This window comes from Ambystoma mexicanum, chromosome 3q, assembly GCF_040938575.1.
Source record: "Ambystoma mexicanum isolate Mex_15411 chromosome 3q, UKY_AmexF1_1, whole genome shotgun sequence".
Lineage (NCBI taxonomy): Eukaryota > Metazoa > Chordata > Amphibia > Caudata > Ambystomatidae > Ambystoma > Ambystoma mexicanum.
This window is the reverse complement of record NC_090926.1, coordinates 429044037-429116125: the sequence shown is the minus strand read 5'-3', so window position 1 is coordinate 429116125 and position 72089 is coordinate 429044037.

Genomic DNA, 72089 nt, shown 5'->3' with positions numbered 1-72089 from the left:
CCAGGATCTGCTAACCTATATCGCCACTTTCAATAGGTTAGTGGTGGAAACCGGATGGCCAGAGGTAAAACAAATTACATTATTTCATTGTGGACTTTGGGGTGAACTCAAAGATGTTTTGGCCCAAGTTGTGAACCCACCTCAGGATTGGGCAGAATATATAGACTTAGTGGTCCAGTTAGACCACCGACTTCAGAATAGAAAGGCTGATCGAGCTAAGTTCGAGAATCGGGTATTGGTTAAACCCAATGTTACCCTCAAAGGAACAGATGTATCGGAACCGATGCAGATCCGGGGGGTCTAGGGACCCTTAACTCAAAAGGAAAGAGAAAGAAGACGGCAGATGCAATTGTGTCTTTACTGTGGGGCCTCAGGACATTTTCTACGGGATTGCCCTATGAAAACATCTAAAAAAGTAGTTGGAGTTGCTGATAAAAATCAAACAGAGCCTGATTCGGGAAACAACCACGCCTGACAAGCGTAGAGGTCTGCTTGCCGAGCTTGAAGAAGGATACTCAGACCTCGCACTTCATCATACCAATGGTCCTTATAGATCCAAGGCAGCCATCACGTATGCACGCAGTGAGGGCATACATTGATAGCGGGGCCATAGGAAACTATGTCGACCACGAGTTGGCTTCTAGGATGAATCTATCTCTTTGCAAAAAGACCACTTTGGATGTCATCACCACAGTCGATGGAACTGAAATTGCCTCTGGGCCTGTAACTCATTCCACCGCAGAGATGACACTATTGGGTCAGGATGGGCATCGAGAGACTATTGGGTTTGATTTAATCAAAGCCCTGCAGTTCCAAATAATACTGGGGATACCTTGGTTGGAAACACATAATCCTTGTATTGATTGGTGAGAGAAGAGAATAACCTTCCCGGATTGTGCACATACTTGTTACCCAAAAAAAAACCTTGAACCAAGGCCTGGCCACAGTCGCTACTCCAGTCGTGCAGTTACCTCTGGAATATCAAGAATTCCAGGATGTTTTCCAAAAGGAACAGGCAAACACCCTACCACCTCACAGATCATACGATTGTCAAATCGATCTCATACCCGGTGCACAACCTCCATGTAGTAGGATCTACGCCCTTACGGAACCCGAAAACCTTCACCTACGACAATACTTGGACCAATACCTTGCTAATGGCTTCATTCATCCATCCAAGTCCCCTGCATCTTCAGCTTTGTTCTTCGTGCCTAAAAAGGAAGGTGACCTCAGAACATGCATAGACTACCGCACATTAAATCAGATCACGGTTAAGAACCGATACCCATTGCCTCTGATCCCCGAATTATTAGACCAAGTAAAGGACGCTTGCATCTACACTAAATTAGATCTACGAGGGGCATATCATCTGGTACGTGGAAAGAAAGGCGACAACTGGAAGACTGCTTTTCGCACTAAGTACGGGTTATTCGAATACCAGGTGATGCCCTTCGGGTTGTGCAATGCACCAGCAGCCTTCCAGTATTTTATGAACGATGTCCTTCGTGAACTCATTGACGTCTGTGTTGTTGTGTACATAGACAATATTCTAGTGTACTCCTCTTCAGAATCAGACCATGTGAAGCACGTTCGTGCAGTCCTTGAGAAACTACACCAGCACAAGTTATATGCAAAATTGGAAAAATGCGTTTTTCATGCTACGGAAGTTGAATTCCTTGGATTTATCCTGACGCCAAAAGGAGTCCGAATGGACACTCGAAAGGTGGACGCAATCCTCAAGTGGCCATCACCCAGTTCAGTTAAAGGGGTACAAAGCATGCTCGGATTTGCTAATTTCTACCGCAGATTCATCCTGGATTTCTCACATGTTGTACACCCTATCACAGCACTTTTGCGAAAAAACATAAGCTTCTTGTGGACCAAAGAAGCTGAAAAGGCCTTCCAAGAGCTGAAAGCGAAATTCACGTCTGCACCTGTCTTAAAGAATCCATGCCCCGAACTTCCATACATAGTTGAAACTGATGCATCCAGTTTAGCCATGGGAGCTGTCCAGTCCCAGAAGGATCCTGAAACTGGTCAACTTCACCCAGTAGCATTTTGGTCCAGAAAGTTCTCGGCACCTGAGTTAAACTATGCGGTTACCGATAAAGAATTATTAGCCATCAAATCTGGCTTCAAGGCTTGGTGGAATTATCTTCTCGGTGCCAGGCATACCATTACGGTTATCACTGATCACCGGAACTTGCAGTATTTAAAAACAGCCAAGGCCCAATCGTCGCATCAACTTCGATGGGCATTGTTCTTTGCCGAGTTCGATTTCGTGATCACTTATCGACCAGGTTGTAAAAATGGCAAGGCAGATGCCTTATCCCGAATAGGGATGGGAGAAGCATATGCGAACCCAGAACCGGTGCCTATAATTTCAGAACAAAGAATTCTTGGCATAACCACTCTACAGACACTAGAGGATATTCAAGTGAAGATCCAACAACTCTTCGATCCAACAGCCCTGCAGGACTGGGTGAAGAAAGGCCCGGACCTCTCAGTCATCAATGACCTACCTTATTATCAAGGGAGACTATTTCTACCACACAAGGAACTACAAGAACTAGTCATCTCCAATTATCATGACACCCTGATGGAAGGACACCCAGGTATCGCAAAAACTGAAGCTAAAATTAAGAGACAATTCTGGTGGCCCACCTGGCGAAAAGACGTAAAGTCATTTGTAATGTCTTGTGGCATTTGCGCCCAAAACAAAAGTCAGAAGAAAAAACCAGCTGGCCTCTTACAACCTTTGGATATTCCACCTACACCATGGCACACCTTATCGTTAGACTTTATTACAGATCTACCTCCATGTAATGGATTTAACACCATTCTAGTTATTGTGGATCTTTTTTTCAAGATTGCCCACTTTATTCCTCTAAAGGGATTACCTTCTGCTTCAATTCTGGCCAAGGAGTTCCTCGAAAACATTGTTCGAATACACGGATTTCCTTCTGTATTGGTCTCTGACCGAGGTAGTCAATTCATTTCACATTTTTGGAAGAAATGTTGTCAACTGGCGCAAATCGACGTGAGGTTACCAACTAGTCACCATCCCCAGACCGATGGTCAGACGGAGAGGACCAACCAGATACCTTAAACAGTACCTACGTTGCATGCTACACCAGACCGAAAGTAATTGGAAAGATATTTTATGGATTTCCGAGTATGCATACAATAACTCTGTACATTCAGGAACCGTACAAAGCCCCTTTTATAGCATATATGGACATCACCCTCGAACCTCGGAACTAGATCCGCCTCAGCATTTAGAAATGCCTGCAGTTAGTCATTTGCATTCTACTATTACACAAGCCTTTAAAGAGGCAACAGAACATTTGAAACAAGCAAAAGAGAAATATAAGAAAAATGCTGATCAACATAGAAGTGAAACTCCACAATACCAGATTGGGGATCAAGTTTGGCTGGCTACAAAACACATACCTCTGAAGGGAACTCAGACTTTTAACCCTAGATATTTGGGACCTTACACTATTAAGGCCATAATCAACCCGGTAGCCGTCAAATTGGAATTACCCTCTAATATGCGCATTCATCCAGTCTTTCATGTTTCACTTTTAAAACCAGTTCAACCAGGAACCAGATTAACCAAACCACCCGACCCCATCTTGATAGATGGAGAACCTGAATTTGAGGTAAAAAATATCCTGGACTCCAAGATGGTTAAATCAAAACTTTTTTATTTAATCGATTGGAAGGGCTACGGACCACAAGAAAGGTCAAGGGAACCTAGTGACCACGTCCAGGCACCTCGGTTGGTGAAAAGATTCCAGCGGAACTATCCAGACAAACCAGGGCCCAGGGGAAGAACAACTTTAGGAGGGGCCTTGGGGGGGGAGTGCTGTCATGATGCCTACCCCCAGGCATCCGGACCAAGCCCATCAGCCCCGGGAGCAGGCATCTAGACATTTAGTAAAATCTCAGCAGCCCCGGCTAGGGGCTATCTGGGTTCAGTCCTGGCGCCTTAGACGCCAGGCTCATAGTAGGAATCAGTCCTGGCGCCTAAGGCGCCAGGCTCATAGTCATTACTTACCTCAGGCAGACCATGCTGCAAATGACTCCAATCCAACATGAAGCCTGAAAGGGACTATTTTTCTACAGGGACTATTTTTTACTCGGGTGTGGTTCTAGGGACTTCTTACCTGGGACTACTTCTGAGGCTATTTAAACCACGCCCGACCAGCAACACACGCTTCACATTATTCTGCATCCAGCAGCATAACACTCACCGTGCCTGCAGCCTGCATCCAGTCTTCTGCCACGCCCGCCTCGAATCCGGAGCTCCTAAAACAAAGAGTAAAGAAAGGGACAAGGTTAGAAAACTAACTTATTTCTATTCCACACCTGATTCTGGATCCATCTTGTCTTCGGACCTGTAAAGAACATCATTTCTGCATGTGCCGCACCTCCAGCTGCAGCGCCGCGCCATACTCACCAGTCTTCACAGCATCCTTCGGGTCGGCGCTGCCTCCATCATTTCTTCGCCGAACTTCGGCACCTAGGAGACAAAAGAAAACCACAAGGTGAGCCGAGGAAACCAACAAATAGAATTCTTACCACCATCGACTTACCTGATTTACCACCGGAGGCATCCTTTTGTGACTCTCCATATTTTCACGTGCCGCATCTGAAAAGAGAGACAAAACAACACGTTTTCCTTGTGCAACATTTACCGGACAGCGCCGGGTAATACAGACTCTTACCTGAGCGCCACCAACTGCCACAAGAGCATCTTTTCACAAGCCAGCTGCAAGACAAGAAAGGAAGGGGGAAACAAGAGTGAACATCTGACATATTGAACTCTATGAACTTAATACTTACTGGTCCTCACCAGGAACCTCAGAGTCAATACTCTCCGGAACGCTCCCGAACCTTCAAACCAGTGAAGTAACTGGAATCGATGCGCCCCTGCAAATCCACGCAGGATGGAGAGCTCATCTTTCAAGAATATAAAGTGATATTGCTGTGAGGGCATTTCGGAGGAGATTAGTTATGATATGATATGATATGATAAGGCATTTGTAACGCGCCTATACACAAGTGTTTCAAGGCGCGACGAGGCAGGGGGGGAACAAGGGGAGACAGACAACGATCTTACTAGGCCAGGTGTCATTCAGATCGCGCAAGTGCAAGGGTAGAGGGGAAGGGAAAAGTGCATGGGGGAAAGGGAGAGGGGAAAGTGCAGTACAGGGTTATTAGCATACAGCATACAGGATAAATAACAAGGGCAGCCAGTGGCAAGTGCGAGGTAAGTGCAGACAAGTGCTGGGAAGGGGGGCTGTATGGATACAGACACAGTCCCGTAGTGCAGGGGTTGCCGTGGAGGCAGTGCAGGGGAGAGTGGCTGGGCCGAGAACGGTGAATGGCCCAGTTGCAGATTCAGTGCAGTTTCAGTAGTATTAGCAGGGGAGAGGGGGAGAGAAAGCGGAGGCAAAGAGGAAGGTTTTGAGGTGCTTCCGGAACCAGAGGTGGTTCTCCTCAAGTTTCAGGGAGGTAGGAAGGCTGTTCCAGAGAGAGGCCCCTGCAGTGGAAAGAGATCTGCCCCCAACTCGTTGTTTGGAGAAGCAGCTGACCCTGAGGGAGTTGGAGGCGGATGAGCGAAGAGCTCGAGAAGGAAGATATTTAGGAAGAGAGAGTTGAAGGTATTTTGGCCCAAGGCCCCAGACGGCCTTGTGGACAATGCAGAGGGTTTTGAACTTGATCCTCGCAGTCACTGGGAGCCAGTGTAGTGATTTCAGTCCTGGAGAGATACGGTCCCTGGGCTTGAGGCCAAGGACAAGTCTTGCAGTCCTGTTCTGGATGAGTTGCAAAGGGCGGAGAGTAGAAGCGGGCAGATTAAGATAGAGGCTGTTACAGTAGTCCAGCTTAGAGAGAACCAGGGCTCTAGAGACAGTGAGCTTCTGGGGGAAGGAGAGGCAAGGAAGGATACCTCTGAGGAGGTGTAGCTGGTAGTGTGACTTCTTAGATACGTCGGATATGTGAGGAGAGAAGGAGAGTGTGGAGTCGAAGATGACCCCAAGGTTTTTTGCCTTGTAGGTAGGAGCAGGAAGAGGGCCCAGAGAGGCCGGCCAGAGAGCAGCAGGGAAGGAGGGAGTGGGAGTGCCGATGAGTAGAATCTCAGTCTTACTGGCATTAAGGCAGAGGTCGTTGGCGGCACACCATTCCTGGATAGCAGAAAGATAGTCAGAGATGAGGGAAGAAGTAGAGGAGGCCGAGGGTAGCCTGAACATGAGTTGGGTATCATCCGCATAGCACTGAAAGTAGGGGCAGAGAGCGGCGATGTGGTGGGCGAGAAGTGCCAGGTACTGGTTGAACAGCCAGGGAGAGAGGTTAGATCCCTGGGGGACACCACAGGTAGAGAAGAAGATGTCAGAGAGGAAAGACCCCAGTTGGACCTGGGAGGGTCGATTTGAGAGGAAAGAGGTCAGCCACGTCAGAGCCTGACCAGTGATACGGAGGTTATCACGGAGACGGTTGAGCAGGATGGTATGGTTGACAGTATCAAAGGCAGAAGAGTGATCAAGCAAAATGAGAACACATGGAATGTTAGAGTCAAGGTTCGAGCGCAGGTCCTCACGGATGTTCAGGAGAGCAGTTTCCGTGCTTATGGCAGCTCTGAAGCCAGACTGATGGTCATGAAGACTACCAACACATTCAGCATGGTGATTAAGCTGGGAGATGGCCAGTTTCTCCAGGAGCTTGCCCAGGAAGGGAGTGATAGAGATTGGGCGATAGTTAGCTGGGCAGGAAGGGTCGGTTGGGGAGGACTGTGGGGGTGCCATCACTTGAATCCACAAGTGGCTAAATCCATCTCTCCACTTGCAGGAGAATATTTCTACGGGTTAAGCAGACAAGATTAGGAGGGCAGATCCAGTCAGTCATCGCTGCACTACGCATCACGTGGGTGGAGACCCCAGCTGTCCGGGTCCGACCGACGCCCCTGTGGGAGCCAGGTGAGCGTAACAATAATGAGTGGGATGCTGGTATATCAAGACTGAATCCCGGGGGGCACCTCAAAGCCTTAGCTGGCCTAAGGATCAGCAAAACTTCAGTGGTTTTAATTCCTGTTTAAACTTTGAAAGGGACCAGTATTGTCTCAGGTCAGGAGGCAAAGCATTCCAGCTCCTAGGAGCAGCATAGACAAAAGATCTTCCTGTCTATTGTTTTCAAATATTCTATCTGGTTAATGGTTCTACCTGTGTGGTCCTTGTTAAAGCAGCAGGTCTCCCTTGAAGCTGCAGTGAGACTATACTATTTGGCTCCTGCAAATCACATTCTCGTACCTTATGAATCGGTTCCCCCCAGCAGAGTAGCCTCCTATAAACAACAATCCCAGACATGACAGCTCACTGTCATTAATACTGAGGGCGGGAACTGGCTTCAGGTTGACAAAGTTATACATGAAAGGTTGTTTGGGTTTTCTGTCTCCTTTGTTAACTTCTGCAGCCAGGCCCCATGTGGGACTGTTTGAAGCACCCTCTGTTGGTATGTTAATCACTGCCACCAGCTGCAGGGCTTAACAAAAGAGCAGGACAGATTCATGGAGCCTATGCAAGTTAATCAGGCTGGCCACGACAGGTGGCCATGTGGCCCTCCCCTTTTCTGCAGTTGACATTGTGCACTCATGGCTGTCACATTCCAACTAAATATGACATGGTGGACTGTGCCTGTAGGCTGTGTCCACCCAGAGTTCACAGATCTATGTGTTTCCTATGGTGTGAGCATAGGAAAATAGCCCCACACATTTTCCTTAGGTTGGTCTATCATCATCCCATTTAATAATACATTATGAAAAGTGCAGGAGGGCTCACTCCTGCCAAGCGGATGGTCACATTCCCTACAGTACACTTGTAGGATTCTGCCACCTCCAGTTTGCAGGGTCCTGGGTACCAGTGTCTCAGTGCAATAGGCCTGGTCTTGCTAGCTGGTCACCCAAAATGTTCCCTTGGGATGTGTAGGGAGCAGAGCTTGCCACTGCCGGAAGAGCCTTCTCTCTTCATCTCCATGTCAAATGACTTTGGAATAGACTGTATTCCTAATAAAATTCCAGTGAATCCTTCTTCCTCTGACAGTGCAACGAGCAATCGAGAAACGGACCCCCTTTTGAATAAGCAATGTGCTACAGCTGATTGGTCCAAAGCATACCTGTTGTCAGTGGTCCATCCATGCTGTAGTAACAAGTATCATTTGTCCTCTGATGTCATACCCCGAGTATTCTAGCTGCAGGAGGTTGAGAGGAGGCAGTAAGCTAGGGAGGCCCTAACAGAATCCAAGGTGGTGGATCCCCTCAGTAGACTGGACCGCTGTCCCAGGCTACTGTAACTCTACTTCTATGTCTGATAAATTGTAAAGATTCTCTAGTACTCAGCTCCCTGGTGTGGACTAGGTATTGTATCCTGGTAAACATGTATTTCATGGGAGTTCTCAGTCCAACCCCTATGCTTTTTCCCATCTACTGATTGTACCCAAATGTAAATGCCACAAATAGGGTGGTTGAACATTTGCTATGCAGGCATGAAAGCTTTGGAATTCTTCTCCTACACTTTTGTGTACTATGAATAACCATCATATTTGTACATGTAACTTACAGACGTGATTGCATCCTAGATAACTGGTTTAGGTAGGTGTAAGGATTGGGTTCTGCTAAAGATGTCTCTGACATTTTCTGATGTACTAGTTACTTCTTTAATTAAGATCTTGTACATTGTGTCAGGTACATAAGAGCAGGTACACTTAATTTTAGGGCAACATGCACCAGCATCCTCTCTCAGGGGTCTACATCCCCATCCGACTCTCACAGAACACACGCATACCTCAACATGATCTCAGGCTGCATTCTCTGTACTCACTCCAACTTTCCAAGCATTCAGCTCAGGGCCCAGGGGGAGCTTAATCACTACAGTATGCTGAGCTGTCCAAACATTTCATTTTAGCGCCTTTATGTCTCGTTTGATGTTTGATTCTGCTATATACAAAAACATCCACCTACCGGAATTTGAACTGGAACCACAATGTCGGGTTAGCAAAGTGTTTCCACTGAATTTTAAAGAGTTTTATAACTGAAGGTGACTCATGAGACTCATGATGTAAATGCATCAAACATTGGCCAGGGCATGTCATCCAACCATACTCCACATCACACGAAGACTCAGCTAGTAGTCACTTTATCTGGACTATAGCCAGTGCGGCCTCTTTTTTAAATGTATTTTTATTGTTCATTAATAACAATCTTCATACCAGTGAGTGTTTTCTAAGTGTGGGATTGGGATTCGAACCTGTGTTGCTCAGTGTTGTCTTGCTTTCAAGACAAACATGTTGCCCCTGAGTTATCCTTTCCCCCCACTCGCTTAATACCAGCAAGTAAATCCATAGCAGTTCCGTGGGCCACTGCCCATGGTCTGTGATGTCATCAGTGTTTGCATGGGCTGTGGAATGCAAGGCCCATAGTGAAGGAATCATAGCTTCAAACACTTGCCAATTTGCATGGCTTTTGTTGCATAAAACCATATCCGAAACATCACCTCAACTAGTTTTTTTCACAGAATTTCAAGGGTTTTGTTCAGTTAAACTGTTTCAACTCAACCCTCTTTTAACTGAAGTACATTTCAAGGGATGTTTAGATTTCACCCCATCTGCAGGACGTAACCTTTTTCTTGTCATGTTGCCATTTATGTCATATTCAATATTACAGTATGCACCATGAGATTGTGTTTCCCATTGTGGGTTCGTGGCCCATTGGACCAAAGACCACTTTCAAATAATGAGAAACTGGAAGGGAAAATATGTGAAATAATCGGTAGGTTTTAGAATATAGTTTGATTTCTGATATTTGGTTAGACTTTACTGTGAAATTTAACAAGATTTGTCCACAAGATTTTACTGCAAGATTTTACTTTGAGATTTTAATGCATGATTTTCCCACAGGAACACAAACATGTTCCAGATTCCGCTCTTCCTCTCCCACCATATTTCATGGTGGCTGCTTTCCTGGGTTCTTTTAATCCTCACACCAGTAACAGGCGAGAGGGGCCTCTATTCATACCTGTTCTCCAGCCCCACCCTCACACTCTTGGCAGGATACATCTCTATCATTCACATACAGCTTAGATTTCACAGCCTCCTCATACTACGGTAAGACTCTTTCTGCACATTGTCCTCCATCATCTCCTCTTTTCCTTTTAATGGGTGGATGTAGTGTGTGAACACATGTACTTCGCTGCCCTGTGGAAATGTGGCGAGTCCTCTCTGTTGGTCAATGGAGAAACTCATCTGGATGAAGAACCGATGCTGCCCTAGATTTCTGCATGAATGTGCTAGTTTGACATAGGGATATTAGGGCCGAGTGCATGGGGTGTGGGTGGAATCCCGATTCTAAGAAAGAAGAAAAAGATTTTTAAAACTGTGACTTTTGTAAGAATAAACTTTAGATTTTCCAGGGTTTAAACCACATAGAAGTCTCTGTTTGGTGGATGTGAAGCAGTGCTTCATCTCCTCACACTATGGGCCTCATTACGACCCAGGCGGAAAACCATGGTGCTAATAGCACCATGGTCCATGCCGGTAACTTACCGACTCCGCCATGGAGAAAGGGGGAATCACCACCCCATTACAAGATTGGCGGGGCAGTAATTCCCCCTTCCTCCATGGCCATGGCCCTTCCCTATTCTCATTTTTGCCCCATAGGGCTCAATGGGAATGCGGAAGGTGCTAAGTACGGTACCGCAAATTGCGGTACCGTAATTAGCACCAAGGTCCCTTTGTGGGTCCCTACTTTAACGGCTGGTGTAGACCAGCCGTTAAGGTCGGGTCCCGCAAAGGGAACTCGTAATCAGGCACTAATGGATTAACGGCACCGCAGCCTTTTACGGCGCCGTTAACCCATTAGCGCCAGGGTCGTAATGAGGCCCTATGTCAGGCATGAGTGATTTTCCCTGCCTCGTTTGATCCTTGGTAATGTTTACCTGCACGTTATGCTTGTGCCACTAAAAGTGTACAACTGTAAGGGTACAACATTGCCAAGAAAAATATATCTGTCCTTACCCATGACATCAGGAAACTTGATTCGCCTGTAATATTTTCAGATTGCGTTGCCGAGCTCAATTAAAGGAAGTGTGTGCCACAATGTGATTACACAAGAGATCGACTATGTCCCATGTCAGCTGAAAGTGATGCTGTTTGCTTCTCCACAGTCTGGTATTTTTGCTTTCACATTATAAATGCCAGGCAGCAATTGAGACAAATTGAGAAGCCTGAAAACGCCATTATTGGCTTCGTTGTCAGAAAAGGCCCTCTGCTTTTTTCATTGTATAAAATAGACATTGAAAAACGTGTTGTTACCCGAGAAAAAAACAACGTGTAGTTCTACAAAGAAAGTGCTAATTTGTTTTGCATGACACACACGTAGACATATTTGTATATTTCATGTGTTTAAGTATTTCATGTATTTGTTCTTCACAAATTAGCCAATTAACTGTGGTGGGCTCTAGTGGGGATGTGACTTCAAACTGCATGTGGCCCTTCACAGGCTTTGCAATCAAACAGTAGCTCTTTTTCATGTAGATTTTGAACTTTTTCTTATAAAATAAATAGCAGGCTGGTGCCATAATGTCGGAGGTTGAACTGTCCAAGGCCACTTTACATTAAATTACATTACATAAAGGGAGTACTGGTGATGAATTGACCACTTAATAAATGTTCCATTAATTGCTCAGCAGACATACATTGACAATAGTCCTTTAAATTATGACTGAGAAAAAGCAACAACAAAAAAAACAGACAAAGCAGATCTGTAAATCGAGGGATGTGTAGAAAGATATGATGAGTCCCAGTTATGACACTTCAGAATCCAAAAGACATCTTCACCCGAAAGCATGTAATACATGGGGGTGGGAGGTGGGGGGTGCCTGGGACACCCCATGAACTCATGACGAAATGCAACTGAGTTCATAACAACATTATTGACCAGCCATAGAGACATAGATGTACGGGTACATGTGCAAATGCTAGGTGTGGCAGTGTAAGCAGCTAAGTCAGTAGCAAGTGATTGGTGTGTTGCTGTGCAGGAGAGCACACGCTTGCCCTGTGGCTCACTACATCAGTAGCATTCTCAGCTGTCCGGCTGTCAACTGGAAATCTCGCCTCAAAATGGCAGCATTTTGCAATCTCCGTGCAGACTGACGTGAACCAGATGTTTTATAAATGGAGAGCTCACGAACAATTAATCTTAGGTCATGTAACGTTCTCTTTCCATTTGGCGCTTGATCATGGGTGTGCCCTGTTTTAAATCAACACTATGTAATCAGATAATTTAACTGAGACCCCAAAATACAAGGCTACCCCCATAAAATAACATGATTTGCCCAGACATGGAAGCCATGCATTCGAAATAGTGGCATCGACCCACAAAGCTTTTTTTCTGGCCAGAAACCATTTGCGGTTTGAAAAATGGGTACATTGGCAGTGGCAGCTGGTGATTTTTTTTAATTAAAGTGGTATAACCATTTCCCCCAAAAATGCCACAGAAACCGAGCATAGCGAGGGTCTCAGAACCAACCATGGGGCGTTCCAGCCCCCTGCGAATTATTTTATATTAGGTTAAAATGATGGCTAATACAGCACACTTTCCGAGTCAACATTTCGGTATAAAGCCAAATAGTTACCAGTGTCTTTTGTAGCCAACAGTGCACAGGAACATTTTCCAACGTATTTTCATGATGTCTTCACCCACAATATATGGCAGTATAAAAACATTTTCACACTGGCTGTGCCCATACATTTCTATGCTGGCTGCAACAATATATGCCAAAAGTCATTCTATAAGAACATACTCCCGTTTAATTTGCACTTAATAGAAGCAATCATACTATAAGAAAATATGTCCATACTGGGTCTGTCAATATATGACAGTATCCCCACAAAAGAACATACACCTGTTGGCTTTGCCTATAAAAATGACATGACACATTAAGAAAACATGTCCAAACTGGCTGCACATTATATTCCAGTCTAGACATGTAATAACACTATCATGTTTACTTTTTCATGAAGGCCCGGAATGACATGCCACAGTAAGAAATAGCTAGATTGGCTGCACCACAATGCCAACTTAGACATGTAATAACACTTAACATGCTTGCTTTATCATAGATACCTAGAATAGCAAACCATGCCACAGTGATAAAGGGTTAGACTGGCTCTCCCAAAATGACAGCCTATCCATGTAACACACATACTGTGTTTATCTTTAATGCCCAGTACACATGTCACGCCATAGTAAGAAAGAGCTAGACTAGCTACCCTAAAATGCCAGTCTAGCCACGTAATAACACATACCATGCTTAGTTTATCATACATGCCCATTAAAAAATGTCATGCCACAATAAGAAATGGACAGGCCGGCTGCCCCAAAATGCCAGCTTAGCCAATGAATAACACCTTATATGTATTTATTTATTGTTATTATTATTATTATTATTATTATTATTATTATTATTATTATTATTATTATTATTATGTACTGTTGATAACAGAGTGGAGGACATGGGTCTTTTACAATGGGGTGAGAGAATGTGACTTGAAGACCGCACGTTGCAGGAGAAGTTGGAAACATAAAGTGAGGACGAGGTCAGGATAGAATGACATAGGAACAGGATGGAGGAGAAAGTCCTGAATTAAGGTTGGAGGGGTGATAGAAAAGTGTTGTGGGTTGTGTGGGGAAGGGAGAGGGGAAAACATGGTATGCAGTAGCGTAGAGTGCTAGGAAACAGGTTCTTCCGAAAGAAGGAGAGCTTTGAGGTTGGATTTAAATAGTGGTAGACTTGTAGTAGTATGGAGAGGGAGAGGAAGAACATTCCACATAGGGGGCATGGAGTGAGAGAGAAATGAGAGGGAGCACAGGGAGCTTCAGTGGTGGCAAGGAGGTGAGTGAGGATATTCTTAACAAGCGAGGAGGAGAATATGGAGTGAGATGAGCAGATAGGTAGAGTGGGGTTAGTCCATGGATAGTTTTGAAGATGATGAGAAGTTTGTACTTAGACTTTTATTTTTTAGATAACCAGCCAATCTGGTGACGGGCAGAGGAGGTAGTATAAAGTGAGAAATCTTGAAAAAATATATCAGACCGAGAAGTTGAGGACTTTGTTCAGAGCTGAAAAAGCATAGTTGGGATGGCCATAGAGGAGACTGGCACAGTAGTCAGATCTAGAAAGGACAAAGAGGAGATTACCTGCATAGCAGTATTGAAAGGAAGAAGATGATGGATTTTTTCTAATGTTGAGGAGGTTGAATCTGGGAGTACTGGCTGATTTGGAGAAGAAGTGCGAGAAGTTGTGTGATGGGTCGAAGATGACACTAAGGGTATGAGCGGAAGCAGAGTAAGGAGGGTAATCAGGAGAGGTGAAGAGGAGGAGAGGAAGAGATATCCTGTTTAGCTGGGAAGTACAGAACTTCAGTCTTAGTGGAGTTGAGCATGAGCAAATGAGACACCATTCAATATTTGATGATGAAGAAAAACGTTGACATTTTTGACAACAGCTCGTCAGATGAGGAGTGAAAGGAGAAGAAGATCTGAGTGTCGCCAGCAAATAATTGAGTGGAGAAACCACAGCAGGAGATCAGGGTGCCAAGACTTGAAGTATGAAAAGTGAAGAGAAGTGGACCAAGGACAGACCCTGGAGGAACTCGAACAATATGGGGGTTGAGCGGGAGATAAGGCTGTTCCATGGGACAAGGTGTGAAGCAAACCAAGCAAAGGCCTTATCTCAGATGCCAAGGAGAGATAATGTAGAGAGATGTTCAGTATGGTTGACTGTATTGAAGGCAGCAGAAAGGTCAAGAAGAATACCAATAGAAGGGTTGCATACCAAGATAAAGAGATGAAGTTGATGACATTGAGGAGATATGACTCTGGAGAATGCAGAGTTCGGAAGCCATATTGAAGAGTGTCCCAGAGGTTGTTGGTATCTAGTTACTAATGAGTCGATTGAATATTATGCGCTGTAGGATTTTGGAATAGTGTGTTAGAAGAGAGACAAGATGAAAGTGGGCAGGGCAGTTAAGATCTAGACCAGGTTTCTTAAGGAGAGGGATGACAGTAGCTGTCTTATATGAAGAGGGAAAAGTGGAATTGTCTAGAGACGAATTGAAGAGGGAAGTAAGATGTGGCAAAACTTTGGGAGCTATGTGATTCACAATCTGTGCAGACACTAGGTCAGTGGGGACACATAACAGGTTAGCCCTGAGGAGTAGGGCAATATTCTCATCAGGTATTCAGCATCAGGTCATGCTTGCTTTATCAAAGATATACAATCAAATAAACAATGGTTTCCTCAAAATGCCAGCCTACCCAAGAAATAATACTAACTATGCTTTCTTTATCATTGATATCCAGTAAATCATGTTGTGCCACACAAAAGAAATGGCTAGACTGGCTGCCCCAAAATGCCAGTCTATCCATGCAATAACACATCATCCTTTCCTTTATCAACTATCGATTCATAAAAGAAAGGCTCATCAATGTGTACTCGGGATCTATGATAGAATCCCATTAATCAATGTGCTGATTCCATGCCCCTATCTGCTCCATTGCCCATTCACACACAACATTCATTCACTCATTCACAAGTGGACCCACACATCATACAGTCATTAATTTACACACATATAAAGCATACAACAATAAAATATTACCTGCACACAGCCCTGATCCTTACTTTGCCGCTGCTTGCTCCAGAAAGTTATCCAGATCCCTCATAGCAGGAACAGGAACCAGTAAGCACAGAAAGTGCTTCCTGGTTCCTGCAAATGCATGCAGGAGCCACAGTGCTGATGATGGGGTGACCCGCTCCATTTGTACATGCAGGGAGGCACATTAGCACCCACTCACACATACATTCAGTACCCCTGCGAGCATGTCCATTGGGCCATTCATGGTTGGTTTAGCAAAATGCCCCCAGCCTTGCATGGCTCATTTAGCCTGCACTGCTGGGATACAAACTGTCAAAGGAAAACAGCCCAGGAGAGCACCCTCAGGTGCAACAAGCAACTGAAGGAGCGTTCATGGGGTGACACGGCTCCTTCATAATGGACAAGGGGCCTGTGCTCTCTCGCCCATTTTGGACTAGCAATCCCTGCATATTGCTGCAGGCGCAGATGTCTGAATTACAAAGCAGTGAACAGGGTCATTTGTTACCAGCCATAGTGTAAAATCCTTCACCTGTGAAATAATGGGGAACTTTTAAGTATGCAAATATGGAGTCTGTGGCACTTTATTAATGACTGGGTAATTCAGATGAGGGACTCAACTACACATGCAAATGAAATATACAGATTTAGTGAAGAATATCAATTCACTTACAATTACAAATCGTACGTGTTACAACTGGGTGGAAGTCATAATGTCCGCTTAACAAAACAATTAAAACACATTTCATCTTTTTAAAAAGATTCTTTACTGAAAGTGATTCACTGTCAAGGGATTGGATTTTGTTTCTTCGAGTCTGCTGCTCCAATGTTAAATGAAGCTTCCTGGTATTAGCAACTAGTGGTTTGCTCTTTGTTTGTAATCAGGTTGATTTGTACATTTGAAGGGCTGCAGTCAGAACTTTTGCGCGGAGCATATGGGATTGTTCTAAAATCAACACGACTCGCAAACATTGATTTCTTTGGCAATCGTGCTTTGGTTACACCGTCGTCCCTGTAGCCACTAGGCCGCCTGCAACGTAGTGACCCGCAGGTGGTCTGGAAGATATAGATTGCCCACCGGGGGAGGGAGCTGCAGGGATAATACAGAGTAATGGCGCATGTCCCGTGGACTCTAGACCAAGGCCTGCGATTGTGCTGTCTGGTAGAAAGACATAATGGTTAATTAGCTCAGAAAGGATATTTATGAACAGGGGTCACGCTGGTTGTTACTACCCATTACTAGGCAGTTGTCACGGCAACTATCCACTTTATCATGCATATGGGTCACGTGGCGCAGTAACACCAGAGCCTGGCTCTTCATCTGTCGAACGGTTGGGGAGTCATTTAATTTGTGTATGATTTACTATTTTTAAAAGGAAAAAATGACACTCGTTAAAGTCAGCCTCTTGAAGAATTAAGCACTTGATAACTGACCATGTGTTTTTTTATCGAATCAGGGGCGGGCCGCATATAATTACCCAAGGCAATAGTGTTATTATTTTGGGCAATGACGAGCTTTTGTATATTTGTACAGCCGGTCTGATAGCACAGCTGCTCACTATGACATTTGTGCAGAGCCTGCTGACGCAGGTTCGAATCCCTGGCAGAGCCAAACTCCACCTTTCATCCTTTCGAGGTCGATAAATGAGCACCACACACCATGGGTAAGCAGCGCTCAGATGCCTGAGGGTTCGTAGCACTATATATAAATGCTAAATTATTATTATTATTAATCACATCCAGAGTCGCAGATGTCAAGGGAGCCAACCCAGCTCGAGAGCAGCGATAGAAGTGTACCCAAAAAAGTAGTTGGACTGGACAGAGTAGGAAGGAAAGGAGCAACGCGGAACACATTTTTCAAATGTTGCAGTCATGCTGGTTAACTAGATTAAAGATGTGGGTTGCCCCTTTTAAAGTGGTACAGCTACGGTGGGGAACTAATATAATGAAAACAAAGAATCCAAAAAGATGTAAAATGAATCAAAAAATGAAATCCTCATAATTATTCTAGGCTGGTATCAAAAGATATCCTAATTGAATTGCCCTTTTGAACAAAACTTAATTGTAAGAGAGAGCGAATAACAAACAAAAAGACTGGTATATAAGAAATAGTACTGTATTTCAATGACTATAATAATTCACAAAAAATCATGGAAGCAATACAAATATAATGTTGTTTGTGTTTTAACAATGAATAAATAATCAACAAAAGCAACTTCACAACAGAAAACAAATAGAATGTACAGTGATAAATAATTAGGCCATCAAATTGCACCTCGCACCACCTGACTTGCTAGACGCTGCCCGCCCATCTCCTCCACACCACCCGGTGCAGCTGCATCCCTCCTCTGTGCTCCTCTGTATCCCATCACCTGCTGTATATCGGTTCTGGTGTTACCTCTGAAACGTGCTGCGATATGTATCTGTATTGTCGTATATCTCTGTAAAGCGCTCTGTTGCTTCTCAAAGCTAGGTCTGTGCTCAATAAATACCATAATAATGATAATAATAAAATAATAATAATAATAATAATAATAATAATAATAATAATAATAATAATAATAATAATAGGACCAATAGATTACTCAAAAACATAAAAAGTGCTGTGTTGCCTTGTATCAGGAGATGCAGGAGCAACGGCACTCTGCCTAGAATTTACCAGTTCTCAGTGGCCAGATGAAATGCCTTACCAGCAACCTGCACCTCTGGCGCTGTGGAAGAACCTACTTAAATGAGCCTTGCCACTTGGTATGTGCTGTAATGAAGATACATTATTGAAAGTGAAGAATACTCGAGACGAGAGTACAAAAACAGATTCCTAGTGGTGCCTAGGTGCAGTGGAAAGTCACACCTAAATATATGTCCTCTGACATTTTAAAGCGCAGTAAACTACCTGAAAAGTGCCAGAACGATCCCATTAGAGTATATCAGCTCTACCAATACTTGCTAGTAAAACCCTGTTAAATTAATAGCATCTTTGCTTAGAAGTGACATTGCTGTCAAGTTTAGCAGTCCTGATGAGAAGCACCGCTAATTAGTAACTTTATTATTATCACTGAGGATTTCTATAGTGCTTCATGCTGGACTGTCGGGGCATCATTGCGTGGCCCTTGAGCTATCCTCCTAGCTTGATCTTTGACCTACGGAATTTACAGCAGGCTGGCAAGAAATGTTGGTGTTGCCCAGGTAAATGCTAAATAGCCCTCCTGAGAATTTGCATTACTATGATGTTGAAAGTATTTAACAATCATTTTCTGAGAACTGGCGGCGCTGTCATTGAATAGGAATAAGATCTCAATTGGAAAGTGCTGGTACTGCCCCACTGCATATATATTAGTTCCTCCGAGAAATGATGTTACTGTCCCATTAACACAATATAGACACCCAATAGAAAAGCGCTAGGGCAGTTTAACGAGGAGGGCATCCAACCTATTCACAAGGAGCTGTATTGTCAAGTTGCAATTAAGCAATCCTGATTTGAAGTGCGGACACTCCCTAATTTAATATATAATAAGGCTGTGGGAAAGCATGGATGTTCTCCCAGTGATGGCACGGTCCTATTAAAATGACAACCAGCTGGGAATTGCTTGCACTGTTCTTCTTACCGGCCAACATCCCTTTTTAAAAGAGCTGACACTATCATATTAAAAGACTTAGGGCCTCATTACACGGAAGGCGTTAATGGTTAACGGCCACCGTTAATGGTAACGGTGACGTTAACCATTACCGCCTTACTACGAGGTCCCTTAGCGGGTTGGTGCTTTCAGGCGTTAAAAACCAACCCGCTAAGGGACCTTGGTGCTAACTACGCCACCTCAAAATTGGGGTGCCGTAATTAGCTCCTTCCCCATTCCCATTATGCCCTATGGGGCAAAAATGGGAATGGGGAAGGGCAATGGTGGAAGGGGGAATTACCGCCCCGCCAACCTTGGAATAGGGCAGTAATTCCCCTTTCCACCAAGGCGGTGCCGGTAATTTACCGGCATGGTCCAGGGTGCTAACAGCACCCTGGATTACCGCCTTCCGTGTAATGAGGCCCTTAGATTCCTGTTGAGCAGCTCTGATTCGATCTCATTAAACATATAGCGACCTGGCTGAGGAGAGCTGGCATTAAGACATTACAAGTACGGTGCCCCCCTCGCTTTAGAAGCACAGCAGACACCCTGAAAAGCGCAGACGCAGAAAGTAGAATAGCACACCCTCTCAGAAGAACATTAACAGTAGAGGCAATCTGCTATGCAATGTCAGTACTCTCACTGAAAGGGATTTAAATAGCAGCTCTGAGAAGCTGTTCCTTCATGTGTTACTGCATAATGAATTATCTGCCTGCTTCAGTCCGGACTCTGTGGCAATTTTTATAGGAACTGAAAGTAAGGATTAGGAAGCAATTGAAATAATAATTTTCTATGCAGCAAATTGAAAAATGTTTTCCTTCTGTTGATATCTGGTTAATGAGAAATGTTATGCAAGAATATGAGTATACATATTTGCATACACTTTTTTTTGCAGGTATGATTCTCCCCAAGAATTAATCACATTTTGAAAGCTTTATTTTGCGGGAGCTCTTTTATTTATTTTTGCATTTTTGTACAAATGCTTTGGAAAGCATTAAGACAGGGTTTTCATTCCATTACCTGAGTAAGGGCTCCGATTCACGGAATTATCTCAGCGGAAAATAAGGACTTTGCACACCAAACTTCACGTGAAATCCTGTTTGTTGATTCATGGAATCGACTGTGCAGTACTTTTTTGTACTTCACGGGGAATCTGCGCATGCTCGGAACATCTCTGCAAGACGCTTAGACCCTTGCGTGAGACACCATGCAGAGCGTAGGCATGGCTTGCACACAGGGCAGAGTAGGGGATGGCCCGAAGGCAGTCCATCGCATGCCCACAAATGCACGGAACAAGACCTATTTGTGGATCCGACCATGCAACCTCTCGTCGGGTAAATGGCCATGCAAAGCCCTCATTTAATCCTCTGCCACAAAAAAGGCAGGCATACAGAGACAGACTTGTGCATAGGATTCACTGAGCAAAGGTGAGATTGCATTCTGGATTCAGGGGTGCATGTATGCAGCCAGGGTTCTGATTTAATTTAGGATTGTGCGTACGCTGTGTAGCATGGTGCAGGAACGGTTTACAGGCATTCACATGCAGATTTTTCCAAGTTTCATCTGATTATGGAATTTTGCATGCATCTTGACGGGTTGCGAATAACGGGGACACTGTACAGTGTCCCTGAGGTGCAGACCTAGTTGTGGGAGACCCCATTCACTGTTTCAAGGGTGCATCTGTTTGCGCCCAAGGAGCACCCAAAGGTAGCTGTTTCTGGTTGTCTTTGCTTTGTGTGGGAGCGTGTTTGGGGCATTCTGGCCGCAACTTGCATTTACCGTTACTTTGCGCAAACAATTCCATGAATACGCGGAGTGCAGAGGAAAACAACTGCACGCAGGCTCATGCAGAGTTGTTCTCGGTGCACAAGCTTTGTGGGATCTCTGTGCACTTTTCCATGAATCTGGCCGTATGTGTGATTAATGTGCAATTTAACGTTATGCTTACCCTCATTCTTTTGATACCAAAAGCACTTGCAGAGGGTAACAGAAAAGGTTTCAGGGTCACGTTTTGATCCACAGTGCATGTTTCCTAGGCAACAATACTTAAAGAATTTACAATAAATACATACATGTTGCCTGCAGACTTCATGGTAATGTGACATCTTACTGCTTATGGAGGTTAGAGCCGTAACCTTACCGATCGTTCTGATATACAATCAGTGAATGACAACATCTGGAAACTGTAGAAGTCATGATAATAGTTTTTATACTCTGTCATGCCATAGTAGTCTCAGAGCAACAAGGCTTGTCGGTATTTGGCATACTGTGCCCGCACCAGGTTATCCAGCCCTGAGTCTGCGGCAGGAAAAGGGGCAGGGTAAAAACAAGGGGTGAAAAAGTGGGCATAAGTGCCACAGACGAAAGGAGGAAGAGATGGAGCTGGGGTGACTATTTTGTGAGATCAAGAGAGCATGTTAGTCCTGTCTGATGGATCATAGAGTTTATGAGGTAGAAATAACCATGGGTTTAGGCTAATGTGCCTCAGATACATTTGAATGTATTACAAGGCAAATTACAGCCGATGCTTACCTTAGATAAACTTAAAACCTATGGTATACATACTAATAGCAAATCAATAAATGACTGGATGCATAAACAATCCATTCATCTGGAAAATTAAACCAATGCTTTACAACACTTGCTTCAAATGTTCATTACTGCACACCAATACAATAAGTAAAGAGTGTTCTAAATTACTACTGTAGACTGGTCTTTCAATCCATCCAGGGAGGAACTACTTTTCTGACTGTCTCTACATCCCACTACAATGCCATGTGAATGCTGCTATCACAACCTCGCCCCAACCTCCCTGTTCCATTGTCCGCTTTATGCTAACTCACTATTCCAATACATCTCCCTTCTGGCTGTCTACCACTGGAAGTCACCACTCCTGACATTTTTGGTATTTATTTATTTATATTGCGCACCTAACCCCAAGAGGGGTAGCAAGGCGCAGAGGCATTACGTCTACAAATGGCTACATGATTGCCCAAAAAAGCAGCTTCAATCTTTAGTAGACATTCCGGAGGTTTACTGTGGATTGTGCCATCCCTGTGACCCAATTCTGTGCCCCTTACTGTAAATAATTGTAAACTACTGCACAGTTCTTACAAAGGGCACTTGTAATCTTGCCAGCATGAAATTAAATGGGACCTTTGCTGCAGTACACATATGTAGGCACGCCAATGATGGAGTGTGCCTGGTTCGAGCCATTCCTCTGGCACAGATGCAAGTCATGTGCCAGCAGAGCTGAAGCATCTCCTTAACCCTCCCACCTTTAATCTTCCAGTCCCTTTTGTGTTAAGGTGGACCCAAAATCCCAGAGAGGCCCAGATGTATTGGAGTCAGTCCAAACCAGTCTCAATCACGGAGTAGACAAAGTCCTCAGCAAAATCCAGTTTCATTTTCATCAAAACAAAGCCAGGACAGCATACAAGCATTCAAATCTTGTCACTCTCTACATGTTAATCAAAAACAATTCCTTAAGTACTTAAGTACTACAAACGTGTCATCAATGATGTCATAACATGATCTCAGCCTACACAATTTATGGGGAATGGGGATAGGCTAGTGGGATTGGCTATAAATACATTTGGCAGGGGTTAAACATTTCATTTGGTTACATGTATATGGTGGCTCCACCTGGAACCACCCCTAAATTGATAAAGGTTAAGATACATATCTCCACGACAAGTGACTGGTTGGCCTACTGCTTGATGGGCGGACTGACTCTAAGGGTTCTGATAGGTTGGCTCAATGCTAACCAACCTTGGACACTTGACAGGTAATCATGATATGAGCCAGACATAGAGTAGGGGTAGAGAGACCAATGGAGTCTTCTTCTTTCAATAACAAATGTACCATCCCTCATTCTCAGGCCATGAGACTGGCAATCCCTTTGTACTTGTCCTTGTCTCTATGTGTACGTTTAGGGAATACTGCAGGTGTCCTATCTATATTTGCTTCCAATGAATAGTCAGTGTTCTCCAATTATGGGTGTACAAAATTGAATTACCTTTTATTTACTGCGGTTTTAGCTAATATTAAAGTGTGTGTTGTGTTTTCTCTTGCCACCAAGGACACTCTTGAGTTATTCTTCATGTAGTCTTTTGGCTTACTGTTTTACTGCATCTGCCTAACAAAGGCTGGTTGTGCTCTTATAAAACTTTAATCTGGGAGTATACTGCTTGCATCTTGAGAATTGCTATCTCATGCCTCCCTTCCACCATTCCAATCCGCCTTTATTTCTCTCTAAACTTGGCACCAGTTGTTGCCAGCTATTATCTGAGCTCTGCGGGAATGTGAATTGCTGTGGCTTCGGCCTTTTGAGTTTTTCAACGGTCTTGAGGACTGTGCTCAAGATGGCTTCCGAGCTATGTTTGCATGTCGTTTATGTTGCATTTACCATACACATTGGTCATGTTAGTGTTCTTCATGTCTGTGAATGATATGTTAGTATACTTCATTTCTAAATGCACATATTACCTATTAAATATGTTCTTCGTGTGGAATGAATGTTTGCTTTGTGTTTAATGCATGTTCTTTTACTGTTATAATGTTAGTTTGAATGTGTATGCAATATTGAGCTCACATAACTAGAAAGAAGGAAAATGTTTTGTTGACTATGGTCATCCCAACCCTTGGTTCCTCTTGTGGGTCTGGTGTATTCGATAGGATGGAACACAGCAAATCTTTCTGTGGGATCTCCTATTGTAGGTTAATATTCAGTCCCATCCCGGTAAAATGATTCCCATCCCAATACTGTCAGACACCCTATTCTAGGTGTAGGTGCTTGCAGCAATGTGTTGGCATTCCATGGTGTCACTGCATACTGTTGTGCTTTGCATGCATTGCTATTTGCTGTGTCTGAGGCTGCATCTCCTGGGGCATCTGCTATATTTATGGTGCTGGTATCTGATACTGTTTGTGATCCTGGGCGTAATATTCCTGTGGTTCTGCGCTATACAGTGGGGGGTATGCTGGACCACCTCTGGTGTCTACTGTTTGCCAATTCTGCTGTATTACTCCTGTAAGTGATTTCAATCCGGCACTCCACCTAAGTCAATGCCTAGCATGTAATGCACAACTTAAATCCTTATTTATTTGTGTCTAAAAGTTCTTTTATTCTGAACGATGTACCACTCATATCACGCCCCTCTTTTGGAACCCCCCCCGGTCACACTGAACCAGGAATCAGGCTGGTTTGCAAAGTTAAAATATGTATTTATGTAGTTACAAATTAATCACACTATGTTTAATGGGTATAACATAATCACCAATGGGGTGATGTAACACTAAGCAATCTCTTTAATGCACAAGTAGCAATAGTGAGCAAAACAATTCAGCACAGAAATAACACTTTTGTGTGTGTTTTCAGAACAGATAGCAGTGAGGTTACTATTTCCCCCTGCACACCCCTCAATCCCCAATAGGCAATGTAAAGAGATAGTAGGAGAGAGCAGGTATTCAGGAATGGCAGAATTCAACAAAGAATATTAATCCCAATTCCCCCCCCCAGCAACACAAGAGAAAAACAGAATTGATTGGCAAGGTGTCAGAATGGTTTTAAAGTTATCTTGAAAATGGATTGGGTAAAACTCTAAATATGGGCTAAATTGCTGAAATTGTTTAAATTCTTTTGGGAGCCGCTTTAGATAGTTACAGACAAACACTAGCAATGATTTTATACTAAGAATCAATGTGAAATCTTAAAACTGAGGTCGGAAGCAATCAAAAGCTGTTTTACACATGTCAGAAATTCCCTAAACGAAAATGTGTGGCAAACTTTTCCGCGTGCAATAATTGTGATTACGGGAGAACTATATGGATTTGGGATGCGGTTGTAGATGCGAATTAAAGCTCTGAATGTTAGCTACAAGCAGAAGTTGAAATGTTGTTTCTGAAGAAGTTATGTACGTTTAAGTGGAGGTCGTTTTTCTGAGATGGGCGCAAGAATGAGAAGCAGGAATGCACTTTAAAATGACAAAAAGGATTTCTTATACTAGAGGATGACTATGAATAAACAAATACCACACACGAACACAGCCACTTGATCAAGGCGACTGCTTGCAGTGGAGCTCGCCTACTTCAGATGAGAAAGATCAGCGCAGAGATTTAACAATACTAACACAGGAGGAAAGATAGAAGGGATAGGATAGAGAGTTCAGGCAATTCAAAAAGATTTCTAACAATGCAGGTTCTGCAGACAAGATAGGATGGATTTCAGATAGGTATTGGACTAAGCCAGGTACATAGGCTAGTGACACAGTTCTGTTCTATAGATATTCACTAGATATTCACTAGATATGTTTTTGAAACTGAGCCGTCAGGATTCTGGACAGGGATTCTGGTCAGGACAGACAGCTGGGCACACCGGATTGAACTGGGTCTGTTCACCGCATGGCACTGGACTGGATCGGGTCTGCAATGGGTCTGGTCACAGCTCGGCACAGGACTGTATTGGATCTCTTGGTTCTGATGATAATTATTTTCAGCAGGCAAGCAGTACAGTACAGCCAGGATGTCTATTTCACCTTAGGTTTCTGGGGTTTTGGTTCTGGAATTTTAAGGCCTAGCTGAAAATGGTTCTTCAACTATAAAATGGACCTTTCTGCTTTGCCAGGTTTCTGGAGTCTGGAGCAAGGAAGATGGATGGTTCTCCTGCAGGGTGCCCCACCAGCAATCGGTTAGTGGGTGAATCTATCTGTGTATTTTTGAGTGCTGAGCTGTCTCTATTTATGCTTATGTTAAAGGGGTGTGTGTGTTGGTTAATCCTAAGCGCGCCCCTTGGACAGGGATTGGTCAGGGTCTCCTCTCTTCATTGATAGGAGGAGAAAAACAGTGTGTCATCTTTATGGTTTGGGTTTATGCGGCCTAGAGTCCACACCTAGCCTCTTGAACACAAAATCTACTTTTGGTACAATACATATTTCCATGTGTGCAACCTCTATAACAATCATATATACAGATTACACATTTTGTGTAGCAGATACTCCTCCAAACCCTATTGCTGTAAAATCTTGTGTCTGATTTTTACAGAATGTTGCCCTTTTTATGCGGAACACAATGGGCCTTGTTTCCATACCGGGTGATTTGGGGTACTGCAGGTGGAAGTGTCATTCCCGCCAGGTCTGACCTGGCGGGTTTAATACCGCCCACCTACAGGCAGACGTGGAAACACCGGCACCATCACAAGATGGTGCCGGTGTTTCCATGGTCCCCATTCCCATTGAGTCCTATCGGACTCAGTGGGAATGGGGATTTACCGAATTCTGCCTCCGGAATTCCTGCGTCACCGGGGTTGTAATGCCCTGGTAATTCCAGGAATCACAGAGGTGGAATGGTAATACGAGTCTGGTGGTAACCAAGCCAGAAAAACCGGGAGGTTACCGCTGGACTCGTAATGAGGCCCATAGTCCAATTTCGGAGCAAATTTCTACAAATGTGCGCATTGAACATGGGCATAAGTGTATGAAGTTTCATGCTTCTATCAAAAATACATTTTGTGTAATTTCACATTTTCCGCCCTTTTTTCCTAGAACATGTCACAGAGTTCCGGCGCCTTTCAAAATGTGCAGCCAATATTTACATTAACAATGCTGTTATTTTTGTGTTTTTGACAATTTCACACAGTAAGTTATCAGTCTTTTTAAAGTGTGCCTTTGGTCCTTGTTAAGCAACAAATGGTTGTTTGTCTCCGCCTCCTCCTGTCTCCCTGCAGTTCAGAAGCAGTCTCCTCCCAGTTCCTCCTGGTCCTAGGCCATTTTACGACCCTTCACACTTGGCAGTTCCTGAAGCTGGAGGATGTCCATTGTCTCCTTCCCCCTGCATTCCAAATATTCCTCCCACCCTATAATCATCACTTAGGTGTGATTTCCTGGTGGAGAGAAGCAGAAGGGAGAGGCCCTGCCTCTGTGGGGGAAGCTGTTACACTGGTTTGGTTGATTTTAGTCAGGCATAAAGTCAAATGTTATTCTGTTGCATTTTGATTTGAACAATTACAACATAAGTTATTCTCAGTAACAGGACACTTAGTTTTCAACCATTTGATTTCAGTTTGTACACGTTTACAGTTTCTCATGCAGGCTTCTGACAGCTGTCATTCAAGCGGCTGAGGGCACTGTGCCCAGATTTCGACAGATTCCACATGCAGGCAACCTTTGCCTTGGATGTTTCTTTGACATTTTCAGCTTTCCAGGACATTGTAAGTTCACAATGATTTCTTGAACTAAGTGAGTTGTAGCAACCAGCAAGAATATTGGATGTTTGTGGGTGTTTTGTATCGGCATTCTGCAGTTTCAGCAACCAAGAAAAAGGGATTCAAAAGCAAGATGTTGGATTTCTTTCAGCAAAACACTGCTTTTCCCTCTGTGCTCTATTTTTACTTGTTGTGAAGCCCAGTGACCTGTTTCAGGAGTGAGATCTCTGTTCCACCACTGACAACATGCATGGTAGATTTGGCAGGCATTTTTTTGTGTTGCAAATTGTGATTTCCATAGGTTTTGGCATGCACAAGGGTTTTGCGGCCATTTTTATATTTCTGGCACCATCAGAACACAGGGATTCCGCATGGCAGAGCAAAAGTGGGTCAAGACATCCCACAGAGCCCCCCTCACAACTTGAGGTTGACCGCCCGTCAAAGGGGAAGTCGGGAGATTGGGATGATTTTTCTTTCTTTTTGGTCCAGATGAAGAAAGTCGTCTGCTTCTCCCATCAGTGCTGGATCAACAGGTTCTCCTCGCCGGTTCTGGATGGGAGTATGGAGCGATACTCTGTGCCCCTTGGGCATTTCCTCTCGGTCCCCGAGTGGTCCTCCTTGGTGCTTAGAATCCTTGGTTTCAGTACTATGAGACAGAACAGAGCATGGTTATGGTCATTTCCCCACCACTCATGTAGTGGGGCAGATGCATAAATTTTACATACAATTGACAATCTTCCCCGCCTGTAATTCCTAATGAATTTGACAAGTGGAATAGTTTTAACAGTTGGTATTTTCTAGGGATCTGGAATTTCCCCCTCTGGGTTTCCAGATGGCTCCTCTATTTGCCGCAGAGTATGCCTAGGATGGCAACACTTCAGCTGGTTGATGTGGACCCACTTGTCTTCCCCTTCTGCCAAACTGCCATTGGGGATACGGATTTTGTAGGCGACTGGTGAAATTCTGTCTACAATTTCAAAAGGACCCTGCCAAGTAGGGAGGAATTTGCGCTGTTTGGCTTAGTTCCTTTGGAAATTGTAAAAGTAGACATGGTCTCCTACTTGGTATTCTTTTTTAGTTGTCTTAAGGTCACAGTGGGTCTTCATACTGTCTGAAGATCTTTCTAGATTCTGTTGAGCATAGGCAAAAGCATGTTGAAGGTGTTTTCTCAGATTCTCAACATACTCATGAGTTATGGAGGCGTCTGCTCTTGGGTTCTGTAGAGAAAATGCTGGGAAGCACCATCCTTCCTCTAGTCATCAGCTCAAACCGCGACATTTTTGTTGCAGAAGGAGGGGTAGATCGGATGGCCATCAGGACAGGAGGTAATCGAATGTCCAAACTTGGCCCAGAATCTGCCACAAACTTTTTTAATATGCTCACAATTGTCTTGTTGTATCTCTCAACTCCACCACTAGATGGTAACCGGTCGCCAATGTGTAGTTTACTTTTGACCCCAAGTATTTCCCACATCTTTGTCAACACTTCGCTAGTGAAGTGGCTAACTCGGTCTGACTCAATCCTTTGGGGTAGTCCAAAATGTGACAACATGAACTTGTTCCCCCTAGAGGAGCGAATCACGGGCCCGATAAAATCGACTTGTAAATCTGACCAAGGCAGTGTCATCCCCCTCTTTTGGAGGGGCGCACGGTGTGTGAGTGATGTTGGCTGAAATTGTGCACACACAAGACACCCCTTCAAGTATTGGTCAGGGCACTGCCCCATGTGTGGCCAGTATGCAACCTCTCTCAAGATTTCTAGTGTCCTATGAAACCCCTGATGACCGGCTGGGGCCGCATCATGGGTGTGACTTAGCATCAGGCATCGGCATGAGGTAGGGACAACCCACTGGTCATTGGCAGCTATGGATCTCCTTACCAACAAACCGTCTTGGATTCGGAACATTTTTGGACATTTCATCAACAATCTGAGGTCCTCTTTCCCTATGTAATCAGTATCCATCAGGGGAAAGTTCTCAGGGTCTTCAATGTGTTGATAAAACTTACCAATTATTGGGTACTCTTTTTAAGCCGTAATGAAATCAGCATCTTGGGTCTCCTTACTCCATTGTGCAGTTGAGAGTTCATTGTGAGCATTAGTCTGGGACCTAGTGATAGCAGTGACCTGGATTTCCCCCAACAGGGACTCGATCTCAAGTAAATCCCCTTGGATGGCTCTGGTTTTGGCCAGCTGATCAGCTAGGTCATTTCCAGTTTTGTCTGGTCCCTCTACTTTAGAATGACCCTTGATCTTTTCCATTAGAGGGTCATCCCATTCAAGGTGACCAGATCATCAATATGTTGTATTAATTTCCCATGCTTCAATGGTTTGTTATTAGCACATAGCATGCCTCTGGTTTTCCAGTTAACTAGGTGCTCCACGAACCCGTTCCGTACATAATCAGAATGTGATTATGACCAGTTCCAAGAGTTGGTGTTGGACAGCAGTGAGGATGGCTTGATGCACAGCCATCAACTCTGCCACTTGACTACTTTGGGAACCGATTTTGTACCCAGTGGAGGGTTCTGGGGCATCATTCACCTATGCATTCCCTACGCCAGCCACAAGTTACGTTTCCCCGTTGTTGTCAACATGGTAGGAGCATCCATCCACATAGACAGTGGACATTCCCTCACACTGGTCTTCTTCATAGACTTTGTGCGGGGAAATAAGGTATGCCTCCATGTTGTCCTTGATTTTAAGACTTTCACCCTCGAGACAGTTTACTCTGGCACAATCATGCAAGTCAGCCAGACCTTGCGCGAGGGGACTCTTCTTGTTTTGGCCATATCTGACCTCTACAGGAAAGCCTTGTATTGACAAAATCTATGAAGTAATTCGGGTATTACTCACATTTCCGGCCCGGATTCTGTCACTCTGAAGATATTTCAAAGGTTGGTGTGGAGTCTCCACTATGATGTGTTCCCCCTGGATAAACAGGTGGTAATTCTTCAATGCCCACACCGTTGCCAGGAGTGCCTTCTCACAATCGTTGAATTTTTCCTCCACAGAGGATAAAGTCTTACTTGCATAGGAGATTACTTTATTGACTTTGTCATGATTTTGATATAATACTGCAGTCAAGCATATATTTGAGAACCCTATCTCCAAGAAGAACTCCTTGTTTTTGAAAGGGTAAGCTAGGCAAGGCGCTTGTAAGATGCTTCTTTTGAGTTGTTTTACTGCCTCGGCTTGTTCTGGACCCCACGCCCACTTGACCCCCGCTTCAAAAGATGGATCAGGGGTCTTGTGATCTCTGCGTAATCATCAATGAACTTTCTGCTGTAGTTAGTTAGTCCAAGGAGGCTCCTTAGTTCCCGCAGAGTTGTGGGGTCTTTTATTTTCTGGAGTGCTTCCACTTTCTTTTCCTGAGAACAGAGACCCTGAGGAGTTATCTCATGCCCCAAGAAATTGGCGCGGGTTCTGCATCACTGTCCCCTTTGAAAGGAGAGTTTTGCTCTGGCAGCCCTCAACTGTATCAGGACATAACGGATCTCCACTATGTGTTCCTCCACAGTTGAGCTTTTGATTAGAACATCATCTACATAGTCCAGGTTACCCCTTTCACCCAGGTCGGGCATGGCCTTGTGTAGAAAAATGTTGAATTAATTGTCGGAGTTGATGTATCCGAAGGGAGTCCGGGTCCACGTGTACTGCTCCCCCCGAAGGTAAAGGCCAGCTTGTATTAGTCTTCCCTACTGACAGGTACAGCCCAGTACCCATTGGTCAGGTCAATTGCAGTGAATACATGTGACCCTTGGATCTGGGCCAGTCCTTGGTCAATGTAGGTAAGAGGCCATCGGGAAGTATGGATCCATTTGTTGAGCTCCCTTAGGTCAGCACAGAGTCTCCACTGGCCGTTTGGTTCAAAATCCCCAGCACCGGATTATTGTAGGTGCTGTGGACCGGACAAATTATCCCACGGGACTCAAGGTTTTTAATTATTTCAGTAAGGGACTCCATTGATGCGAGAGGCAAGAGATATTGCTTCACAAACACTGGAGTCATGCCAGGGTCTTTGGGAATGGTTGTTGTGTGGATGTTGGTGCGACTACAGTCATATGAGACCACTGCAAAGAGATCTTGAAAATCTAAGAAAACTTGTTTCAATTTTTGCTTGTGCTCCAGAGTCTCACAGGCATCAGCTAGATTGACTTTCTCTTCAATCATCTGCCTGAAGCCTGGAAAGACTTCCAGTTGGGCTATCTCAGTGGCCTCCTCCAGCTGGGAGGTGAAGTCCATGGTCAAAGTGCTGATTTGGACTGATGGCTTCCGGTGAGGGAGGCAGTCCTTGTGTACTTGAAAGATCACCTCATCCTGCCTGAAGTCACAGGTCACATCTTCCTTACCATAAGGGCAGGAAGAGTACACCAGGAAATTCCCCCCATGCCGCGTGAAGATCCTGTCTGGTGTTGTGTCATCGTCGCTATCACGGTCAAAACAGTCCTTGGGGATCATTTCCTAAATCTATGGAAAAATGTCAGTCATCAACTGCCATTTCAATAATGGTCCCTCCGGCCAGAGTGATACCCTTTAGGTCGCTGTTATCCACCTTCATTGGAATGGTGTTGTGTTCTATGTTGACTAGTGGTGTTGGGTTTACCCCCAACCCTTGTTGTTGGAAATGAGCATTACGATGGACATAGGCGTCAGGGTTTTTCAGTTTCTGTCCTTTTTTAATTTTTACTTCCAGTGAGAATTGTCGGGTCCGTTCTGGGATGGTTACTTCCTCTCCAATCTGATTTCAACTGCATATGGCAGCAGTTGTGCTGACTGAAATGCTTTCTCTGGGTCATTAAAGTCCATGGGATTACCCGCTAATCCGGACCAAGCTTTGAAGTTTATTAGGTCCAAACTAATGGCAAAGCGATTGAGAATGTCACTGCCTAAATAAAATGCAGCAGAGACATCGCGCACAACCCAACAATTACAGACTATGCTCTTGTTGCCTATGGAAATTTTGAGCATACACCTGCTAGGCAGGAGATGTTTGGAATAGGGTGTTTCCAGGTCCATTTCCCATTTGTCTAACAGTTTAAATGTGTGAATGGCTGGATCTTTTGGGAGTTTGTGGAACATGGCCTCGCTGATGAAGCTCTTAACATTGCTCATACATACTCGGGCAAGAACAGAGTCCTTCCCTTCATTTAACTGAATCGGGATGAACAACTGCTCTCCAATTTTATGAATATCAGCCAAGCATTGAGCTGATTTCTCATCTTTTTGGACTATAGGAGTGGGATTTTCTGATTGTGAATTTGTATAGAATTTCAGAGTGTTTCCTTCCATTGTTTAATGCCACCTTAGACTGGAAGGAAGGTTGATTTTCAGAAATAGAGAGGACTCCCCATTAGCAGTTTGTTGTCCTACTGCGATTACTGTCACATCTGGGATTTAATTATTCTGGATGTGAAATTCTGTTTGGTCAGGTTTTTGTTCAACCATGTGGCATGTGCTCTTTAAACTAACATGGTTGACACTCTGTTTCAATTTTATTGGTCGGTTAGTCTGGGTCCAGAGGACCTTGTTTACACAATCTATGAGGGGCGACAACCTACGCAGGATTTAATTCCCTAGTAAACATGGTGTGCCCTCTGGAGTCACAACTATGACCAGGCGCTTTGCCTTGTGTTGCCCAATTTTAATGTCCAAATCCGCAGTCCCCTCAACGGGAATTTCCTTCCCGTCGAAGTTCTGAAGTTGTCCAGGAAGAGGGGTGAGAGAAATGTGGTATTTCTCCCCTCTTCCCTAATTCAGTTGATCAAAGGCCCTTTTTGACAGAAGGGTAGCTTGGGATCCAGTGTCCACCAGTGCCAAAATAATAAATTGCCCCTGTATTTTGACCGGGGCATAAAATCTTCCCTCCTTTTCCTCAAGGGGGCAAAAATAATGCACATTTATGGCCAACTGGTGGTTTAATTTCCTGGCTTTGGATACTGACAGAGAGGTGATTTGAGCAGGACTCTGTTTGGGATCTTGGGAATCTGTAAGAAAAGGGTGACAGCTAGATATGGGGGACGTTTTGGGCTCCCCCGGTTCGGATTCTGGGCTGAATTCTTGGAGGCAGTCACCAGGATGGTTTTGAATCAGGGGATTTTCGTGTTGGTCATTCTGGGGTTTGATGATGGGCGGTTCTAAATCAGTCCCCACATCTACCCAGTCTGGATTTGGATCCTTTGGGACCCATTTTTCTTTGGGAGGAGTTCCTCCATCCCTGAAGGAGAAGATCATTTTCCGAGGATCCTCTAAGGATCCCTCTCCTTCAAACTGTAAGATTTGTACCTCCTCCACAAAATGGGCCTTTTTGGGCACTGCTACCAGAGGTGGCTGTCTGGCCTTCTAGACTCTCCTGGATTCTGTGAGCTTGGGAATGGCTGGCAGAATGTGGGGGCCTAGTTCCTTGGGTCCTGTGGTGCTCAGAAGAGTCTTCTGACTCTTCCTTGCTCCCAGGATTGGTTGCGTACCCCCCCACTTTCCTAGCTTGGAAGAGGTTTTTAGCATGCTCTTAGTGGGCCTAATCTCATAGAATTCCCTACCAAATTTCACTGCCTGATCTCTTGATGAGTTATATTTCTGAGGATCCATTTCTCTGATTCTCCCCTCACTGGAGTCTCCCTGGTCAGATAAGATGGCCCTAGCACTTGAGAACCTGTACATAGATGCCCGCCCATCCATTTCTGCGAGGCGCTGACCTATTAGCCCCATATTCCCCATTGGGTTGAAGTCTACCATCCCTGTGGCCCTTGGTTCATGTGAGCCAGTGGACATGGGGGTGGCAGAGTCCATGGAATTGAATAGATTAAAGCCTCTGGTGCCAGGGTTCCTTAGGTTATGCTCAGGGGTTTCCCTCTCCCATCTGTCCTTATCTCTCTCCCAGGATTGGCTGAGTACCCCCCACCCCCACTGTCCTAGCTGGGAAGAGGTTTTTAGTATGCTCTTAGTGGGCCTACTCTCATGGAATCTACCATCCCCGTGGCCCTTGGTTCATGTGAGCCAGTGGACATGGGGGTGGCAGAGTCCATGGAATTGAATAGATTAAAGCCTCTGGTGCCAGGGTTCCTTAGGTTATGCTCAGGGGTTTCCCTCTCCCATCTGTCCTTGTCTCTCTCCCAGGATTGGCTGAGTACCCCCCACCCCCACTGTCCTAGCTGGGAAGAGGTTTTTAGTATGCTCTTAGTGGGCCTACTCTCATGGAATTCCCCACCAAATTTTACCAACTGATCTCTGGGTAAATTATATTTCTGAGGATCAATTTCTCTGATTCTCCCCTCACTGGAGTCTCCCTGATCAGAGAAGATGGCCCTAGCACTTGGGAACCCATACATAGATGCCCGCCCATCCATTTCCGGGAGGCGCTGTCCTTTTAGCCCCATATTCCTCATTGGGTTGAAGTCTACCATACCCACGGCCCTTGGCTCATGTGAGCCAGTGGACATAGGGGTGTCAGAGTCCATGGAATTGAAGAGATTGATGTCTTTGGTGCCAGTGTTCCTGAGCTTATGCTCAGGGGTTTCCCTCTCCCATCTGACCTCATCTCTCTCACCCCCTACCCCCTGTTGGCCTGCAAGAATCTGATCCATTTGTTCTTCTATCAAGGCCTTACTGGTCTCTATGAATTGCTCCTGCATGGCTACCTGTCTATGGAGCCTGCCATTTTTCTCACAGAGAGCCTCATGGTCTCTCTGCGCTTCCTGCCTAATTTTGGAATATTGGGCAACTCTTTGCTGCAGGAGGGTCACCTCCTGAGTCCTGTCCTTACTGGCCAGGTCATTCTTTGGCAGAGCATCTTCCACCCTCCTGGTGTGCTCTGACAGTTTTTCCTAGTCCATTTTGAGCTCAGCCAGTCCCTGAAGGGCCATGGTGATTTTCTTCCATCTTGGTTTTTAAATAACTGACTTCCTGGCCTAAGGCTTCCTGAATTAGAGTGCCCCTCTGTGCAGCCAGGTCGTCCCTTTGTTTTTTGAATGCACCAGACTTCTGACACTCTTCATCAAATTCTGTTTGGGATTCAAGGTCTTTAAGAATTAATTTATTATTTCTTCTTTTATCTCATCAATCTGATTTTCCAGGACAATTATCTGCCCTGCACAGGCCATATTATAATGTAATTGCTATTCCAGCTTTTGTTGGCTCTTCTTCTTCTTCAAATTATCGACAGTGTGGGCGGACCCACGCAGGCGCTTCCCCATCCAAAAGGATGAAGTGCACCTACCCCACCAATCTTACACACATCCCTCACATTCTCAGAACTCCTCTCACCGCCCCGTCTGCCCCACAAAATCTAGCAGCACACTGCTCCTCTCTCTGCCTCTCAACCCGACTTCTCCCAGCAAAGTCTTCCCACTCAGTTCAGCCACTCCCACCACAGACATCCGAACCTCATCAACTCTCTCTCCTCGACATGCCTCTCACACGCAAGCGGAAAATGTCCCACAGTCTCAGGCACCCCACACACCACACAGTCCTTCGACTCACGCTTCCCAACTCGAATCAGACTGGCTCTATAGTAGAGAATGTAACCTTTCTTGGCACTCTTTGTGCGGTGTCCGTAATTTGGTATCCTGCTCTACTTTCTCTTGCTGCAGGAGATCCAGATCTTCTTTAACTTTTGTCAGGTACTGTCTGGTTTCACTCTCTGATTCTTGGCTCTTTTGTAGCCTTTGCTCCGCAGAGTCCAGATCAGTTTGGGCCTTCTCTAGGGATTGTACTTGCCTTTTTGCCAGGTCTAGGTTTTCGGCATATTTTTCCTGTATTTCTCCAATGTGGAGGTACAGGTACGCCGCTATTTCGGCAATTTTACATTGCTCTTCTTTTAACCGTATAACCATATACAGTTCACTAAGTGCCTGATATAATGGACATTGGTCCTGCCCTATATCTAATCCTGTGGCAGTGGCTTGTTGTTTGATTTTCTGCAGCCAAACATTCTGATCCTGCTCAACCCAATCACCCCTAACAAACAATTTGTGCAGTAAGTGTTCTTTTGCCATATTAATTTCCACTGTGGTCGCCATTCTGGAAATATTTATTTCCATCTGACTTAGATTACGTTTACCTTTGGAAAACAGGCCCAACTCCTTTGAGTGTTTCTATTGAAGGGTGTTTTTACAGTGTAGCACAGCGTGTTAGCCCAACAAAGTGTATGTACCCCGTCAGTTAGCACACTGTATTAGACTGTCACAAGTGGTATGCCTAATTCAGGATCTCGTGACGAGCCCCCAATCCTGTAAGTGATTTCAATCCGGCACTTCACATAAGTCAACGCCTAGCATGTAATGCACAAATGAAATCCTTATTTATTTGTGTCTAAAAGTTCTTTAATTCTGAACAATGTACCACTCATATCACGCCCCTCTCTTGGATCCCACTGCCCCCTGGTCACACTGAACCAGGAATCAGGCTGGTTTGCAAAGTTAAAATAATATTTATTTATGTAGTTACAAATTAATCACGCTATGTTTATGCTTAATGGGTATACGATAATCACCAATGGGGTGATGTAATACTAATCAATCTCCTTAATGCACAATGAACAGTAGTGAGCAAAACAATTCAGCACAGAAATAATACTCTTGTGAGTGTGTTTTCAGAACAGATAGCAGTGTGGTTACTATTTCCCCCTGCACACCCCTCAACCCCCCAACAGGCAATGTAAAGAGATAGGAGGAGAGAGCAGGTATTCAGGAATGGCAGAATTAAACACAGAATATCAATCCCAATCCCCCCCCCCCCCAGCAAAACAAGAGAAAAACAGAATTGATTGGCAAGCTGTCACAATGCTTTTAAAGTTATCTTGAGAATGGATTGGGTAAAACACTAAATATGGGCTAAATTGCTGAAATTGTTTAAATTCTTATGGGAGTTGCTTTAGATAGATAGTTACACACAAACACTAGCCATTATTTAATACTAAGAATCAATGTGAAATCTTACAACTGAGGTCGGAAGCAATCAAAAGCTGTTTTACACGTGTCAGAAATTCCTAAACGAAAATTTGCGGCAAACTTTTCTGTCTGCAATAATCGCGATTACGGAAGAACTTTATGGATTTGGGATGCGGTTTCAGATGCGAATTAAAGCTGTGAATGTTATCTACAAGCAGAAGTTGAAATGTTGTTTCTAGCATGAACACTGAAGATGTTATGGACGTTTTAATGGAGGTCATTTTTCTGAGATAGGCGCAAGAATGGGAAGCAGGAATGCACTTTAAAATGACAAAAAAGATTTCTTACACTAGAGTATGACTATGAATAAACGAATACCACACAAGAACATAGCCACTTGATCAAGGCGACTGCTTGCAGTGGAGCTCGCCTACTTCAGATGAGAAAGATCAGTGCAGGAATGCACTTTAAAATGACAAAAAAGATTTCTTACACTAGAGTATGACTATGAATAAACGAATACCACACAAGAACATAGCCACTTGATCAAGGCGACTGCTTGCAGTGGAGCTCGCCTACTTCAGATGAGAAAGATCAGTGCAGAGATAGATGTAACAATACTAACACAAGAGGAAAGATAGAAGGGATAGTATAGAGAGTTCAGGCAATTCAAATAGATTTCTAACAATGCAGGTTCTGCAGACAAGATAGGATGTATTTCAGATAGGTATTGGACTAAGCCAGGTGCATAGGCTAGTGACACAGTTCTATTCTATAGATACACACTAGATATGTTTTTGAAACAGAACCGTCAGGATTCTGGTCAGGGATTCTGGTCAGGACAGACAGCTGGGCACACCAGATTGGACTGGGTCTGTTCACAGCACAGCACGGGACTGGATCGGGTCTGCAATGGCTCTGGTCACAGCTCGGCACAGGAATGTATTGGATCTCTTGGTTCTGATGATAATTATTTTCAGCAGGCAAGCAGTACAGCACAGCCCGGCTGTCTATTTCCCCTTAGGTTTCTGGGGTTCTGGTTCTGGAATTTTAAGGCCTAGATGAAAATGGTTCAGCTATAAAATGAGCCTTTCTGCTTTGCCAAGTTTCTGGAGTCTGGAGCAAGGAAGATGGATGGTTCTGCTGCAGGGTGCCCCACCAGCAATCGGTTAGTGGGTGAATCTGTCTGTATTTTTTTGACTGCTAAACTGTCTCTATTTATGCTTATGTCATCTTTATGGTTTGGGTTTATGAGGCCTAGAGTCCCCCCCTAGCCTCTGAATACAAAATCTACTTTTGGTACAATACATTTTTCCATATGTGCAACCTCTATAACAATCATATAAACAGATTACATATTTTGTGTAGCAGATACTCTTCCAAACCCCTTCGCTGTAAAATCTTGTGTTTGCTTTTTACAGAATTATGCCCTCTTTATCCAGAACACAATGTCCAATTTCGGAGAGAAATTCTACAAATGTGCACATTGAACATGGGCATAAGTGTATGAAGTTTCATGCTTCTATCAAAAATACATTTTGTGTAATATCACATTTTCCGCTGTTTCTTCCTAGACAATGTCACAGAGTTCCGGCGCCTTTTAAAATGTGCAGCCAATATTTACATTAAGAATGCTGTTATTTTTGTGTTTTTGACAATTTTACACAATAAGGTATCAGTCTTTTTAAGATGTGTCTTTGGTCCTTGTTAAGCAACAAATGGTTGTTTGTCTCCACCTCCTCCTGTCTCCCTGCAGTTCAGAAGCAGTCTCCTCCCAGTTCCTCCTAGGCCCAGGCCATTTTACAACCCTTCACACTTGGCAGTTCCTGTAGTTGGAGGATGTCCATTGTCTCCTTCCCCCTGCAGACCAAATTCTCCTCCCACCCTATAATCATCACTTAGGTGTGATTTCCTGGTGGAGAGAAGCAGCAGGGAGAGGCCCTGCCTCTGTGTCGGAAGCTGTTATACTGGATTGGTTGCTTTTAGTCAGGCTTAAATTCAAATGTTATTCCGTTGCATTTTGTCTTTGTTTAAAACAAACTTGTAATTTTAAAACAAGCAGCTAGAACACTTATTCCAGATTCTAAACCATGGGATTCAAACAATTACAACATAGGTTACTGTCAGTAACAGGCCACTTAGTTTTCAACCATTTGATTTGCATTTGTACAAGTTTACAGTTTCTCATGCAGGCTTCTGACAGCTGTCATTCAGGTGGCCAAGGGTACTGCACCTAGATTTTGACAGATTCCACAGACAGGCAACTTTTGCTGTGGATGTTTCTTTGACAAACTCAGCTTTCCAGGACATTGTAAGTTCACAATGGTTTCTTGAACTAAGTGAATTGTAGCACCCAGCAAGAATATTGGATGTTTGAGGGTGTTTTGTATCGGCATTCTGCAGTTTCAGCAACCAAGAAAAAAGGATTTAAAAGCAAGATTTTGGATTTCTTTCAGCAAAGCACTGCTTTTCCCTCTGTGCTCCATTTCTACTTGTTGTGAAGCCCAGTGACATGTTTCAGGAGTGAGATGTCTGTTCGACCACTGACAACATGCATCGTAGATTTGGCAGCCATCTTTTTGTGTTGCAAGAGTGATTTCCGTAGGTTTTGGTGCACACAAGGGTTTTGCGGCCATTTTGATATTTCTGGGACCATCAGAACAGAGGGATGCCGCATGGCAGAGCAAAAGTGGGTCAAGACGTCCCACACTCCTCTATTCCTGCATGCATTTGAAATGAGTCCCATTTTCCCACATGTCCAACACTGTTGTGGTTGTCCTCATAATCATGGTTTCCCTCTATTAAACTCACCTCCCTGCAGAACTTGAAATCCGAACCCTCTGCCTCTGGGTGCAAACTCTCCTCCATGGGAATAAATAATTATACTCTCATCTTCCTGCTCATTTCTGGTAATTAATAGCTGTATTTGCTGTGCTCCTTTTGCACTATAACTTTCTCCCCCACTTTTCAACACTGCTCCTTCCACTGTCAATTTTGACAGTTTTCTCTGAACCAACTTTGCTTCTTCAATCTTTCTGTCTTCAACTTTCTTTCTGTCCTTCTCTTGTTTTAGTCGACAATGGTGAACAATCGTCAATTGTATTTCTGCTATGGTTTTCCTTTCATTCCACCAAATTTTCTCAGCTGTCTTTGCACTTCTTTGGGAAGGTCCTGACATAAAATGTGATGAAAATTGTTATGTTTTTGTCCGACGGTTCCCAAGTTTCTAGTTTGTCTTTTTCTTGAATTTCCTGTATATATGTCGCTAGATCCTCGTCTTCTCACATTTTAAAAGCCATAATTGTGCTCATACCTTAAAAGTTTGTGCACTGAGCCTAAGTGCTCACCATACGTCAGCTCAACAATTATTAAAAGGTGCACCATCATGTTTGGCATTTTGTGCAGTCACCCCAGGATACCCTGCTCATATCCAAATATCATCTGATTGCTCTCCCAGTATGGCAGCAAACCGGCTTTACATGTCGCCTACTGCTAATCTCAGACCAACCATCCTTCTTTCCAACTCATTAATCCATTTGCCTGCCCCTGATGTGTGTGATGGTAGCTTACAAATTAAATTAATTGTATTCATTTGTGGGCACGGGCTATATTCTGGCAAGCCTCCCCCTTTCTCTATTAAGGGGAATTTTGTTAGCCTGGTGCCACTTCCAAACATGGCTGCACCCTTTTTCTTTGTCACCACGTCTGTCATGCTAACTCTCTTCTGCCCTGGTAGATTTTTCAGTCTATTCACATACGGAGTCCTCTCTTCTAAACTGCTTGAACGCACCATTGGGTGTCTCAGATATTCAATGGGTTCTGGCCTCATCGCCGTTTCTTCTATCTCTGTCCATGCTACCTCTCTACCTATCTGTGTTCATGTTGATGGGGCTTGTGCTGCCTCCTCTTTGCTCTTTTCACTTCAATTTAAAATGTCTTCCTCCTCCTCTTCCTCCTTAGCTTTGTTTTCAAATTCTAACCTTCTAAGGGGCTGTCTCTGATATGTGTGATTCATTACTTTTTCCAATATGTTCCTTTCATCATCTTGCGGGGACCCTACCCTACTCTTCCTAATATTGGTGCCATCTCTACTACTTCTGCAAAGATTGACAATATTCCTTTGTATAGTTCCTTCCTCTTCTCTGTCTGTAAGTGTATTCCTTTTAATAATTTCATCAACTTCCTTTCACTGCCTCTCCTTACCTCTTTCCTCATCTTGTTCTCTCCATCTATCTCTCCCTCTCTTCCTCCTTTCTTCTTTCGCTTTCGCTTTCCCTTTCTTCTTTTCATCTCTTCTCCCTCTCTCTTCCTGCCTCAGTGTGGAGATAGCAATTGTACTTGGTCTTTTGTGGCGCCCCGTCTTTATGTGCGCATTTAAGAGGTACTGCAGTTTTCCTATCTATGTCTTCTTCTAATGAATAGTCACTGTTCTCCAATTACGGATCATCTGCTAAGAGATTGTGTACGAAATTGAAATACCTTCTATTTACAAAGGTTTTAGCTAATATTAATGTGTGTGTTGCTTTTTCTCTTGCCACCAGGGACACTCTTGAGATATTCTACATGGGGTATGTTGGCTTACTGTTTTACTACACCTGGTTAACAAAGCCTGATTGTGCTCTTATAAATCTTTAATTAATCTGGGAGTATACTGATTGCTTCTTGAAAATTGCTATGTTGCGTCTTCGTTCCGCTGTTCCAATCCTCCCTTATTCAGTGTTTTGAGTTTTCCCGATGTTTTCAGACCTGTGCCCATTCAAAGACATGCTGTGGCTTCCATTTTTAATGACTGCCCAATTAAACTCTTTTTTTCTGTATTAGCGAGCTGTATTCACTTGTAATTTATGTTACATTCACCTAATACATTGGACATATTAGTGTTCTTCATGTCTCTGGATGCTATGTTAGTATTCTTCATGTCTAATGAATATATAAACTATTGTACATGTTCTTCATGTAGTGTGCATGTTTGCTTCGTGTCTAATTAATGTGCTTTTAATGTTATAATGTTAGTTTGAATGCTTCTGCCATCTCCAGCTCACATTGTCCCCAAAACCTGCTGTATCTGTGGGGGATAGGGGTGGAATGATGGAATGATTGTCTCAGTGAGTAACGTCTCTCACCTTTGCGATATTGGTGCCGGGGAGTGGCAGAAGCAATGGATGGCATATAAATCTGCCGCCCAACAATTATTTTTTTGATTAAACTCTGGAGAACCTCTTGGGCATACAAGGCAAGGATTCCTAAATTTGGATCTGAGTGATCACTGCAAATCTATAATGCTGAATCCGAAAATGTCAATTTTGTTTTTCTTTTTCAAACATTTGCCCGCAATTATATGTGGGGGAGACCCCACACGCCCCTGTCATGCTCTCCTTACATGTTTTATAAACCTAACCCCTGCTCCCCCAATATACTGTTGCACGGAAATGTGCATTTCAAAATCCAAACTTTTTGGTTTCTGCATTCGAACCTTTGCAGTGATGACATGATCCCCATATAGTTCATCAGTGAGCTTGTTTAGAGGATAATCAGTTCATTTAGTTAATGTTTTAACATTTGCTTGTGTCCAAACCCTGCACCTGTAAACATTTGGATATCAATCTGCATGGGTTTTGTCAGTAAGTGAATTCGTCATTATGAACAAGGTGTGTGGATGCAGAACACACCGCTGCAAATTAAGCTTCACCTCAGACTGTAGTATTACCTTACTTCTTTTAAATACAGTACCGGTGCAAGCAACATCATATAAAAAGAAACTGCTGAGAAGGAGAGTGGTTGTGTAAGGTACCTTTTATTTTGTAGCTTGTTTGTAGTGACCTTAATGTTCACATTACCAACGTGTGCAGACTTATTTTTTTGTAAAACTAGTTACCACATTGTTTTCTTGTTAATTGTGTCAAATATGCGGCTATTTCCAGAGATGAGTAATTTAATGGGATCGAAAGAAAGTGAGAGAATGAGAGGGAGTGTGTATGAGTGCTTTTTGTCATACATGAGTATGCATTTGTACATGTGCTATCCATACTCATTAATTTGTCTCAATATTCCTCATGGTGTTCATATGCTTGTTTGTGTGGTTTTGTTCAAGCGTTATCAGTATAAGGGCCTAATTTACAAAATGTTTAGAGGGGAGCAGAGTTCACTTTGCACTGAAAAAGTACACTTTTCACTGGGCCTAATTTACAAAATGTTTTGCGTAGAGCTAAGTGACTTTGCATTGCAAAAGGAATCTTTGCACCACGCTAGATGGGCCTAATTTACAAAAAAAAGCACTAAGTCCATGCTACTTAGGATGAGGCCAGTGTGGAGGATAGAGAGGAAAGTGCGGTAAATAGGGGTAGTAGGTTAGTGGTAGAAAGTGCATGTCAGGTACATTCAGGGGTTGGGCTGCAAGAGCAGTGAACCACAGGCTTGGGGCAATAGCCGAGTTAATGAAAGCAGACACAGAGTGGCCAATCGAGAATATGGACATTCCCTGTCAGATTACACACATTTCCCGTGCCTCCTGATTAGCCATCACCTATCCCACGTTATCTAGTTATGTTTACCCACTTATACAATACTCAAATCATCAACATTCCAAGGTTGAGTGAAAGAGCTAACACTTCAGGAAATCGAACTCCCAAGGGAAGGCTGGCCACAAGTGCGAGGTGTGTACTTAATTTGTTATCTAAAAACACGGGCAGCAGCGACCCCTTGTATTGGTTATTCAGTATACAGAAGGGAATTAGTATTATGGAATCAGCTGGGGCCACTGGACAGGTTATGTTTGTCACACGTATATATCTGGGTGCCCCACTGACTCATAAACAATGTCCCCAAACTTTGGAGAACATGTTTGACTTATATGTCAGCTAAGGGCAAATAAATACAGGTGATGGCTAAGGTGGCTTTAGCAGAATTTCAGGGATTCTTTTGCGTTAAGTTCTTACCTTAATGTCCCTGCAGCTAAAGATTTTTCCATGAATTTCATTTTTCTTTTTACAATGCACTGCTCACCTTAATGTCTGTGCAACTAAAGTTTTCCTACTGTCCATTTTACAACACTACCACACCACTAGCCATGATCAATGGCATGACCAGTGATGTTTCACCCCAATCTCGCTGTATCTGTAAAAAGTATTAAAAACAAGTTTTCTTTTTTTTTTTTTTTGCTACAGCCGCGGGTACATTTATATTTAAAGTTTCCAGTTTTCAGTTATTTCTTTGTTTTATTTTTTTACTTCTCAGGTTTTTTCCAGTGTTATCCAAAAATGTGTGAACCTGTGTTTATCAGTGTTTTCCCATGTGCCCCCTTTAAACAATCACAGATAACATTTTTTCCAGTGTAAACACACACATTTATTTTACTTTTACCTTGTGTGCATAAGTAGGGTAGCATCTCTAATGACGGCTGCAAGAATAACATATGCCCAGTTTTGAGAAGTTAACCTCAAAATCCACCATAATGCAACAATGACATTCATCAATCACAGAGAGATTCTGACCTGTTTTGACAGTGGAATTGTTATATATAAAAGATGGCAGGTTTTGAGAACTCACTCTTTTTTTAGCCACCGTGCAGTGAGATTAAATTATTTGCCAAGGATCTCACATGTTGGTTAAATAGCATGCTAGAAGTCACTTATTTCAAGCCTTTCTTTAGGTGACTGTTGTGATAAATCGCACAACCACAACTAACCACATTTAGGCAGCACAGAAAAGGGAAAACAATGATCGGCTGCAAGAATGACATATGCTCAGGTACGTTTTCCCCATAGGGAACATCAAAAGTTGGCACCCATGAATAAATGCACATCAAGTGAACATATATCTTAAAGTGAATGTACAATTGTAGTTCAATTGACCTTCCTCTTAGAAGAAGGTGTGCAAGACAAAATAGCATTGGACTTTAAAAAAAGTAATGAAGACCGAAAAAAATAACCTGAGAGAGGAAATGTTCCAATAAATATGCTGGCAATGTATAAAATGTGCTCACCTTTTAAACTGAGAAATGTGTAGTGAAATATACCCTGAAAAATAAAATCCCATCTGCACTGGGAACATGACAACCTGAGTGCAATCCTGGTAGCAAAATACTTGAGCAGTCTTGCTAACGTCACAAAAAAACCAATGTGTTGTGTCTGCCCTCTGAAAAAATGTTACGCTGTCCACCCACATGTGTAATGTATTGGTGGTGTGAAAAGCAGCCACAACGGAGACAAAAAAACTACAAACTCTCTTGCCACAATACTCATGACTTACTTGCCCTCTCATCATTCACCCTCCTCACCCCCGTGTCTGGCTTTAAACAATACTCTGCTTTATAAAGATAACTTGAAAAGTACACATACCATAGTGTCACTCAAATATATAAATCCTTATAGAACTATTTTAGGTATGCTCTAGCACCTTGAAGCATCTCTTGTACTAGATGGAATGAGAGGTAAAGCTCTCTGACCTAATAACTAGACAGACTCAAGGATTATGGCAAAGTACTTTATTCTCATTTAATAAAGCAAGGATAACTGACAGGCATCGGACTGATTCATGCACCCTCACTCACAAATGCAAAAGATGACTGTCATGATGATGTCCGGATCTATTCTGTTTCAGCAATGGGTGACTGACGGCCTCTATTTGTTTCATCTGGCAACTAATCTAAGTCACCAGTGAGTGGAAAAAGTGTGTTCCCTGCCACAGAGTTGGTGGCAAAAGCGGAAAGCGGAAAGGAGAAAGTGGACCAGAGTTTGTGTGCCTTCCTGTTCTAACAGCACCCCCTTGAAGGGGGAGGGGAAGAAGTGGTACAGACACCCTGCCATCAGTGTTGCCCAGCCCCACACCCATCGCCCAGAGAGAGGTGACTCCTACCTGGGGGAGTATAAGAAGTGTCCCCAGTCACATTTGTCCATCCAACGACTCCTGCCTGAGGAAGGGAGAGACTTAGGGCAACATTCTGTTGTTTTGGGAAGAACACCAAGAGCCACTGCCCTGCTGACAAGTGGGATGCCCCTCAAATCACTCACCTGGCTGCGGCTCTCACCCTGAGAGAGTGCTTGTGCAGCCAGGCCACAAAGATGACTGCAAGACCTCCTACCTGGGGGAGTATAAGAAGTAGCCTCAGTCACCTGTGTCCATCCAACTACTCCTGCCTGAGGGAGAGAGAGACTGAGGGCAACATCCTGTTGTTTTGGGAAGAACTCCAAGAGCCGCTGCCCTGCTGACAAGTGGGACGCCCCTCAAATCACTCACCTGGTTGCGGCTCTCACCCTGAGAGAGTGCTTGTGCAGCCAGGCCACAAAGATGACTGCAAGACCTCCTACCTGGGGGAGTATAAGAAGTAGCCTCAGTCACCTGTGTCCATCCAACTACTCCTGCCTGAGGGAGAGAGAGACTGAGGGCAACATCCTGTTGTTTTGGGAAGAACTCCAAGAGCCGCTGCCCTGCTGACAAGTGGGACGCCCCTCAAATCACTCACCTGGCTGCGGCTCTCACCCTGAGAGAGTGCTTGTGCAGCCAGGCCACAAAGATGACTGCAAGACCTCCTGCCTGGGGGAGTGTGGCCCATACACCGTGACATCAATGTCTTGCTGCCCCACACCAGCTGCAAGGAGGCAGCTCCTGCTTGCTGTGTTGTGTGGCCTTTCCAAGGGCGGCTTATCATCAAGCCAGCACTGCCCTTGGCACAGCCCTCCACCGAGAGGGTGCTTGCACAGCCAGTAAGAGGGCGTGAGTACCATGATGCCACCCCATGCCCTGTGAACGTCCAGGGGCCGCCCTGCAGATACATAAAGAGGACTCAGTAAACATGTATTTAAATGCTGTGAGCCTGCATGCAACTTATATGCTTAAATTGGTCATAGTGAGAATGGATGCACAACTGTGCTCCCGCAGTTTGTCGGCATGCTTTATTTGGTGCCAGTAGCTGACAATGATATAATTCGGTGGTTAAAGTTCTGTGTCTCCCACGTGTAATGTGGCAGAGATGCAAACAGACCACCAGCAGTCCACCAAACCTGACTGTCACCCACCGAGTATTTAAAGTGTGTTTGGTATATTATATATTGTGCAACTATGTGAGTCCCAATGTTTGTGGTCATTGTTTTTCCTATAATTTCCAAGTGGTCTAGGTATTGTCTTTTCGTAACGGGGGGGAATCAGTTTATATTCCTTGATACTTGTTTTTGTTCATTATGAAACAAGAGGAGTGTGGTGTGTCCCTCACATATCAGTATTGCCCTTTTAAGATGGCATCTTGCTAATAAAAGGGGCACCTGCACCCACGTGCCTCAGAACGGCGGCAGTCTCCAACAAATGGATTTACTGTGTCTGTCTCCCTGGGGCTGCAAGACCACACTGTGTGATCACGGTCCTGCAGGCCCTGCTGACCTGGGACCCTCAGGCAGCGTAGTGCCCTGGGTCCGCCCAGGACACGCTATTAACCGATGCTATAGGCATCCATGGGTGCCCAGACACCCTAGGCTTGTGTCCGCACAGCCCACCAGAGTCCGCCCTGCACCACAGTAAGACCGGATGATCCCGGAAAACCATCCAAGATACTGGGCCTGTCCAGCACTTGTGAGGCCGTCCGTGTGCCGTGCCCGGCCCCACAATAGCCATCTGCTACATCAAGGTCATCTGCTACCCCATGATCGTATAGAAGCTGGCATCATGTGTAGAATTTTGCTTTTTGCTAATATCTTGGTGCACGTAATGGCCACTGCTTTGGTGCTGAAATCTTATCCCGCTTCCTCTGGGATACCCAGGCCTGAATATGCTCAATTGGCATCAAGCTAATGGATCTTTGAGTGAAGAACACGCCTAAGTAATGCTTTCATTGGGTGATTAGTCTTGAGTGCGGCTCCGGATGCCAGCTTTAATTGCTCCTATTCAGCATCCGGTCGAGAGCCTGGGGATTCTCTGCGATGTGTTGTTGATTTGATGTGTGTACTTGTACTTCGCGGCATGCTTCCAGGGCAGCTTCAGGGTGCCGAGGCTGCCCGGAGGGCAGCATCAGAAGGAACTGGCAAGGAGCCCAGCCCAGCCTGGCTCTCAGAGCCGCCGCCAGGGCCAGAGCCTTCCTGAACAGAGTGAATGGGGAAGGTCAAAGACACCAGGGGCCAGAATACAGAAACTTTGCACCACTACAAGTGCAATTTTGCACGGTATTAGCACCAGGGCAAGGTTTGTTCTAAATACAAAAACAAATGTGTCAATGCATTTTTTGCTCCAGGGCAACTTTTGCTCTAGTTCTAAAACCGTGCAAAATTGCACATGCAACAGTGCAAAGCTTCTGTAATCTGGCCTCAGATGAGTGGCCGAAAAGTGGGGATGTCCAGTAAATCAGATGGTTTGTACAGGGGGACTTTTAAAGCAGGTGTGTTGCCCAAATAGATTGTTAATGTGCGTAGGCATTCGTTTGAGAGCCACACTTCTGCTACACACATTTTGATACAGAGCAGTCACTTTTTTTTGTTTTGTTACCAAACTGTCGCAGCACATTTTGGGCAACATTGTATTTTGCTCGAACCACCGAATGGCAAAGTTTCAAAGAAGATCATTGCGGGAAATTTTGGGCAAAGAAATTGATATGTAACCAATGAGAAAAAACATCAAATTATGGAGAAACCAGACAAATAAATTCCTTATAGTGATAAAGTATTTCTACACAAACCTGCACAACCCACATATCAGAATCTTATTTATTTATTTATGTTTATAAAGCGCATTTCACTGGTCCGGAGGCATAATAGCGCTAACAGGACGTACAACATATAATCGTAACACATATAAACAGGGACTATGCCTAGGAAAGGGCGGACAACCCACAGGCCAAGCCCGGCTGGGGTGCTGTAGTTAGACCAGGGTTCATCCAAACAGACTGGCTTTCAGATCCTTCTTAACAAGAAGCACGACACTCATCTGAAGACATGTTCCCCATTCTCACATCTTTTCGAGCAATCAAAATGTGATTTGTACAGCACTCTCATCTGATTGCCTTCCACGTATACAATTTCCAGATAATTTACAATTCAGTTTCATTGAAAAGATAAATGCAGAAGACCATCTCTTTAGACCCCAGCAGCACAAGAAAAACAGCATTGATGTCCCATTGTCCTTTTTGTTTGCAGGCTTCATTCAGGTAGATTTTCTGGGGCTGCTGTTTGCCCGGAGGCCACGCATTGCTCAAAAATTATCCACAATCAGAGATGTGTGTTTCGCTGATTTGTGCACACCAAAAGGACGATTCAAACCTTCGCCACCATGCTTTTTCAATGCATGCGTGGTGATTTTGTTTCTCTGCTTATGAAACACTAACATGCTCCCTTATTTTCTCTATAGTTCATAACTGAAATAAAGCGCAGTAACTTTAAAGCATACACACAAATGACGGCATAACATGTAGCAGTGGGAAACACATTACAGGTGTGTCGATTACTTTTCATCATCCGGAAAATGTGCTGTCTCCCATTGAAGTCATTAAAAATAAAAGCAGTGACATGTTTTCTTATGTTACATTCTACATCCCTAAACATTAAATTCAACATCACACATGCCTATTTATGCAAATTCAATTATCAAGCAATACCTATGGTTTTTGGTGCAATGCAGTGACATGTTAAATTAAAAATAACCTTTCTTCTCATTTTCTTGCAGTGAAAATGCCCTCTAATTGAAAGCACTGCATACATCTAAAACACAATCCGTACATCATTGTTGTCATTAAACCTATTTTGAAAGTTCATGCATTCTGAGCAATGCAAAGTAAAACATATGTATAGCAAACAGCACTGGAATTTCCTTGGGTCAGTCTGAAGGGTCTGATAAAATGCATGGCCATCTCATCACATGGCATGTCACCCAGAGGAAGCTGGAGACAGTGGCTGCTGCTGGCGCACTCCGAGCAGCGCCTATACATCATTCTGATAGAGATTAGCAGCCGATCAATTAGTTTACTTTGGGCACAGAATCTAAATAGCTTCTAGTTCAAAGTAAATAAAAGAGGTTCTGGAGGCGCCTGGAATGCTTTAGAGAACGAAACAAGATGCATTACTGAAGGAAATAAAAATACAAATATCCACCAACAGTACTGTGCTACTGCAGAGAATGCCAGTCCCAGTGCTGGCTCCTTCTCGTTGTGCATTGCTTTGCTGCCCTTGAGCTAGGTTGGCACTATACGCAATACAACTATAATACAATATGTGCAGGATTCTTTTGGAAAACAGAAAAGAAACGTTGCCACCCCAGTGCTTGACTCTTGCACCTCAGCAAGGTTCTCTATTTCAATTCTAACATTGCTGCTTGCAATTCCCGTGGCCTGCTATACAACTACTTACCAAATCTGATAGTTAGTTGCCTGAAACGGCACTGGTTTTGTAGAGTGTGTGATTTCCCAAATGCACCTTGGCCCAAAGTGTACAGCCAGCAAAGAGGAGGGAGTGGGAAGAGGTCTGTGCCTAGCAGAAAAACTCGATCTTAAAGTCCATTTGAAGTAGTGATAACTCATAGCTCAAATCTCACGGCCAAGGGGGTTCCATGGTGTATGGACCTGTACAGAAAATGAACAAACAACCACATTTGCATTTGCAATAATAAGATTTCAGAGATACCAGATAAAGACGGGAGGGGGTGGGGGACTAGGAAGGATGGACATGTGCCATAAAGCAGGTGGGGCTCAATAAATACAGCAATTACATGTAGGGGACTGCCTGAGGTTGCACTTAAATGCACAGGGGCCACTGCATGCAATTTCCATCACTCTCACACTGGAGAGTAACACTAAAGAGTAAAAAAAGGGCAACATCACCTCTGCTCTTCTGTTTTACTCTCCGCTTTGAGGGACATAACACACTGGGCATCATTACGAGGTATGCCGGTAGCCATGCCGCTATTGGCGGCATGGCTGCCGGCAAAACCGCATCCGTGTCCATGTCCTCGGAATGAGGACTTACCGGACCATTTCGAGTTCGGATGGCCTGGTAATTCCTCACTCGAGGACACGGACACGGTTCATCCCCATTCCCATTTCAGCCCCTATAGGGCTGAATGGGAATGGGAGAGGGAGTAAACAACGGGCCATTACGAGATGGCCCGTTGTTTGCTCCCTCTTCCCCTCGCGGGACCCGGTATGCACGCCTGGTTTTCCCAGGCGTGCTTAACGTGTCCCACGAGGGGACCTCGTAATGTGGCGGAACGGGTTGAACGGCGCTGCAGCCTTTTACGGTGCCGTTTAACCCATTCCGCCAGGGTCGTAATGAGGCCCACTGTCTGCAAACACCCTTTGCATGTGATGCGTTATAATGGAATCTGCCTGCTAATTAGCAGGTGCTAAAATGAGGAGGGTTTCACTAAAATCCATTATTTTATGCATTCGTGGAAATCTCCTGCAGGCTTAAAACCAAGCGCTCTCCTGAGACGGAGTAGGAAATCGAAGTGGAGATGCTTCCTCTGTTTTGCTACCCGCCTACACCTCAGGACGGCAGGAAAATCATCTGGAGCAGAAAATAAAAGTGTACAAACAACTTTATGCTTTAATTTTCAGCTCTGCTCACTGTAACGAACTTGTAAGATATTTGCCCTCATTACGAGTCGGGCGGTACAGGGTTAACGGCACCGGTAAAGGTGCCGGTGCCGTCAACCCTGTACCGCCCTATTCCAAGTTCCCCTCGCGGGACCCGATCTGCACGTCTGGTCTGACCAGACGTGCAGAGCGGGTCCCGCGAGGAGAAGAGGGAGCAAACAACGGGCCAACTCGTAATGGCCCGTTGTTTGCTCCCTCTCCCATTCCCATTCAGCCCTATGGGGGCTGAAATGGGAATGGGGAAGAACCGGGTCCGGGTCCTCGGAGGGAGGATTTACCGGGCCTTCTGACCTCGGAATGGCCCAGTAAGTCCTCATTCCGAGGACCCGGAACCCGACGCGATTTCGGCGGCAGCCATGCCGCCAATAGCGGCATGGTTACCGCCGAACTCGTAATGAGGGCCATTGTCTTTTGCATCGATGTATAAGTGTTGTTCTCTGTGTAAATCTACAGAATAAATAAACCTTTGAAAGCAAAAAAGACCTCCATGATATGCAATACACAGGACGTTGAGTTAGAGCCTGTCCCTTACGGAGATCGGTTGAGGACAATTGGGCTATGGTCGAGCCACCATGTTTTCTGCCAGCTGCTGGCATCCACAGAGAGGACGATCTAGCTAAAGAAAGTTGCCTAAATCCGCACGAGATTGAGAGGTGGCAGAAAGCAGTAGCTTGTAGCGTGGGAGGCAGTGAGGTAGGGATGTGCTTTCAAATCTTGGCAAGATGAAAGTGTGAAACGGCGACAAAGCCAGTCCCTGGAGTGATGTTGATGTTACTATCAAGAATAAAATACACATAAGAAACAATACACACAGGTATGAGAGGAGAACCCATGCTTGTAGAAAGTGAGACTCTGGAGCTCAATCGTGCCACCTGGTAGAAGTGCTTTTGTCGTGTCAGTATTCAACTTCAGCCAAGGGCTGCTCAACACCGCTCCTACCAATGTCATCCATTTGGCTCCCCAACAGAGTCATGTTACAACCCTGAGCGTGATCCAAAAGGAGCAGGATGCAGGTATTGTCAGCATATGAACATAATTGCAGCCATAGCAGTGGATCAGCATAGCCAGAGGAAGAGTATAAAGGTGTGGACAGGCGAGAACCCTGGGGAGCACCATATGATAGCTGCCTCCACCAAACATAAAATGAGCCCATCTGGACAGCCAAGTAGGGACAGAGTTATCAATGCACCACCAGATTTGATGTGAAAAGGCAATGCGGAGTGGCTGAAAACAAATTAGTAGACAGTTTACAAAGACCGCAGAAAACGAATTAACAGATTTAAAAAAAAAAAAAAAATGTAATTTTTTTTATGTATTTATCACGTGCACAGCGCAAAGGCATCAGGGCGCACATTACAACAGAGACAAAAGCAGACAGACAACACAAAGCAGAAGCTATTAAACAGGATGAATTTTAGTAATAAATGCACAATATGTTAAAATGAATAGGAGGATCTGGCCACACATAAACCATACATCGACTGGGATATTGTGTAAGAAAATCTTGAGCTTTTTTAAAAAATAGTTTTTGATGTTCTTGATTCTGTCAACAAGCATACATTCTTCTGGTGCACTGATGCCTCGGATAATCAATGAGGATTGCTAATGAAAGTATCTATAATTACTCTGCAATACAAATACTATGCGAGGTCACTTCCAGTAATATCTGCAAGGGTCAATAGCTGGGTGATATCATTTCAGTTACCCCCTGAGGTTTTGGAGTAATTGTATCACTAGATAGAAACTGGAGTGTAATGTTGTGCCACTTATTTTTGGACTCCATTCGCTTCAGTCTGAAAATCCTTCTTTGAAGACTGCTCTGACTGCTCTTTTGAGGTGAGCTGCCTGGGTGTGTGCTGGGCCTTAACAATTCAAGGCTTTCACAGATTTCCATCTAGGCCTGGCTGAAGATCTGTGGGGTCCAATTTCATAAAGACGATTGGCGGACCCCTTGGTTAGAGCGCAGTCTGAGGCACTCATGGAATGAATGCTTTATAATTGAGACAATGAACTAAGCCTGGGGTTAATTGCCCCTCAATTATCACGAGATTGCGAGTCAGCAGGGAGCTGAAATAACTAGCGCCAAGATGCCTTTGGGTGTACGTGCGCTTTCCAAGTTTGGATAACATAACATAAAAACATTAAATGCCCACAGAAAAGCTATGCATCCTTCTTTGTCAGCAAGTGGCTGATGTGGAGGGGCGGGTGTTAAAAGGCAATGGATGATAACACTACGGTCTATCCTGAGGGAAGTGACTACCAGGAGGGCTTCAGCTATCAGACGAGTGCCCCAAAGCACATATTTAAAGCCCCAGAACGAAAGAAATATAGAAAAGAATACATGGCTGTGTTAGAAGACTGCTGATTGGCAACCTGGGGGCAGGTGCTGGGGCCTCCGTGGGGCTCAACGCCCCTTTTAACTGGAAAATGTGAAAGGTCATGACACCTTCCGTGCATCCATCTCTGCCTCGAAGGTGGACAGTCTATTCTGAGTGTAAGTGACTCCGATCAAGCAATCCCACTAAGTCAGTAGCTTGGCTGGGATGCCCAAGGGAAGCCCTTATTTATGTATTTTTATGGCAAATTATAATCTGGATGATGAACCCTTGTATAACATCCCTCTCTTAGAATCCCCCTTGACCCCACTGAGCCAAGAAGTAGGCATGTTTTGCAAATTTAAAAGGTTTATTTGAAAATTAAACAATATATATATATCACACTTCTATAAATAAATTGATAATGGATAGTACACTTGTGAATATGAGCAGTAATCAGCAAGAGGTAATCTTACAGTTCTTGGCTACTTATGAATAGGAACAGAAGAATAAGGTGGGAAAGAATGCTTTATATGGTTCAAGGAAACGCAATGATGAATGAAATGCAGTACAGAAAATAACTTGATATGGCTTCAACAAAAGACAACGTAATCACTTTTCCCTGACAATTCACCCCCCCCCCCTATGCAATGTAAGAAATGGAAGGAGAGCATACAGTTCTTAGGAATGCAAACAATATAATTCAGTTCCCCCCTAGCAAGCTTAGAGGAAAACAGGTAGAAGTTTGAAACACAGTCCCAAAATGCTTTGAATGTGATGACAACGAAGTGAGAAATGTGCTAAAAATGCTTTTAATTCCCTCCAGAGGTTCAGGGTGGGTGATATCTAGTTTATATTAGTTCAGGCTCACTTTAGCAATGCTCTATGAGTAACTAGCAGGTTAAAACGAATTTTAGCAAAGGAAAGCAAGGAGCTGCTGATTTTTACACGTGGCTGAAATTGTGCAAAATGTCAAATCGCAGCAACTTTAATCGGAGGCACTATAAGTAGTAGCATGTTCGTTGGAAAGCCTAGAATCTTAGCTTTAAGATGAAAGTTAAATCTCGTTCCTAGCACAAACGGTTCCGGAGATACGGACGATTTTGTGAAAGTAGTTTTTCGGATTTGAAATTTAAAAGTTCAAAATGACAGATGACAGTTTTCAGTTTTAAAGATGACAGAATGACACGATTCTAGGAGGCAGTTCTAATAGGCTAAAATAGTTTGGATTAGATTATTTTAAACTAAGAAATTGGTTTTGGCACAGTGAGTACTCACACTATATTTTGAAATAAGCCATTAAGGTCTGGTCAGGTTGGACGGGACTTCCGGCGGGTGGTTCTGAACAGTGGTCTGGTCTCTGGTTCTGCTCTCAGCACTGCACAGTTCTGGTCTCTCTGGATCTCTGGTCTCTCTGGATCTCTGGTCTCTCTGGATCTCTGGTTCTGGAGGTTGATGGATTTGAAGTCTGGGGTCTCCCGGCAAAGCGTCCCGCGAGAAAGTGGAAAGTGAATCCCCTACCTGGGTTTCAGTGGCCCTTTTTATGTGTTTTGAAAATGGGTGTGTGCCTGGGCCTAGCTAAGCCTGCCCCTCTCACTTATCATTGGCCAAGCTTTCCTCTCTCCCTTGATTGGGGGGAAGAAATGGAGTGTCAGAGTGATGCTGTAGGTTTTATGGTCAGAGGAACCTCCCCTTGTCAAATTGCACACAAATCTATTTCTGACCCAAATACATATTTATCTATGTACCATTTTTGTAATATTATAGGTCCAGTTAACATATTTTCTGTAGCACCAAACCATCCGATCACTGTCTTTGTACGATGTCGTGTCCACTGATGACAGAATTCTCCCCTTTTCATCCAGATAACGACCTCTAAACCTTTCCAGATTTTACACAAATGTGCGCCAGGGATATGGGTTTCAGATGATAAAGTGTCAGATTTTTAACATGCAGACATTTGGAGTGACAACCTTATTTCTGCTACTACTCCCTAGAACATACCACAGGGTCCCAACACCTCTTAAAATGTGCACCGAAAAATCACAAAAATAATGGTATTAATTATATAATTTTGACAGGTCAATACTATGAATTATCTATCTTTTTAAAATTATGCCCTGGTCAAAAAGGGGTGTGGCTTCCCACATCACATTGTGGAATAACTGGTTTATCCACTTCCCCCAAGCTCAGCTGGCTCTCACAGGCACTGCCCCTCCAGTTTCTCCCAAGAGGAAGCCATTTTATGACCCCCCCCAATATAACATTTGCCTGGGCCCAGGAGAGGGCTTTGTTCAACCTCCTGCAGTCTGCAGGTACCCCTCCCTTAATTCAATCAGAGAGGTGTCATCTCCTTTTGGTGGGACCAGCAGGATGCAGCCAGGCCTGGGAGGAGTTGTTGAGCCAGTTCAACTCCTGTCGGGCATAGTTGTCAGGCAGAATTCAGCTAAATGTCACTTTAGTTCCCAGTTTTCTACATTCAAATCCAACTTACATGCAGCTATTTTTTATATATACAATAAATAATTACTTCCTTCAAGTCATTTCAGAATCTAGTTTTACATTGTATCCACCTCTTAGCAAGTCTTTCCTTGGCTTGGTTTCGGATCATTTGTTCAGTTTTACACAAAAGTCTGGTGGTTTTAAAACGCCGGCTTTCTGATAGTGGTGAGCACCGGTACTGCATCCATTTTTGACATTAAGAAAATGAATTCCCCACAGTTCTGGGTTGCTTTTGGCAATCAGCATTGCCATTCCCAATGGTTTCAGGCTACTGTGTGTGTAGCCCAATTGTGGATTTAGGCGGCGCCCTCCTGTGCTCACAACATAGGCAAAAATGGGTGGCAGCCTATTCTTCATGTTTTCCCTGTGCACTCTCTGGGGAGTTCTGGCAATCATGATGTTTTCCATGCCAGTACTACACAGTTTTATGGTAGGGCTTGGATGCATGGGTAAAAACATCCCACAAGCTCCCCCTCTTGCGATGGCCATTCTGATCTTTCACTGATGGAACTCGGAAGATCTGGGATGTTCGCCTCATCTTCTTCCAATTCCGTAGATGGCACAGTTCAGCATCTTTTGCTCCCTCCAGTCGATCAATCAGTTCTCCTTGCTGGTCCTGATGGGAGGATTGGGCGGTACCCCGGGCCCCTCGGATCTTCGCTCCCGGTCCCCAGGTCGCCTTCCGTGGTCAGTCTCCATGGTTTCATCTCTTCTAGGATGATAAAGCAAAGCAGCAATACACATTCCTAGACATTTTTCCACCACTATTAATGGTGTGGCGAACATATACATTTTTTAAATCAGAAGATATGAACATATACATTTTCTTTCTTAAATTAGGAGACAAGAACATATATATACAAGAATCACAAAATTTTATATGCTATATATGTGGAATATTTTAGGATTGGAACTGAATTACTCTGGAGCGGTCCCCTCTGGGATTCCAGTGGATTCCTCCAGTTGTTGCAGAGTGTGCCTAGGATGGCAACACTTTTGTTGATTAATATGGACCCACTTATCTTCCCCTTCTGCCAAATTACCTTTGGGGATGCGGATTTTGTAGGCAACAGGGGAGATCTTGTCTATGATATGATATGATATGATATGGTATTTGTAACGCGCCTATACACAAGTGTTTCAAGGCGCGACGAGGCAGGGAGGGAGGGAAACAAGGGGAAGACAGACAAACGATCCTACTAGGCCAGGTGTCATTCAGATCGCGCAAGTGCAGAGGTAAGGGGAAAAGGAGAAAGTGCAGGGGGAGGAGGTGGGGGGGAAAGTGCAGTACAAGGTAAGTAGCGTAATAAAATAATAAATAATAAATAAAAGGGCCAGCTGGTGGCAAGTGCGAGGTAAGTGCAGAGCAAGTGCTGGGAAGGGGGCTGTAGGGATACAGTGACAGTCCCACAGTGCAGGGGGAGCCAGGGAGGCAGTGCAAGTGGAGAGTGGCTGGGCCCTGGACCGAGGTCACTGAGAGTGGCCCAGATGCAGGTTTAGTGCAGAATTCAGTGGGGAGTTAAGCAGGTTTAGCAGGGGAGAGGGAGAGAGAAGGCAGAAGCGAAGAGGAAGGTTTTGAGGTGCTTCCGGAACCGGAGATGGTTCTCCTCGAGTTTCAGGGAGGCAGGAAGGCTGTTCCAGAGGGAGGACCCTGCTGCGGAGAGAGATCTACCCCCAGCTCGTTGCTTCGAGAAGCGGCTGACCATGAGGGAGTTGGAGACGGATGAGCGAAGGGCTCGTGAAGGAAGATATTTAGGAAGAGAGAGTTGAAGGTATTTAGGCCCCAAGCCCCAGAAGGCCTTGTGGACAATGCAGAGGGTTTTGAACTTAATCCTCGCAGCCACTGGGAGCCAGTGAAGAGATTTCAGTCCTGGAGAGATACGGTCCCTGGGCTTGAGGCCAAGGACAAGTCTCGCAGTTCTGTTCTGGATAAGTTGCAGAGGGCGGAGAGTGGAGGCAGGCAGATTAAGATAGAGGCTGTTACAGTAGTCCAGCCTTGAGAGAACCAGGGCACGGGAGACAGTGAGCTTCTGGGGGAAGGAGAGGAAGGGAAGAATACCTCTGAGGAGGTGCAGCTGGTAGTGTGACTTCTTAGAGACGTCAGATATATGAGGAGAGAAGGAGAGTGTGGAGTCGAAGATGACCCCGAGGTTTTTAGCCTTGCAGGTAGGGGCAGGAAGGGGGCCAAGGGAGGCCGGCCAGAGAGCTGCAGGGAAGGAGGGAGTGGGTGTGCCGATGAGTAGAATCTCAGTCTTACTGGCGTTAAGGCAGAGGTCATTGGCGGCACACCATTCCTGGATAGCAGACAGACAGTCGGAGATGAGGGAAGGAGAGGAGGAGGCCGAGGGTAGCCTGAAAATGAGCTGGGTATCGTCCGCATAGCACTGGAAGTGGGGGCAGAGAGCGGCGATGCGGTGGGCAAGGAGTGCCAGATACTGGTTGAAAAGCCAGGGAGAGAGGTTGGATCCCTGGGGGACACCACAGGTGGAGAAAAAGATGTCAGAGAGGAAGGAGCCCATTTGGACCTGGGAGGGTCGACCGGAAAGGAAAGAGGTCAGCCATGCCAGAGCCTGACCAGTGATACCCAGGTTATCACGGAGACGGTTGAGCAGGATGGCATGGTTGACAGTGTCAAAGGCAGAGGATAGATCGAGCAGAATGAGAACACATGGAGTGTTGGAATCGAGGTTCAGGAGCAGGTCCTCACGGATGTTCAGGAGAGCAGTTTCCGTGCTTCTGGCCGCTCTGAAGCCGGATTGATGGTCATGAAGATTACCAACATATTCAGCATGGAGGTTAAGCTGGGAGATGGCCAGTTTCTCCAGGAGCTTGCCCAGGAAGGGAGTAATGGAGATTGGGCGATAGTTGGCCGGGCAGGAGGGGTCGGAAGAGGGTTTCTTGAGGAGGGGGTGCACAAGGGAGTGCTTGAGGGGGGATGGGAAGACTCCAGAGGCGAATGAGTGGTTGCAAAAGTCAGCCAGGGCAGGAGCCAGGGAGTCGATGTGGTCCTTGATGGTTTTGGAGGAACAGGGGTGAACCTGTTTAGACGAGGCTTTCATGGATCGGACTTGTCTGGAAACCTCATCAGCAGAAAAAGGTGGAAAAGCAGAGAAGGAGGGCGGAGGGGCGGCTGCAAGAGAGCAAGAGGAAGAGCCGGGAAGAGAGGGAGGGAGGAGAGAGGAGGAGAGCGAGGACAGGATGTCCTGAGTTTTTGAGATGAAGTGCGAGGCCAGTGCAGTGCAGAGGGCCTGGGAGGGGACAGGAGAGGTAGAGACTGCAGCAGGGTTGGCCAGCTCCTTGCAGATTTTAAAGAGTTCGGCCGAGTTGTTAGATGCCTCAGAGATGCGGGCTTGGATAAGTGCTCTCTTCTTGGTGAGAACGGAGAGCCGGTATTGCCTTTGGAGCAGGCGGCAGGCCAGTTTGTCAGAGGATGAACATGGAGCACGCCATTTCCTCTCTGCCACCCTGCACTTGCGTTTTAGGGTGACGAGATCCGAGTCATACTAGGAGTTACATTTGGCTTTGGGCTTCAGGCGGATTCTCATGACGGGAGCAAGGATATCGAGAGTATCAGATATAGAGGAATAGAGCATGGAGAGGGCTGTGTCAGGGTGGGAGTCAGCCGAGGGGGGAGAAGGGGGCGAGAAGGTAGCAGCGAAAGCCTCAACTGACACGCGCTTCATGGGTCGGATGACCGAGAGGGTGGGTGGCAGTGAAGAGGGTGGCTTTGCCTGTGGGGTAGGGAGGGAGAGGTGGGAGGATAGGAGAAAGTGATCGCTCCAGGAGAGAGGAGTGGAGAGAGGGAGGGAGAGGGGAAGGTCAGAAGAGATCAGAGCATCAAGAGTGTGCCCTGCAGAGTGAGTAGGCCCAGACGGGAGAATAGAGAGTGAGAGAGAGTTGCAGAGTTCACGGAAGAGACCAGTGGGGGGACAGGAGGCATCGAGGTGGATGTTGAAGTCACCGAGAAAGAGGAGTTGGGTGGTTGAGGACAGGAGTGAGGAGGAGAGGTCAGCCCACTCAGAGAGGAAGGAGGAAATTTGACCAGGTGGCCGATAGATAGTAGCCACGGTAAGGGAATGGCTAGGAGAGAGAGAAAGTCGGCAGACAAGACATTCAAAAGAGGAGTAGGTCTGCGTAGGAGTGACAGTGGCAGGAATCCACTCAGGGAAGATAAGGGCAACACCACCCCCTGAACGGTTGGGCCTGGGCACGGAGAGGATCTTGTAGCCGTCAGGTAGGAGTGTGTCGAAGCTGGTGGCAGAGCTGGCAGTGAACCAAGTCTCAGTGAGACCGAGGACGTCGAGGTCCAGTTCCTCAAGAAGGCGACAGATATCAGAGGAGTGCTTGATGGCAGAGCGAGAGTTTAGAGTGGCAATGTGGAGAAGGTTGCCACCCTTGAAAAACTTCCGGGGAGGGGTACAGATCAGAGGTACGCCCTGCAGAGGTGTTAGAGAAGGAGTTGAAGAGGGAGCAAGAGAAGGGGCAGGGAGGGAGGGGAGAGGCAAGGTAGCCGAGGACAGAGGAGGGGGGACAGCGGGAGCGGAGAGGAAGTTGATGAGGCATGGGAAGCGTCTATCAAAGAGGTGAAGGTTGGCCTGAGGGCCTTGGACCAAGACGGTCCCGTTAGCATAGACATTAATGATGGCTTTAGAGGAGTGGAAAGGGGCCAAGAGGACATCCCAACGGGTGCCACCATTAATGGGAGAGGTGGAGAAAGGAGAGAGCACAGCGACCATGTGAAGGGTCCATAGGTCAGGTGAAGGCACGAAGAAGAGAATGTCAGTGAGAGTTTCCTTGGAGCAGGCGCTCGTGTAGGTGTCAGCGATAGGGAGGCCTGGGTTGGAGACCAGGATGTCCTTTTTAAACTTTTTCCTACCGGATTTAGTGAGGAGAGCAGGATAGTCAATGGAGAAGCAGTTAGAGTAGATAGGCGAGATAGAGAGCACCATGGAGTAGGAGGGGAGGCGGACGACACGAGTATGCAGACAGGAAGTGAGTGGAGGGCACTAGTTTACCACAATGCAGAGCAAACAGTAATGCGTAATAGGTCAGGGCCACCTAAGTTTGAGAATCCTGCGAGGGGAGAAAAGCACCCTAGTTTAACACAATGCAGATCAAACAGTATATAATTTCAAAGGGTCCCTTCCATGTAGGCAAACATTTTCGCTGTTTGGCCTGGTTCCTTTGGAAATTGTATATATAGACCCGGTCTCCCACATCATATTCCTTTCCTGGTGGTTTTCAGGTCGTAGTGGGTTTTCATGCTATCAGCTGATCTTTCTAGATTCCGCTGAGCATAGGCAAAAGCATGTTGAAGGTGTTTCCTTAAATTCTCCACATACTCATGAGTTGTGGAGGCATTTATCAACGTCTGCTCTTGGGTCCTGTAGAGCAAAGGCTGGGGAAGCACCATCTTTCGTCCGGTCATCAACTCAAATGGTGACATTTTAGTTGCAGATGAAGGGGTAGATCTGATGGCCATTAGGACTAGTGGTAGTCGGATATCCCAACTTGGCCCAGAATCTGCCACAAACCTTTTTAAGATGCTCACAATTGTCCGGTTGTAGCGTTCTACTGCCCCCAAAGAAGCTGGCCGGTAAGCAATATGTAACTTCCTTTTGACCCCCAGTATCTCCCACATCTTTGTCATTACCTTGCTGGTGAAATGGCTACCTCTGTCTGACTGAATCCTTTGAGGTAGACCAAAACGGGAAAAGATGTGGTTAATCATCAGGGCAGCTGCTGTTTCTGCCTTGCAGTTTGGGGCTGAGAGACATTCCACCCACTTGGTATACAAGCATGTGACGGTCAACATGTACTTGTTTCCTCTAGACGAGCGAATCACAGGGCCTACAAAGTCGATTTGCAAATCTGACCATGGCAGTGTCATCCCCCTCTTTTGGAGAGGCACCCGGTGTGTGAGGGATGTTGGTTGAAATTGTGCACACACAAGACACCCCTTCAAGTATTGGTCGAGGTCCTGCCCCATGTGTGGCCAGTATGCAACCTCTCTTAAGAATTCCAGTGTTGTGTGAAACCCCCTATAACCGGCGGTGGCCGCATCATGGGCGTGACTTAACATCAGGCTTCGGAATAAGGTAGGGACCACCCACTGATCATGGCCAGCTTGGGATTTCCTTACCAACAAATCGTCTTGGATCCAGAAAGTTTTTGGACATTTCATCAACACTCTTAGGTCCTCCTTCCCAATGTAATCGGTATCCGTCAGGGGAAAGTTCTCAGGGTCCTCAATGTGTTGGTAAAACTTACCAATTATTGGATCCCCTTTCTGAGCTGTAATCAAATCAGCATCATGGGTCTCCTTACTCCATTGTGCAGTTGAAAGATCATTGTGAGCATTTGTCTGGGACCTAGTGATAGCAGTGACCTGGATTTCCCCCAACAGGGACTCTATTTCTATTAGATCCCCTTGGATGGCACCGGTTTTGGCCAGCTGATCAGCTAAGTCATTTCCAGTTTTGTCTGGTCCCTCTACTTTGGAATGACCCTTGATCTTTTTCCAGTAGATGGTCATCCCATTCGATGTGACCAGATCATCAATATTTTGGTTTATCTTCCCATGTTTCAAGGGTTTGTTATTAGCACATAACATGCCTCTGGTTTTCCAATTAACCAGGTGCTCCACGAACCCGTTCCATACATAATCCGAATCTTTGATTATGACCAGGTCGTGGAGTTGATGTTGGACAGCAGTGAGGATGGCCTGATGCCCAGCCATCAATTCTGCCACCTGACTACTTCGGGGACCAATTTTGTATCCAGCGGAGGGTTCTGGGGATTCATTCACCCATGCATTCCCTAGGCGGGCCACCAGTTCTTTCTCCCCGTTGTTGTCAACATGGTACGAGCATCCATCCACATAGACAGTGGGCATTCCCTCACACTTGTCTTCTTCGAAGACTTTGTGTGGGGAATTAAGGTATGCCTCCATGTTGTCCTTGATTTTTAGACTTTCGTCCTCGAGACAGTTTTCTCTGGCACAATCATGCAAGTCAGCCAGTCCTTGCGAGGGGACTCTTCTTGTTTTGGCCATATCTGACCTCCACAGGAAAGCCTTGCATTGACAGAATCCAGGAAGTAATTCGGGAATTACTCACATTTCCGGCCCGGATCCTGTCACTTTGGAGATATTGCAGAGGCTGGTGTGGAGTCTCCACTATGATGTGTTCCCCCTGGATGAACGGGCGGTAATTCTTCAATGCCCACACCGTTGCCAGGAGTGCCTTCTCACAATCGTTGAATTTTTCCTCCACAGAGGATAAAGTTTTGCTCGCATAGGAGATTACTTTATTGACCTTGTCATGCTTTTGGTATAATACTGCCGTCAAGCACGTATTAGAAAACCCTGTCTCCAGGAAGAACTCCTTGTTTCTGACAGGGTAAGCTAGGCAAGGCGCTTGTGAGAGGCTTCTTTTGAGTTGTCTTACTGCCTCGGATTGTTCTGGACCCCAATCCCACTTGACCCCCCCCTTCAAGAGATTAATCAGGGGTCTGGTGATCTCTACGTAGCCCTCAATGAACTTTCTGCTGTAATTAGTCAGTCCAAGGAGGCTCCTTAGTTCCCGCAGAGAGGTGGTAGAGGTGGTATGGGAGTGCAGGGACTGCCATCCTGTGGTGGATCATCAGGTGGTTGCAGGGGTGGCTGTGCATCCTGTCCACAAAGTGTGAAATCCTGGTCCTCATTTGCTAGAGCCAGCCATGACACAGATGCATGTTCCAGCACCACAAAGGTGGTAGGGTCATGTTGAGATTCTTCCCGAATGTACTTATGTGTGCTCACTCGTGATGCATCAGGTTGCTGGGACAGCGCCTGCCTCAAGGCATCAATCTCTTTGTGGAACCAGATCCTTGTGGCCGAGAGTTCATCATGCAGTGAAGCCCTCAAGCTCTCTATCTCACGGCAATTGGAGTCTCGAAATGCCAACATCTCGTGATTCACGCCTTCTCTATGTGACTTAGCATTTGCATGCAGGGAATCTTGCATACACTTCAGATGAGCCTGTCTGCCCTTGATGTTGGCCTCCATGCCCAGTCTGTGGGAGAGGCTTGAGGATTGCATCTCAACATGCAGTTTCTTCTCCAGGCTGGACAAGAGTTGCTGATTTTGCGCATCCCGGACCACTATTGTGGACATATACTCGGCCAGGAAATCCATGTCCTAAACAATATGATGTAACACGTCACCATGCCAGATGGTGGCACGCAACATATGCTGCTCCCACACTGTCTCTCCACCATGCACATGTCCACCATGTGTGCAGGGCCAACACTGCTGTGATGCAAGTGACCAGGCCCATTGCTGTGGGTCTCCTGTCGTTGGCTGTCGGTCATCAAACCTCCTTTGGACATCAGCCCCAGAACCTGGCCCCCACTCATGGGAGGCAGATCTTGCAGCCGCAACCACTGCGGGTATGGGCTTACCACTGACTGGCCTCATGAAGCCTGGAGCACCGCTGCAGACTCAACAGCCTCATCATATCGACTCATTGAGGCACTCGCCTTCTCCCTCAATGAGCCATCTGGTTCTGCATCCAAATCTGCAGAGTCAGAAGAGTCTGAAGAAGCAGGAGCGTGACTGATGATCGACTGTAGCACCTGTGTATTTTCATGACGATGAACACCACAGCCTCCACTGCTGGATTGACGTACAACCTTCTCCTCTTCCTCCTCCTCTACATCTGCTGCATCATCACCTGGGCATGGACAGACGACAACATTTTGTGTCATTTGTTTCCTGATAAAAATGCACAAGTGCATTAAAGTGCACACAACCACAAAATGGCTGTACACCCATACATCAGACATTGTGACTTATCACACTGTGAGCAGTACGCCACAGATGTATGGTTTTTGTTGATGTCCGCCCCCCCTTAAACCCCCACCCACCTGGTTCTGTCCATGACATTTGTATAGATATCGCCATACAAATGTGGCCTACTCATGACTAAAGGGCCAGGCAACAAGCATATGATTACATAACCCAGGGAGAAGTACTGCACATGGGACATTTTAAAGCTGAAGGCTAGCGCATAGCATCAGTTAGCCCGCTAAATCCACGTATCTACCAAGAATAATATATGACAGACCTTATGTGATTCCAACTATGTACTTGATAACCATGTGATGTTGATTTCCACATGAAGATGGTTAATAGATTTCACATCATTGATACATATACTGCATGCATGAGACGGTAATCTGTGATATCCTTGCCAAAGTACTCCAGTGGATTTATTGGGACATGGCCCCATGCATTCCCTCACCATCAACATCCTACCCATCCTCCCTACATGACAACCATTGTGAGAGGTTTCCTAAATTTGACTCTGCACCTTGATTAGGACAGCAGGGTCCATTGTGTCATTGTGCAGACCGTAGTCCATGTACAGACAAGCTTCCCTGTGCTGGGCATACATGTGAATACACATATGAATGTTACCATTTGATGTGTTACGTCAATGAGAAGACCAGATCTACCAGAACTCTATGTGTCATTGCACTTGGGCGTGTGTCCCCTGCGGTATGCCTAGCACAATTCATGATTATGCAGTGTCAATTCACATTGTGTGTGATGACAGCGCCCTTCACATGACATTGTAATGTGAAGTGTCAGGCAATGACTGTCCATGACTGAGTGACTGGCAGTCATTGACTGTCGCTTTGGACGACATTGTCATGTAACAGGTGCTGTCATCTCACTCAATGTGTAGTGACGCTTCACATTGTTTGTTGGCTGTGCACTATAGTCGCCCTGGCCCTGTGCGACCGCACAACTTGGTAGTCTCTTCAGCCAGCTCTGTGTTACTTATGCATACAATAGTGCACTGGGAACATTGACATATGTATCAACTAAAAGTGTACCATACTATACCCACACTCAATCGCATGAATCAATCACATCACCTCAAATTCAACACTCCATTGGACCAAACCCCCATACCACACTGCAACAACATAGTTTCACTGGCTGCAGCCCAGTACTTATATATATGATAATGCCAGCGCTGTCCGTCAAAGCATGGTCCTGCTCTGTTGTGCACGATTCATCCATGAAGCATGCATAATGGTGAGGAGGCAGTGTCAGTGGAAAGGTGGACCCCAATCAACATATCAAGAGCCGCTTTTGTTATTCATACTGCTAAAGGTCATTTATGTTCTGGGAATCGTACATAGGTGCAACAATTATTCCTTACATTCATGCCTCCTGTATGGATGATTTTGTTGGGGCATCAGTCCCTGTCAATGAGTATCATCCTACGAAGATATGTCGGTATTGTTGACCGGGTATACTCAGACTGAGAACCAGTACCTCATCATCTTCAAATCTCAGGACACGAGCAGCAACAGAGCCCTAATGCAACATTAGGGTGGGTAATGTTGCTGCCATGCATTGCATATCAAACAGTATCCACATGCCTGGACAAATATTCATTTCTCAAGGACACAGACAGAGCAATGTTCCAGTGAGTGTCATCGACGGTGATGCAAGCAACAAAGCATGAGTCTGTCATATATCGACTGATAACCACATACAGGCCTTTCATGTAAAACTGGTGTTTTGAATTTGACCTGTTTATTCATATGTGCTATTCACATACATAATATGCAATGCAGACAAACACACTCATTGGCGTTATTCATCTCAGTAACCTTTCACATGGGCTGTCTACAGACATTTCAATGGGAGAGTATGAGTCGGCCCTCCTTTCAATGATTACCCATCATCAGATTTGCCCCATGTTGTGTTCAGTGTCACCACTTGCAATATACAAGTTAAGTTGTTTGAACATAACAACTGATACACAGGACAGTGGTCTGTGGGCACTGATACCCCTGCAGGCTGGTCACACCACAGTGTGTCATTACAGGCAGCTTGGAAATGCATTCTGACAAGGCGTTCAGAAAGAGCAGGTGACAATAAAAAAACAGCTCAGCAGGAACTGATGTGCATGGTTGTCATATATCGCATGCACTTGATGTACAATATAAAGAGGCAGGCCCCATGAATGTGGCAATGATTGATTCATGTGCATCTGGAATTTTTCAGCGTGACACAGAGGTGTGCATTGTGGTTGATGTGTGCCTATCAGAGGGGCACATCATGGGGTTTTGCACTGTGCACATATTTTGGGCATTGCAACCCTGCATGCTAGTAGTGTCTCAGCTGTGAAGCCCAGTAGACAGTGATGTGTTCTGGGGCCTGAGGCTTCTCTTCCTAAATATCTTCCTTCTCGAGCTCTTCGCTCATCCACCTCCAACTCCCTCAGGGTGAGTCGCTTCTCCAAGAAACAAATTGGTGGTAGATCACTTTCTTCGGCTGGAGCCTCCCTCTGGAACAGCCTCCCTGCCCCCTGAAACTTGAGGAGAAACATCTCCAGTTCCGGAAGCACCTCAAAACCTTTCTCTTTGCTTCAGCTTTTTCTCCTCCTCTCCCCTGCCGATTTCCTGGCTAATACTGAAACTGCACTGGTTTACATGGCCACCCTCTGATCTCAGGCCCAGGACCCCTCCTCCACCAGTCGCACACCTGCACGGCCCTCCTGGCAACCCCTGCACTTGGGGACTGTTTTCTGTATCCCTACAGTCCCACCACCAGCACTTGACACCTGATGCCTGCACTTAGCCTTTACCCTTGCACCTGCCACCTGCTGGCCATACTTTACTATTGTTATTTATTCTATTATCCCATGTACTGCACTGTCCCCTCACCCTTCCCCCCTACAATTACCCCCTTTCCCCTTCCCATGCACTTGCGCAATCTGAATGACACCTGGCCTAGGAGGATCATTGTCTGTCTTCCCTCTGTTCCCCCTCCCCTGCCTCGTCACGCCTTGAAACACTTGTGTATAGGTGCGTTATAAATGCCATATCATATCAAATCATATCACAGAAAACATGTGCCACACATGGAAACCACATAGCAACCTCCCAGAATGCATGCCATGTGACAGAATTTAACCCAGTAGCAAACATGCATTGGCCAAGGATGGCTGACAACTGTAGCCAGCTGTACTACTACCATTATATGGGTTGTCAACTATAATTGGCCACACATATGATGCACACAAATGCCACTCACCAGATGTGTCCTTATAGGTCTCCATCCCTCCCACGCCTTGCACCTCTTCACTCCTGATAAGTGTTTTTGCAGGCTCTTCAATAAGGGTCAGCTGCTCCTCCTCTCTGGCCAGTGCAGAGGCCAGGTTGTCACTGAGATTCTTCTTGGTCCTTCACATGAGGTCATTCATCCCCTTCTAGACCTGTTCTAGACATGCGTTTATGAGTGTTGTGACATGCTGCCAATGTGCCATTCATTGTGCGGGAATCTGGGTGTTGCATGCAAACTGGTTCATCTCAATATGGTGTTCCATGACATAGTCTACGAGGATCTGAAACTCCACATCAGTGAAACACCTCTTCCTCTGTGGACCCTTCTCGAGTACACAATATGCAGAGGCACCCCAATCAAAAATCATACACACGCGATACCCGGAAAGCTTTCAGAAATGAAAAAAAGCAGTATGCGATATGCAGTGGCACCCAAAGAGCCAATAATGTTATGCGCAATACTCAGAAAGCTTCCAAAAAAGAAGAAAAAAAGCTGTACACGTTGAGCAGTGGTTTCCCGGAAACAAAGATATTGCATTTGCGCTACTTTGCAATGCCTCAAAATGGACAAAAATACATGCACGTATGCGCAGAGGCAAACCACAAGAAGAAAAATACAGTACTCGTTACATGAAGGAAATGGCTTGCGTAGCATCCCCAAATGTGTGTCTGTGAAACTCATCTGTCTTCGTACCTTTGCGCTTACAAACAGTGATGTGCGTCACTCCCTTTAAATGTCACAGAAATAGCTGTGAGCCACGTAGGCATGCTGCGTGCAGGGAGTAGCATGTAATTTACATGCTAAGGGCCTTTACTCCGTATTCAGCTTCCTCAGATGCGAGAAGAGACAACACCCCTTCTTCTGCATCCAGTGCCATTTCTACTGCCTCCTTCTGCTCTGTACTCATTCCCAACCTGCCATCTGCTGCTGCCTGCTGAGAGTATGGGCCTGCTGCCCAACTGCACTGCATTGCGACCACCTCATCTGCTGCCTTGGACTCCCACCTCTCCATTACACCATCACTGCTCCACAGCCCATTTCCATAACCCAGTTTGCCCAACCAAACCTGCCTCAAGGGTTTCCATGTGTAGTCCATCCTTCTCATTATCGAGCGGCACCCCCAATGCAGTGAGGCAGAGGGCTGCCAACTTCATCTCCAATGAAATTGGTATCCTGGTGGATCAGGTCCTGGAGAATTAGGATGCCCACTTGCAACTGGGCAAGGAAGGACACAAACAGACCTGGGGACCATCATGGATGTCATCAATGCAGAGGGAGTGGCAGACCGTTGCCATAAGCGATGGGAGGCCCTCAAGACCCAGACCTACTTCAAGACTCTAGCAGCCCCCGAGGCTGGTGCCACCATGGAAGCACACTGTGCGGGCTGCTTCAAGTTTTCATCGGTCATCATGCGGGTGCTGGAGAGGTTCTACCATCAGCTATATCCCCAAATCTGTGAGTGGCAACAGCGTCTGGATGCTGATGGTGAGTAGCCATGTGGTAGACTGCTCTACAGTGCATGTGTGTTGTGCATGGGGCTTGCATCATTGCAGTTACTCCATTCTGTATGCAGCATGTGTTTCAGTGATCCACAGCGGCATGCATCCCTCAGACAATGCTCACTGTGTGTGATGTAAGACATCTGTTGATTTGACATGTCATAGTTGTTGACTTGCATCACTTGTGCACATGCAATGTTAGTTGATGGTTACACTTGTTTGGACAGTAAGGGTGCTAGATTACGATGTTTTTGACCATGTGAGGGTCATTCATAAAGGACTGATTATTGTGTAGTTCATTTCAAAGCATAGCCATCCACCCTCAACATGTGGAGGAGACATGTGTGTTTGGATGTTGGTGATTGTCATGTTGGTGCATTTTCCTTTCTGGGATGTTGATGTGAAATGTCATCCCACTGTATATGAAATATGAGTTGACATGTGTATGTGCTTGCGTTTACAGCATACTCCCTTGTTCCTCTAAAATGTATGTATTGCATGCTTACGGTCAGGCTGTCAGGGAGGCATGTTGCTTCATGTAATTGTGTACACAGATACCCAAGCAGGTGTTTTCATGGCCATGCTCTACATAGTACACTCATGAGTGTCTACTGAGATCCAGCATTCAATTGGGTGTCTTGCCATCAATGTGTTACCAGCAGTACCCAGCAGTACCCCAGTCCATCTGTACTTTCATGCATTCCGTGTTTGGCCAACCTACCAGTTGACTCACTTCCCACCCTTGTGCCTATGTGCCAGGACTCCTGTGGCAACGCAGTAGGTTGCAATTAAGTCACTTTGGCATTGACATTGTGCCATGTCATGTTTCTTGCTATTTGTTTGTGGACCACAATCTCTGTGCAGTGTTGACATGTGAATGCATCATGACTGTGACTCATCATTGACCCTTCACTCATGTGTCCGTTTTCATCGGAATTGCATGTTTGTGTATGTTTGTATGTGTGAGTGTGTGTTGGTGTGGCTGTTGCCGGTTGACCCATGGTGACTTTATGTTACTGTAAATATTGTGTAGGCCACACATGCTTTGACACTGTTGACTGATGTCAATGTTCTTTGTCCACTTTCCCACAGTTGCTGCAGATGACGAAGAGGGCAGAAGCAGTGCTGTGGAGCTTGGATGCAGGGACCAGGGCTCCATCGAAAGGTGCAGACCACAGACACTTCCCCGTGACAGCTCCTCTTTGGGGAGCAATGTGGCTAAGGGAAATCCTGGACCATCCGGCGTGGCTGCTGCGGGTAAGTCCCAGGAGTTGACAAGGCAGGTGAAACCTCATTACCGGTGAGACAGGGTAATACCACACAGGGGCCATCCACAGGGGAAGACACCCTGGAGTCATCCAGGTTGATGGAGGTGGAAGAGGAGGCCATTGCAGGCCAGCCCATGGGGTCAGGCGGAGACATCATGGAGTGTGTACATGCTGCAAACCTGGCCCAGGGGCATATGGCTGTGAAGGCCGCAGTTGCGGTGCCTTCACAAAATCCTGTCACTGGGCTATCATCTGCAGCAGTGCCCACCTTCTGGCATGCCTCCTACCAGACCAGCACTTCTATGCCAGTCAAAGTGACCACCTGGGATCATGTGCTGCCCCTGCTGGCTGGTGTCACGAGGCTGACCGCATCCATACTTGATGAAGTACAGGCTACTCGTAG